This window comes from Callithrix jacchus, chromosome 5, assembly GCF_049354715.1.
Source record: "Callithrix jacchus isolate 240 chromosome 5, calJac240_pri, whole genome shotgun sequence".
Classification (NCBI taxonomy): domain Eukaryota; kingdom Metazoa; phylum Chordata; class Mammalia; order Primates; family Cebidae; genus Callithrix; species Callithrix jacchus.
Window position 1 is genome coordinate 46,506,528 of NC_133506.1, and position 70,668 is coordinate 46,577,195.

At 50.2% G+C, this 70,668-nt stretch overlaps 1 protein-coding gene across 9 annotated transcripts; it reads right to left on the bottom strand.

Moving 5' to 3' along the window:
• Positions 1 to 26,917: 26,917 nt before the first annotated feature.
• On the bottom strand, positions 26,918 to 47,258 carry KCNG1 (potassium voltage-gated channel modifier subfamily G member 1). Of its 9 annotated transcripts, XM_035298927.3 has the most exons (6): positions 46,811 to 47,258; positions 43,180 to 43,296; positions 37,634 to 37,749; positions 36,593 to 36,650; positions 33,576 to 34,375; positions 26,918 to 28,059 (listed from the first exon to the last, which is right to left on the bottom strand). In XM_035298927.3, the coding sequence occupies exons 5-6, from the start codon at positions 34,347 to 34,349 to the stop codon at positions 27,292 to 27,294; spliced, it is 1,542 nt and encodes a 513-aa protein (XP_035154818.1). In that variant the 5' UTR covers positions 34,350 to 34,375; positions 36,593 to 36,650; positions 37,634 to 37,749; positions 43,180 to 43,296; positions 46,811 to 47,258; the 3' UTR covers positions 26,918 to 27,291. The 9 variants fall into 9 exon arrangements, with proteins under 9 accessions (XP_035154818.1, XP_035154824.1, XP_035154820.1 ...); XM_035298933.3 differs by lacking the exon at positions 37,634 to 37,749 and having other exon boundaries at positions 47,023 to 47,258; XM_035298929.3 differs by lacking the exon at positions 43,180 to 43,296.
• Positions 47,259 to 70,668: the final 23,410 nt, after the last annotated feature.

The following is a 70,668-nucleotide window of genomic DNA, read 5'->3' on the forward strand; positions in this document are numbered from 1 at the left end:
GTGGCTGTGGGAGGGAATAGATGACACAGGGTAGGCAGGCTTAGGATCGGCTCATCTGAATAATTTCAGTGAGCTCTGTGGGTGTGGGGTTGGTCCCTCGTTGTGGCTGGTGGCTCAGCTTGGGTGTTAGTGGCCTCAGGGCAGGTGGACAGAGGCTAGGAATGTGACAGCCCAGTAGAGGAGGTGCTTTGGGTGCAGGATCTGGATTGGTTGGTTTGTATTTGAAAAACATGCTCAGAGTCCAATTGCTTTTTATATCTCCCCGCCCCCCCCCCCCCCCCACCACCGCTCAATGGAGTCTTGCCCAGGCTGGAGTACAGGGGCGCGTTTTCGGCTCACTGCAACCTCCACCTCCCAGGCTCAAGTGATTCTGGTTCCCCAGCCTCCTGAGTAGCTGGGATTACAGGTGCACATCACCATGCCCAGCTAGTTTTTTAATACATTTTTTAGTACAGACGGGTTTTGCCCTGTTGGCCAAGCTGTTCTCAAACTCCTGACCTCATGTGATCCGCCCACCTTGGCCTCCCAAAGTGCTGGGATACAAGCGTGAGCCACTGCACCCAGCTTATGTATCTTTTAATCTCTAGACTTTCCCTTCCATCCTTCCCAGCTGATAGTAGTCACCTCTAGGAACTGGCTAACCGTGGGAGGAAACATCCTTTCTCTGACCAGCAAGGTCTCAAGACGTCAAAGCAGGAAACATACGTAATAAAAAGACACGATTAACATAGTTCTCCAAGTTCAAATCCAGGTTGTATGTTCAGGAGAAGTCAAGGCAGACTCTGTAACTACAAACAAAAGATGTCCCCTACAGAAATGCAATTCTAGCTGCTCTGGCCCCAAGGGAGGACTCTGCTAACTTTGCCCATATTTATCTTCACACTCCCAGAAGGACCATCTTTCCTTGTTCCTGGAATTTATGGCACCCACACACCTCCTGGTTAGTCCCATTTGGAACCTCTGGCAAAATGTCCAGGTCCCCTCTGGGCTTCTCTGCCCCAGGTCACTGGGTCTGAGGAGCTGCATCTGCTGCCACCCATTCATTCTGCATCACTGCCGGGAAAGTGACAGTTGACAGGGCCTGCAGTTCTCACTTCCCCTGGCACGAGGCCATCTTGTTTTTACTTAAAACTGTCCAGAAACTGTGCCTGCTGTCACCAGGAGCAGGGGCGAATCTGAACAATGTAAGATATTTGTCTTCAGGCGTTAACAGGACCGTTAGTCACCTTAGAGGGCCGGGCGCTGTTCGACGTGAGAGACGTCCAAGGCAGCTGCCGTTCAGACCGTTTCTGCAGAAAGGAGGCTGTCAGGCTTGGAGACACTCTGGGCTGTTTAAGGGACTTTGCCCTTTTTGTTCCCAACTCCTTATTGATTGGGATCCTTCCCAAGGGAGCTGGGCATTCATTAGAAGCTGCAGAGTAGAAGAGCCTCCTTTCTGATTTTGTGGTTTAATGGCACCAGAAGTGGGAGCTGATTCATCAAGGTTTTGTGCTTGGTCCGGGACTCTGTGAGGGGAGGGAGGGTTCCCTGCGTTACCTTCCTCCAGCAATGCTCCCGTCCTTGGGCCACATTCTCTTCTCTTCTCGCAGCTTGTTTTTCTCTCTCCTTTCGTTCCAGCATGAGTTTCTGCACACCCATGTCACATTTTCCCTTTCTGCCTGCAGACTGCTTGAGCAGTTTCCCCTGGTACAGGCTGATGTGTGGGTTTCTGTGAATGATCATTCTGGGATCATCTTGATCTTTTTGAATCCAAACAAGTTTGGTCTGACACACTGAACTTCCCCTGAGCCACCTGCCCAAACTCACTCTCCTTACTGCCATCCCTGCTCTCGAGTGGCTCCTCCCTCTCAGGTGCCGAGGCCACACATCTTGGAAGTGTTCTTGACCCCTCACTTTTCCTGTTTCTTTTTTTTTTCAGACAGAGTCTCACTCTGTTGCCCAGGCTGGAGTGCAGTGGTGTGATCTCACCTCACTGCAACCTCTGCCTCCCAGATTCAAGTGCTTCTCCTGCCTCAGCCTCCCAGCCACCACGCCCGGCTAATTTTCTGTATTTTTGGCAGAGACGGGGTTTCACCATGTTGGCCAGGCTGGTCTCGAACTCCTGACCTCAGGTGATCTGCCCACCTTGGCCTCCCAAAGTGTTGGGATTACAGGTTTGAGCCACTGCACCCAGCCCCTCTCTTTTTCTTGTTCCCACATCCCTTCTGTCACCAAACCCTATGGGCTCTATCTTTGAAACACATGCAGAATCTGCCCACTCCTCACCATCCGCCTGGTCCACATACATCGCCTCTCACTTGAACAGTTAAAGTCACCTCCTCTCTGGTCTCTTGTTCCCAGAGGGAATGTGTTAATACCTCGGGGGTGTCTTTTCACACCTGTGCTCAAAACCCCCCCACTTCTAGCCTGCTGTAGTGGTTCAGGCCTGTGATTACAGTTTGAGGCCAGGAGTTTGAGACCAGCCTGAGTGACATAGTGAGACCCCATCTCTACACACACACACACACACACACACACACCACACAGCATAGTGGTATATGCCTGTGGTCTCAGCTACTCAGGAGGCTGAGGCCAGAGGATTGCTTGAAACCAGGAGTTGGAGGCTGCAGTGATCTCTGAGCATGCCACTGCACTCTGCCAGAAAAACAGAGCAAGATCTTGTCTCTAGAAAAAAAATCAACCAAAAAACCACCCTACCCTGGCTGTCATCTCACTCAGGGTGAAAGTCACACTGTCCAGAGGACTCCAATCTGCCCTCTTCCTCTCTCCGGCCTCCCCACCCTGCTTGCTCGCTCTGCCCCCACCACGCTGCCTTATGGCTGTGCCTCCAACCACATCAGACACGGTGCTCAGGAACTTCGCACAGGCTGTTCCTTCCACTTTGACCAGATATCGTGTTCTCAGGGAGGCCTTTCTTCATTACTTAAATTATGTATTTATTTTATTTTTTATTACTATTAAATTTGAGACGGGGTCTCATGTGTTGGCCAAATTAGCCTTTAACTCCTGGCCTTAAGCAATGCTCTCGCCTTGGCCTCCCAAAGTGCTAGGATTACAGGCGTAAGCCACTGTGCAAGGCCAACTTAAATCATTTTTTTTTTTGAGACGGAGTCTAGCTGTTGTGCAGTGGCATGATCTAGGCTCACTGCAACCTCTGCCCCCTGGGTTCAAGCAATTCTCCTGCCTCAGTCTCTTGAGTAGCTGGGATTATAGGCACCCATCACCATGCCCAGCTAATTTTTGTATTTTTAGTAGATTTCACTGTGTTGTGCAGGCTGGTCTCGAACTCCTGACCTCATGATCCACCTACCTCGGTCTCCCAAAATGCTGGGATTACAAGTGTGGGCCACCACCGTGCCCAGCTCCAACTTAAATAATTTAAAATTAAAACATGCCAATTATAATTGCACCTCGTCTCGGGCTTCCCGCTTTGTTTCTCTCCATGGCTTCCTCACCATCTGATGTACTATATGCTTCCCTTATTTATTTGTGGGATGATGGATCGAATCACCCTGGCAACCATCTTCTGGTCTGAATAGGGTTTGGAATATCTGATGACTCTTTAAAAATACCATGTGTGATGTGCCTCAGTTTTTGAGTATGCCTAGAAGCACATCTAGAATAGGCCCCTCCTTTGTCTCCAGCTCTCGGAGGCAGTAAAAATTCACTTGCCAATTTAGTGGCTGAAGGAATGAGTAACCCATTCCTCTTCCCTGTAAGGAATGAGTAACCCATTCCTCTTCCCTGTGAGTGAATCGTTCCACTTATATTGTGTCTACACATTCTTTGCAAATGTCAATTGGAATGAATGAATCACGGGCTGAGGGATTGCACCATGCAGCCCACCCGGTGACTAAATCTCGCCTGTGATGTCACCAGAGTCAGTGATGTGGGAGGGTTCGAGGGCCAGCGGCGACCCCCTCAAATGGAAAAAGTTACTACATTGGGGGATGACCTACCCTACTCAGAGGCCATGCTGAATTTGGGCTGTGTAGCACAGATCTAGGATGTGACCTTCGGAGACCCTTCTAACTGCATGGACTTAAGCATGCCTGTGATTCCTGCTTGAGGCCAGGAGTTTGAGACCAGTCTGAGCAAGACAGTAAGACCCCATCTACACACACACACACACACACACACACACACACACACAGTTAAAACACACACTTTGAATGAAGAGGGGCGGTGGATGGAGGGTGGGGGGAGTGGGGCCAGTGATCAGCCGAGGCAGGAAGGACTTCAGACTTTCTGGGTCAGGGCTTGCACGTGAAGGCCTGACAGACACCAGACACATACACACACACATGATTACCTAGGCATAGTGGCACATGCCTGTGGTCTCAGCTACTCAGGAGGCTGAAGTCAGAGGATTGCTTGAGCCCTGGAATTGGAGGCTGCAGTGATCTCTGAGCATGCCACTTCACTTCTCTGAGTTCCTTTGTGTGCAAAGTGAGGCTAGTGTTCATTTCTTCAACACACATTTGTGGAACAATGTAGGCTGGAGATGAGGAGGAAGCCGGGTAGGTGCAGCACCTGTTTCCTTGGAACTCACAGCTGGTGTGAGAAATAGATGAGAACTCGGGAAAGACAGACAACAATTGCACCATTGGGACTAGTGTGAAGGAAATGAGACGGGACAGTGGCACAGGAAGGTGGGGACCAGCACTGGCAGGACCCTCGAGGGAGACAGCAGCAGGTGCAGACCTGCAGGTGGGGGTGAGTCCTGGGGGTGGTGCAAAACCTGCAGGGCTGTGTGGCTGGAGTGAGGGAGTAGAGAGAGGAGACAGGGTAAGGTCAGGTTTAGAGGACATAGGGCCAGGCCACCGTGAGAAGTGTGGGCTGTGTTCTGTGGGCCTCCCGAGGACAGCACAGCGTGGTGTAAAGCGCAGGGTCCAGCCAAGGTGACTCCTTCCTTCTGTTGGGACTGGGCCAGGAGGGCTTTCCCCTCTGGCTTCTGCGAGCCTGCAGACGTTCCTGGGAGAAAACCAGCCTGTGCCAGGGCTGTGCAGGGCTGGGAAACCGGAGCTGGATTGCAGGGTGGGCACAGTGGGGCTGGCCAAGTCTGGGTCGTGTAAGGTTTTTTAGGTTGACTAATGGCGCCATGGACACCATGGTAACCTCTGTGACCTGCACGGATACCCCAGATGAGTTCTTGGAAAATCTGAACTGGAAGGCCATGAAAAGAGGAAGAAATGATCAACCCCTGCCTGCCACTTAACTTTGAGACATTCTCTATTGCTCCTTATTCCCGCCCTAATTGATAAGGCCATTGGACTTTGTAACCGACCTGGGTCAACCTCGTGACTCCACACCCTACGACCCCTCCAGCTTGCAAAAAACCGCCTTCAACTGCAACTTTCCACTGCCCACCCCAAACCTAGAAAACCAACTCCTGTGCCACTGCCCTTCGCTGACTCTTTTCCGCCTCAGCCCACCCGCACCCGGGTGAATGAACAGCCATGTTGCTCTCACAAAGCCTGTTTGGGGGTCTCTTCATTCAGAGTGCGCGTTTGAACAGGCTGCTTTCCAGCTTTGAGCACTTCCTTAACTACTGAACAACGGCGGAGAGGGGGGTGGGCTCACCGGTGAGCTTCAGCACTGCCAGCCGGGCTGCGCTTCTCAGGTCCGATCTCGTAGAGCATCTCGGCTTCCCAGGGTACCAACTCTTTGCTTAAGTCAGTCTCCGCGGCGGGGTAGTGTGGGTGGAGCGGGGGGGTGGGGGGTGGGGGGTGGGGGGTGGGGTGGGGAGGAGTGAGGGGAGGAGTGAGGGTGAAGTGGGAGAAGTGAGTTACAGCGCTGACCTCAGCAGCTTCCGAATGGGAGGATTGGCAGGACAGCTGCGGTGCGTTACCAGGAGGAGGCGCCAGATCACTTTAAAACATTTGTCATTCTGTACACTTGGGCTTTTAAAAGGCAGTCTTTAAATCCTTTTTTGTTTTTTTTTGGTTAAAAACTTTAGTCTCATTTGTTTTTTAGCAATGATGTCTATGAAATCTCAGATTTTCTGTACTGGTTTAGTTTTTCCCTTAGTAGACATTAAAAATAAGCACATCCCAACCACCACAACAATAGCAATTGTGAACTGAGCCAGTTCTAACAGCTGCATAAATATTAACTCATTTAACTTACAAGATCACCTTATGAGGTGAGTACTGTTATTATCCTTGCTTTACAGGTGAAGAAACTGAGGCAGAGGTCACTGGGCTTGGCCTGGGTCCCTGCTGTAGCAGGTGTCAGAGGTGGGATTGGAACCTCAACTCTGAAATGAGGGTTGGGCTCTGTTGCCTCTCTAAGGATTGAGGAGCAGAGAGGCTTGTGGTTCCCAGGTGTGAGCAGCCAGCCTTTTCTAAGCTCAGCTGTAGGCACCCGGTATCTCTTAGGTGCTATCACGTGTAGAGCCTGAAGCTGGGGCTGGGGTTGGGGCAAGGGGACAGAGATTCTTAGATAAGTAAGACCTGGGTGAAGCCCGGTGGCTCATGCCTGTAATCCCATCACTTTGGGAGGCCGAGGTGGGCAGATCACAAGGTCCGGAGTTCGAAACCAGCCTGGCCAACATGCTGAACTCTGTCTCAGCTAAAAATACAAAGATTAGCCCAGCATGGTGGTGCACACCTGTAATCCCAGCTACTTGGGAGGCTGAGGCAGGAGAACTGCCCGAACCCAGGATTCGGAAGTTGTAGTGAGCCGAGATCGCATCACTGCCCTCCAGCCTGGGTGACAGAGCAAGACTCTGTGTCAACAAAAAAAAAAAAAAAAAAAAAAGACCTGGTGCCTTCTCTCTGCAGAGGGACAAGGGGTCTGGGGGACGAAGGTGGATCTCTATCCAGCAGTGCATAAACAGTAGGGAGGTGGGATCTGGAACCACTCCTTGCTCAGGGCTCTGAATGTGCCAGTAACTTTCAGGCGGAGAACCAGCCCCCACCCACACCCTGTCCCCACCCCAGTGTTGCCCCAGCCAGGGACCAGGGTGAGCAAGAGCCTTACCCTGACTGTAACCATGGAGCCCCACCCAGCCCTGGAGGCGTCTGCTGCATCATTGCCGCGGCCCGGACAACTGTAAATACGGTCTTTAGTCACATGGGCCTTCAGCCAGAAAGAACAACCTTCTTGTCAAATGCTGAGGCAAATTTATCTTGGACCCGGGGCACAGTGTGGTGAGGTGGAATGAAAGCTGTCACTTTGTTCCCAGCTCAAATTATGCTGAGAGATAAGCACCTCTCCTCTCTGGCCTCCATTTTCCCACCTGTAAGATGAAGAGCTTAAATTGGAAGACCTGTAAGTTCTCTCCCAGCTTTGATATTATTATTTTTTGAGTTATTCTCCTAAGGGATTCACTTCTCTTCTCAGAGGGGAGCCTGAATTATTGATGCTTTCTCCAAATTCAGCTACCTCAGGACTGGAGATCTCAGATGCCCCCATCTATCAAAAGTAGACAGGATTATACATTCATGAGGATGAATTCTATGAAAGCAATAGAAAATAACAAGTGAGGCTGTGGAGGAACTGGAACCCTTGTGTATTGCTGGGAGGAACGTCAAATGTGTGGCTGCAGGCCAGGCGCAGTGGCTCACGTCTATAATCCCAGCACTTTGGGAGGTTGAGATGGGTGGATTGCCTGAGATTAGGAGTTTGAGACCAGCCTGGCCAACACAGTGTAACCCTGTCTCTACTAAAAATAGAATAATTAGCCAGGCATGGTGGCAGGTGTCTGTAATCCCATCTACTCAGGATGTTGAGGCAGGAGAATCACTTGAACCTGGGAAGCGGAGGTTGCAGTGAGCCGAGATTGCGCCACTGCACTCCAGCCTGGGTGACAGAGTAAGACTCCGTCTTAAAAAAAAAAAGTGTGGCTGCTATGGAAAACAGCACAGTGGCTCCCCAACAAATTCAAAGTAAAATTACCATATGATCCAGCAAGTCCACTCTGGGTGTATATCAAAATGACTGAAAACAGGATTTCGGAGAGATATTTGCACACTCATGTTTATAGAAGTATTATTTGCAATGTCCAAAAAGTGGAAGCAACCCAGGTATCCATTGACAGATGAATAGATAAATAAAATTATAATATACACACAATGGAATATTGTTCAGCCTTAAAAATAAATTCTAACACAGGCTACAACATGGATGAACCCAGAAGATACTGTGTTAAGTGAAATAAGCCAATCACAGAAGAACAAACAATGAATGATTCCACTTACATAAGGTACCTAGAGTAGTCAGATTCACAGAGACAGGAAGTAGAATGGTGGCAGGGATTAGGGGCAGAGGGCAGAGTGAATGTTTAATGGATACAGAGTTTCAGTGACACAAGATGAAAAGAGTCCTGGAGGTGGGTGGCACAATGTGAGTGTGTTAACCCTGCTGAACTGCACACTTAAAAATGGTTAAGATGGTAAATTTTTTGGTCATTTTTTTAAACCAGATAAATTTTTTTTTTTTTTGAGACAGAGTTTCACACTTATTGCCCAGGCTGGAATGCAATGGTGCGATCTTGGCTCACTGTAACCTCTCCCTCCCAGGTTCAAGCGATTCTCCTGCCTCAGCCTCCTGAGTAGCTGGGATTACAGGCACCTGCCACCACACCAGGATAATTTTTGTATTTTTAGTAGAGATGGGGTTTCACCACGTTGGCCAGGCTGGTCTCAAACTCGTGGCCTCAAGTGATCTGCTTGCCTCAGCTTCCCAAAGTGTTGGGATTACAGGTGTGAGCCAATGCACCCAGCTAACAATGTACTTTTGAGATTGTCCAGATCAGTACTATGTAAATAAACCTAATTAAAAAAAAATTTTTTTTTAAAGATGGGGTTTCACTATATTGGTCAGTCTGGTCTCGAACTCCTGACCTCAGGTGATCCACCCACTTCAGCCTCCCAAAGTGCTGGGATTACATATGTGAGCCACGGAGCCTGGCTAAACCTAATTTATTTTTAACAGCTCAGTTAACCTCCCACTGTCTGCATGCACCGTAAACAGATTAACCATCTGGTTTTGTGCACTAGTTCCTTTTGGCAATCTTGTTATACCTATGGATCTTTGCTCAGAAAAATATTTTTACTTTTTATTATTTTATTATATTAAAACAATTCCGTTTTTCTTTTAACGATAGAGTTTCACTCTGTTGCTCAGGCTGGAGTGAAATGGATGGATCATAGGTCACCATAGCCTTGAACTCCTGGGCTCAATTGATCCTCCCACTTCAGCCTCCTGGGTAGCTGGGACCACAGGTGCACACCACCACACCTGGCCAATTTTTAAATTTTTTGTAGAGATGGCCATCTCGCTATGTTGCCCATGGCGGTCTCAAACTCTTGGGCTCAAGTGATCCTCTCGTCTCAGCCTCCCAAAGTGCCCCGAGCCACTGCACCTGACAGGAAGATGTTTCTAAATGCGTAAAGTAAAATACATAATGATGCAAGGGAACCAACCACTGTATGGAAATTCAGTTTTATCCATAAATTCTCTGAGAGTCTGTGGCCCTGAGATAAAGAATCCCAACTGGTTTCTAGGCTTTTTTCTACTACAAACTGCTACAACAAACATTTTTGTGCTATATTCATTTGTTTCTATAGGATAATTTTCTTTTCTTTTTTTTTGAGACGGAGTTTCACTCGTTGCCCAGGCTGGAGTGCAATGGCACCATCTTGGCTCACTGAAACCTCCGCCTCCTGGGTTCAAGCGATTCTACTGCCTCAGTCTCCCAAGTAGTTGGGATTACAGGCATGTGCCACCACGCCAGGCTAATTTTGTATTTTTAGTAGAGACGGGGTTTCTCCATGTTGGTCAGATTGGTTTCGAACTCCTGACCTCGGGTGATCCGCATGCCTCGGCCTCCCAAAGTGCCCCGATTACAGGCGAGAGCCACGGCGCCCAGCTCGGATTGACTTCTGATTAAATTGAAATAATACAACTATTGTGAAGAGATTCCACTAAGTGCCTAAGAATGGCGTAGACCAGCTGTTAGAGGCGGCCTGAATGATTTTCCCCTGACGATCTGGAATGATCCAAAAGAAGATGGGGAATGGGGAGCCTTGGAGAAAACTTATTCCAGATGCATAGGCATTTTAAGACTCCTAATTCCTTTACGTAAATGTGCAAACCTGGATATTTACAAGCAGCATGAGGGGAGAGCTTGCGCTTGACCAAAGGTTGTAGTTCTTGAAAGGACCAGTAGGTGGGGGTGAAGGACAAGGAACAGACACTATATCTGCCGTGCCATCCCAGCCATTGCAATCTAGGTGGAGCCAGCCACTTCCCGAGTCTAGTTAGGAGTGTAGGAACTCCTGTTTCTGGCACATTAACCAGTCTGGGTACACATGAGCTCTAAAGGAGGCAAGTGAATGAACGTGTATATAGCTTGTGTGGCCCAAAGAACTCTAAGGCTTTTTTTCCCCTCTTTTGCATTTACATGCAAACTCTTTCCTCCTACCCACTATCATATAAACCAGGGGTCACATAGGGAATGCAAATGAGTTACGGAGGTGTGGGGTAAAAAAGCATACTCTCTCCAAATGACTTTCATTTTCTCACTTTGGGTTAGAACTATAATAATTGAGGACTATTTTTTTACTGTAAGGAAGGGTCACAGCCCTCATCAGCCAGGAAAGACGCACTGGCTGGAGAGCAGGCGGTGCCCAGGATTGCCCATGGCTGGTGGGGAGAGTGAGTCAAGGGACAGCCCATGCCCATCAGCTGAGCCAGTGGGAATATGGCCTGGTGCTGCGAGGGTTTTTTTTTTTTTTTTGAGACAAAGTCTCATTCTGTCACCCAGGCTAGAGTGCAGTGGCATGATCTCAGCTCACTGTAGCCTTGACTTCCTGGGCTCAAGCAGTCCTCCCACCTCAGCCTCCCAAATAGCTGAGACTACAGTTCTTTTTATTTTTTATATTTTGGTAGTGACGGGCTTTCTCCATGTTGCCCAGTTTGGTCTTGAACCCCTGAACTCAAATAATCTGCCTGCCTTGGCCTCCCAAAGTGCTAGAATTAGAGGCATGAACCATTGCACTCAGCCCAGAGGTTCAGGTTTTACAGAGAAACCAGAAATCCAGATTTCCATATAAAAGCTCCAGGTTTTAAAATGTTGGCAACTTACAATATAATGTGGGGTCCAAATAAACCATTGTGATTGTTAGCTAATAGTGTTTGTAGCAATGTGAGTTGAATGCACTGTGCCAGGTGATATTCTAAGTACTTTACATGTAACGACTTTATAGCAACTATGAGGTGGGCATTATCTTTTCTTATTTATTTACTTATTTATTTTATTGCACTTTAGGTTCTGGGGTACATGTGAAGAACATGCAGGATTGTTGCATAGGTACATATACGGCAATGTGGTTTGCTGCCTCCATCCCCATCACCTACATCTGGCATTTCTCCCCGTGTTATCCTTCCCCAACTCCCTGCACCCCACTGTCCCTCCCCTAGTCCCCCGCCTACAGACGTCAGTGTTTCTTTCTTTTTTTTTTGAGACAGACTCTTGCACTGTTGCCCAGGCTGGAGTACAGTGGCACGATCTCAGATCACTGTAACCTCCGCTTCCTGGGTTCAAGCAATTTTCTTGTTTCAGCCTCCCAACTAGCTAGGACTACAGGTGTGCATCACCATGCCCAGCTAATTTTTGTATTTTTTTATTAGTAGATTCAGGGTTTTGCCATGTTGGCCAGGCTGGTCTCGAACTCCTGATCTCAGGTGATTCACCTGCCTTGGCCTCCCAAAGTGCTGGGATTACAGCAGTGAGCCAACAGATCTGGCTGAGGTGGTTTTTATCATTGTCACCACCATTTTACAGAGGAGGAAACTGAGGCTCAGAATGGTGACACAGCTCTCCCTTTCTTAGCCACCTGCAGTATTGCGCTTTGAACATACCTTGCTTGGGCTGCCATGTTGACAGCCTTTGGACTCCAGCCCCGGCAGCCTCTATGTCCCGATAACCTTCGGTTCACACATGCAGGTTGCCAGTCTGGGCCCAGGGGCTTTACATTTGAGTTTCTGAACCCTGCCCCCACCCATTCACTGCCCCAGTTCCCTGAGACCTTTAGGGTCCATGCCGAGCCTGGAAGATTCAAAGGGTTGTGCTCAGTGGTTCCCGACCAGCATCTCTGGCATCAGGGCCCAGGCAGTCATAAACTTTAAAAGCCCTCAGAAAATTCTACTGTGAGCAGGACTGAGAACCACTGGGGAGCTGCCTTAGGGCAGCTGAACTTGATGAGTCCTCTGATTACATCTATTCACTCACTGGATTGGCGGTTTGTCTTTGCAAGTGTGTACTGAGCAGGGCCTGAGGTGGGTGTGGGGAGAGTGGAGTCGGTAGAGCAGAGTGGCGTTGCCAGCACCATAGAGAGGGCGGAGGAGGCAGGGAAGCGCATCCCAGGTAGAGGGACCTCAGCATGTGCGCAAGTCTGGCAGTAAGAGACCCTGGAAGGCTTAGACGCGAACCATGATGCCATCAGCTGCAGCTTCCCTGGATTGGGCCTCCCTGCCTTGCTATGCTCACGTGCTGACTGCAAACCCACTATGTGCCTGGAGCTTTCAAGAGAGAAGGGAGAGGCAGAGCTGGGGAGGGGAGCTGGGACTGAGTCACAGAGAACTCAAGGCCTCTCTACACCTCTTAGACTTTATATTGTTGTTGTTTTTTTTTTTGAGATGGTATTTTGCTCTTATTGCCCAGGCTGGCGTGATCTCAGCTCACTGCAACCTCCACCTCCTGGGTTCAAGCGATTCTCCTGCCTCAGCCTCCTGAGTAGCTGGGATTACAGGCACGTGCCGCCACGCCTGGCTAATTTTGTGTTTTTAGTAGAGACAGGTTTTCTCCATGTTGGTCAGGCTGGCCTCGAACTCCCAACCTTAGGTGATCCACCTGCTTTGGCCTCCTAAAGTGCTGGGATTACAGGCGTGAGCCACCGTGCCCGGCTGTTTTTTATTTTTATTTTTTGAGACAGGGTCAGGCTGAAGTGCAGTGATGTAATCACGGCTCACTGCAGCCTCAACCTCCTGGGCTCAAGCCGTCCTCCCACCTCAGCCTCTTGAGTATCTGGGACCACAGATGTGTGCCGCCACGCCCAACTAATTGTTTTTCTTATTTGTAGAGAGGACGTTTCATTATGTTGCCCAGGATGGCCTCAAACTTCTGGGCTGAAGTTGTTACTGGAAAAAGAAGTCTTGATCCAGACCCCAAGAGGGTTCTTGGATCTTGCACAGGAAGGAATTCAAGGTGAGTCGGAGGGTGCAGTGAGACGAGAGAGTTTCTTGAAAGCGACTCTGTTACAGAGTAGGGCATCCTAAGAAAGCAAACAGGAACGCATCGTCTTTGTTTTAAGCTTTTCTTATATAGGGGTGTTGTTTGTGCAAAGACTAAGCTAAGCTGTGTCTACGTGCGGGTGAGCAGACAGCATGACAAGATTTATTATTCCATTGATTTACAGGAAACTATCCTTGGCATTTTTGTGTGTGAGTACATCAAAGCGTGACTATTATTATCTAGAGAATGTATATAGTTGTGGGTATTGGGACGTCTGGACATTCTGTTATAGGAGCGTGTTCTGCAGGCACCTTTAGCTGTTTGCTTGACTGTAAACATCCCCTGACTATGGGTGGTGACCGGCAAGGAATGTGCTTTGCTAGTCTCAGACGGAGGGGAACTTAAAATGGCGTTACTCTGGCCCTCCTATGCTCTTGCTTCCCTAACAAAGCAGTGCTCCTACCTCAGCCTCCCAAAGTGCTGGGATTACAGGTGTGAGCCACCACATGCAGCTGACTGTTAGGCCTTAGTTAGTTGGGGAGCCGGAGTCTTCACATTGGGGTTTGTGGGCACTGGGACCCCAGAAGCTGGCGGAGGTGATTGGGCAGTAGCGGGGGTGACCAACCACCCTAGCTTGCACAGGAGGTTGAGAGCTGAAACTAAGAATGTCCTGGGCAAACCAGAATGGTTGGTCACCCTTGTAAAAACTCAGCTTCCCTTCCCTTACTCTCAGCCAGCTCCTGGTCCCACCAGTGTGCATTTAGACCAGCTTTTCAAATGTTGCTGTCTGCACAGATCACCTGGATTCTTATGGAAGTGCAGACTGTCATCCCTCAGGTCTGGGGTGGTGACTAAGAGACTCTGCAGTTCTGGTTCTTTTTAAAAAAACTAAACTAAATTAATTATCATTATTATTATTTTTAGAGATGGAGTTTTACTATGTTTCCAGGCTGGTCTGGAACTCCTGGCCTCAAGTCATCCTCCTACCTTGGTCTCCCAAAGTGCTGAGATTACAGGTGTGAGCCACTGTGCTCAGCCAAATCTGCATGTTTAATAAGCTTCCAGGTAGCATAGGTGTCACTGGTCCACAGGTCACAATTTGAGTAGCAAGAGTTGACAGCACCTGAGGCTCATTGCAAACCAGCTACTTCCAGCCATAAGTAGGAGGGAGAAGCTGTGGCCACCCCGAAAGGACATCTGTATGTCCTGAGGCAAATACAAGCCGGCTCTCCCTCCACCCGGCTGTCCAGGACCCAGGCTTGCAGTGAAAATCAGCTGCTGAATATATTTTTTGTTTAAAATCCACACACATTCTCTCACACTGGTTATAAAAAAAATTAAAAGAAATAAAAGCCACACACACCAACCACACAGACAGCGCCCATCACAGGTGCTATTTAGTTTGCTTTTCAATCGCTTGGTTCCTCCTGCTTGGGTACCATGCGGTTGCGTTTTGCATTTTTTTGCTTCTTCTTTTATCTCACTTTATTTTCACCTCACAGTAACCTGGGTCAATGTGCAAATGAAAGACAGTCCCAGGGAGGATGAGAGCTCTTGCAGTGCGACCAGCAGGAGAGAGATTGAAATAAAAACTCACTTCCCTTCTCCCTACCCCATTCTCTCCTTAGCAAGTAGAGGCAGGTTTGTTGGAATTGCCGGAAGAGACAATATTGGCATTTGAGCTTCTAGGAATGTTCTTTTGGAGAGCAAGAGGAGCACTGCCTCCAGGCCTGCTCCCTCCCGCTGCTGCTTAAGAAGGATGGCTCCAGGACGGGGCAGCTGAGCATGGTGGAACTGGGTCAGGTGTGACTTTGGTGAGTTTCTCATCCTCTCTGGGCCTCCTCTGTGAAATAGGAATAATGATTGTAACTACAGAGCTGGTTATTACCCGTTTGTTCTCCAGACCCATTCTCTATCCTGAGAGACCGACTTTTAGGGATTGTATCACTGAAGCGCCCTGGCTTCTGGCTTCTGGATCATTTTGCAACAGGAGGTACCAGCAGCAAATGGGTATTGGTGAATTTATTCCCCATTCTCTCTCTGCTCTGGGCTGCAGCTGTGAGTTTCTCTCTGACTGCAGCTTCTGCCAGGCAGATGCCTCAACAGTGCCAGGCTTGAAGGTGTGTATTAGTTATCAACTTATTCCCTCTCAGCTCCAAAGTCACCCTTCAATACCTGCTTTGCAGTAATGGACAGAGTTCCTGTTAAGCATCCTTAACAAGTGAGTGCAATGTTAAGCTTTCTCAGTAGAGGGCGCTAGAGGAACACCCCTAGGTCCAACCACTTTCAGACCATAGGCCAAGGCTTGGCCAGTCAGAACACTGCCTTCTCATGGCCTCACTGATTGGCTCAGGGATGGGCACATGGTCTAAGCTGCTCCAATCAGAGTGAGTCCTGGGACTTTGAGAACCTGAGAAGGTGAGAGGCTGGGTTGCTGCAGCCTTGTTGTCAGCATGAGGGGAGAGTCTTGAACTGCCAAGAATTGCCACAGGGAACACCAGGGTGGAGCTAACAGGGCAGAAGTTGTAAGATGGAGAGAAACTGACTTCTTGCGATACAGTGTAGCTGTCCCTGAAGCTGGCAGCACCTTTGAACTTTTCAGTTATGTGAACACGTAGATATCCTCCGTCCAACCAATCCCCTCACAAGTGTTTTTTTTTTTTTTTTTTTTGGTCTGAAAGCCAGTTTGAATTGTATTTTCTGCAATTTGGAAACATAGTTCTACTGAATATAATTGCTTTAAGAAAAAAACAAAAGCAAAAAACCGTTGCTGTATTTATCCTCTTTGCCAGGTACCTTGCTAGGTATCTCATTTACTCCTCTCTCCGTCCTCACGCAGCCCTCAGGAAAGTGATCATCTCCATTTTCCAGATGAGAAAAACAATGCTCAGAGAAGTTAAGTAACTAGCTCAAGGCCACCCAGCTAGTGTGTGGTAGAAGCAGGATCCAGGCACGGGCTCTGGTGCATCATACCACTCTGTGCTGGCTGGCAGCAGAGTAGAAGCCACTCATCCACCTGGCTCAGGGATTCTGGCAGCCACTGTGGGAGAAGGCAGGGACACCATCTGTATGCCGAGTAATTGTACAGCAGCTCAGTGCCCCCACACTCATTACCTAACTGCTAATGAAAAGATCTCTGAATTGTAGTGCTGCCAACTCTGTTGTAGCGAAGTGTGAGAATGCATTTGTAATTAGCAGCCGCGCCTTGCAGGCAAATGAGGAATATGTGAAAATCCCTTGAAATGTTACACAAAATAAGACTAAAGCACATTCCGTTATCTTGTGTATACTATTAATTGAACAAACCCTTTTCATTGTTGCTGTTGAGTTCTCCTGACTTTATGAACAATAGTAACAATCGCTACTGTTTAATGAGCACTTACTATGGCCTGGATACTTGGTGCTTTCTGTACTGCTTTATTTCATTTAATCTTCACATCACTCCAATAGGAAGGATGTTAGTTCCCTTTTTAAAGAGGATAAACTAGAAGTTCAGGGAGGTTCAGTAATTTACCCAGGGTCACACAGCAAGGCAGTGGCTCGTCAAGGAATTACATTTGAGGTTTCTGGCTCCAAAGCCCACGTTCCTTCTGTTTGTCGCAGCGCTTGTCATACTTCCTGCTGCTCTAGCTGGTCCCACTCACATAGTAGCATGTGTCTGTCCAGTACAGCTCCTTCAAGTGGGAGAGGTGGTCCTTCTCTGTTCTTCCTGTGACTGGAACATGGATGTGACCGCTGGATATCTCAGAGCATTCTCTGTTGAAAGCAAACCACAAAGTGAAGAACATTTTGTGGATTGTCTCTTCCTAAAGACCAGTGTGTTTGGCCCATTAGGCTGCTAAGCCCAGGTTTTAAGACACTGTTATTGTAAAGAGTGTCCTGTTAGGCCAAAAGGAAAAGTACTGAAGTTCACAGGACCCTTCCTGGACTTCTAATTCAGATTCAGGCATGCATCAGCCAGCAAAAATTACAGAAACCCAACCCCGCTACTTTAAGTAAAAAGAGAATTTATCAGATAAGATAACTAAACAGTTCAAGAAAAGGGATGGCTTCAGGAACTGGGGGATCTAGGGACTTATCGTTGTCGTTAGAACCTGGTTTTTCTCTCTGTTCTTTTATTCTGTTTCTTTTGTGTTAGCTGCATTCTCAGGATCCCATCTCTAAACTACTCAGGTTGATATTCCCAGAGGAAGAGAGAGTCTTTGCTGTCCAGGCTATAAAAATCCCCACACCCATGCTGAGGAAGGAGTCCAAGACCGAGCTCTAAAGTGTCCTCAAGGACCCAGGCTCTCATCTTTCCGTTCTCCCACCCTCAGCCCTTGCCTTTTATCCTTGTGGTCACCTAATGGTCCAAGAGGGCTGTTGGAGATCCAGCAATCACATCTATGTTCCAGTAACAGGAAGTAAAAAAAGGACCATCTTCTCTCTTTTAAGGAGGCTTCTCAAAGTTCCCTACAAAACTCTGCTTACAAATTCCTGGCCAGGACTTACTCATCTGTCCATACCTTGCTGTAGACTGGCAGGTACAGTCTCTATTCCCGGTGGCAATGTGCCTGGATAACACTGGGGCCCTGTTACTAAGGGGAAGGGGAAAGTGGATGGTTGGATGGGCCACTAGAGTTTCGGTCACAGTGGCTGTCACCAGACACTCTGGGAATGGGTGCTAGCGAGAGCAGCCCAGCACCCACTAGAGTTGGTAGTCAGTGTTGTGTCTGGGCCCAATAGTGCCTCCTTCATGAAATGAGTGTTGTACAAAGAGCCCTGGATTGGTCAAAAGATCAGATTGCGACTTCAGCCTCTAACTGGCTATATAGCTGCATAACATCACTTTGCGTTTTTTGTTTTGTTTTGTTTTTTTGAGAGAGGGTCTCACTCTTGCCCAGGCTGGAGTTCAGTGTGGTACTATAAGGCTCACTGCAGCCTCCCTGGGCTCAGGTGATCTTCTCACCTCAGCCTCAAGAGCTGGGACCACAGGTGCGCACCACCACACCTGACTCATTTTTATATTTTTTGTAGAGACAGATTTGTCATGTTGCCCAGGCTAGTCTCAAACTCTTAGCTCAAGTGATCCACCTTCCTCCACCTCCCGAGGTGCTGGGATGACAGGCCGGAGCCACCCTAATCCTTCGTGCTCAGCTCACTTGGCTTCTTGTGCCTGCATTTCTCCAGCTATAAAATGGGGGTCATAATCACATCATTGGGCTACGCCTCTGGCTGCAAACAGAGAATGCCTGACTAGCAGTAGGGCGACCAGCTCAGCCTGGTTCTCCTGGGCCTTTTCTGGTTTTAGCATGAAATATTAAATGTGAGATGAAGCATTCTGGGAAACTCTCTTAGTCCTGGGCAAACTAAGATAGTTGGTCCCCCTCATTAGCAGTAGCTAAAATCCTAGAGACAAACATTGTCTGGGTGAGTTCAGCACCTCAGCGCTGTCTTCATGGATGCAGCAGGCTCTTTGCGTCCTCAGCCCCCCGCCCCCCGTTAGCAGGTCAGGTTTCCTTCCTCCCACTCGCTGTTTCCAGTCGCAAGTGTGACCATCCAGCTACAGCTCCTGTCATCTTGGGTCAGACTCCCTGCAAATACCCTAGCTGGGGATATGGGTGGGGTGGGGTGGGGTTTCATGTGCAGGTGAGGTAAGGATTCAGTGCATGCTCTGAGTTGAGGGATTGCTCTTAGGAGAATCCTGTAAAGGAGGAGAGAGGCAGGATTGGGCAGGGGAAGAAGTGAAGCAAAAATGTCTCAGCGGGAGCTTCACTGCAGCCTGATCCACAGGGAGCTCCCAGCAAGAATAGAGTTGCAGACTAAGCTCCACCTTGAGGCGGGGTCTGAAGACTTGTACCCCTGTGTCAATCAGTCATTGCCATGAGCTGCCCTGGTCAGGTGGGGGCGTGACTTCCCAGGCATCTCCAGATGCTTTGGTTCCTGTGGGAGAGGAGGCTGCTGGGAGTTATGACAACATAGAAGGGGGCTGCTGGCTGCACCGGGCAGGGTCCCCACAGCTTCTTCAACCCCTGTCCTCTTTCAACAGCACCCAAGGCAGAAAGGGGCTCAAAGGCTTGCTGTTTACAGAGGGAAAGTTTCCCCCGCACCTAGTCATCTCAGACCAACTGCCTCTAAGGTCCTATTGGCCGGGACTGGGTCACGTCTCACCTCTGATGACTCACCAGGAAAGGGAGTCATAAACCCTGGGACTGGGCACACTGGGACAAATGAGGGGCCTGTTTGTGGGGAAGAAGGGCGAACAGCTTTCATGCAGGCAGCCAGAGAGTTTGCCCTCCAAGCACCAGGGTGTCCAGAAGTCCCAGGGCACAGAACAGTTCTTCGGACACCAGGGGTTTTACTTGTTTCCCACTCTAGATCTGTCCCTGGTCCCTGCAGGCGAATACGCGAGAACTGCCTCATGGAGATAGAGATGGAGATGAACTGGCCCTCCTGCAGAGCCACACTCATCGCTCTCCCAGACCCTGCCCTGGGATTCTGGGCAAACACCAGCTGTTGCTTTGGGCTTGTGGAGGAGGCTGAGAGGTCTACTCCAGGTCTTTTCTGGAAGGCTGTAAATCTTAGATTTGCTTTCAGCGGAGCCTCCCAATTTAGTCTCCATTGAAAACCAGCCACAGCTCAGCAGCTTGGATGGGATGAGATTCAATAGCTGAGGGCAAGAGAAAAAAGGCATTGCTTTATTTCCACTGCCTCCCTTCCCTTCCCCACAACTGTCTCCAGACAGATTGGTTAAGTGCCCTGCTGAGTAATTTTTATGGCAGCTGCAAAAGATCCCCGAGCTTTGAAGGTGAGGCATTTCCCATTGAATCATCTTGATGGAGAAGCAGTCTCTGTCCATTTAGCAGCCATTCTGGCCCCCTATTAAATTGACTTGTTACTACTTTGTTGAGTTCCAAGCCTATACAATTACAAATGCGGTAGAGTAACTACAGCTACCAAGTAACTGAGACCCCGGAGATAGTCCTGGTGGTTTTACATTTATTTCAACAAATCGAGCTTGGATTTTTACAGGTCATTTGGGGTGATGGCACACTTCTTTCTGTAAAGGAATAAAAAATCTTTCAGGCTGTATTTTATGGTTGCAAACACAAGTCCCGCTGTATCTTTTCATACGTTCGATTCAAAATACAAGGATGTGGATGGAGGACTAACCTCACACGTGGAGGCTGTTTCCTGGCAGAAATCATTAGGTGATCTGTTGGGGGAGGAGTTGTTTGCCTGTTGTAATTGCGGCATCTGTTAATAGGCATGGATCTTTTTTTTTCTTTTTTGAGATGGAGTTTCGCTCTTGTTACCCAGGCTGGAGTGCAGTAGCGCAATCTTGGCCTACTGCAACCTCCGCCTCCTGGGTTCAAGCAATTCTCCTGCCTCAGCCTCCCGAGTAGCTGGGACTACAGGTACGCACCACCATGCCCAGCTAATTTTGTATTTTTAGTAGAGATGGGGTTTCACCATGTTGACCAGGAGGTCTCGATCTCTTGACCTCGTGATCCACCCGTCTCGGCCTCCTAAAGTGCTAGGATTACAGGCGTGAGCCACCGTGCCCAGCCTGGCATGGATCTTAGTAAAATTCATGCCACTGTATATATGAACAAATATGGCTGATGCTTTTGGAGTGCTCTCGACAGAAGTAAAGGATTCACAGATTCACTTATCCTGCAGATATTTATTCAGCATCTACTATGTGTTGACCATGGAACTGACCATCAACTGAGGAGAGAAAACCAACAATAAATAGGTATTATTTATTTATTTTACTTATTTACTTTTTGGCATGGAGTCTCGCTCTGTCGCGGGCTGAAGCGTAGTGGCGCAATCTCTGCTCCCTACAACCTCTGCCTCCCAGGTTCATGTGAGTCTCCTGCCTCAGCCTCCCAAGTAGGTGGGACTACAGGTGTGCCCCACCATGCCCGGCTAATTTTTATATTTTTAGTAGAGATGGGCCTTCACCATTTTGGCCTGGCTGGTCTTGAACTCCTGGCCTCAAGTGATCTGCCCGCCTCGGTCTCCCGAAGTGCTGAGATTACAGGCAGAGCCACCGTGCCTGGCTGCAAATATGAATTTAATGTGTCCGTTGATAATACAGATTTTAGAAAATTATGATAAAGTAGGGCAAGGGGCTGGGGGTTTTAAAATCTTGGTTTGATTTTATTCAGGTTTGGTGAGGCTAACATATCTGGTGATGACTGCCATTGAAAAGATAGTTTGCTACTCACAGTTCCCAAGAGGAGGGTGGCATGTCAAGCTATGGAGCTGAGACACACAGGGACATACCCAGGCCAGTGAGGAAGTTGGGGGAGTGAGAGCCAGAGTGTTTACAGTGGTTTCTGTGGAGAGGAAGGAGAGGAATGGGCACCAGACAGGGTGAGCAGGTGCAGGGTTGGCTGATTGGACTAATTTCAGCAGGTTCCAGGCATGAGGCCTGCCTTTGGCTGTTTGGTACCGGGCCCTGGAGTGCTTCGGGCAGATGGACAGTGGCCTGGACTCTGAGAGCTCCGTAAAGGAGGTGGCTGGGGTGTGCGTTCCGGGTTCCGTGGCTTGCATAGGAAAGGCGCACTCCAGGCGAGTTATCCACTGTCCCTAGGAGTTGACCAACCCTGGGAGGGGCAGTCCCTGCAGGGTCAGCAAGGTTCCAGATGACAGAGCAGCAGAATACAGAAAAGAAGACCTGTTTGACACCCTGGGGACGTGGCGGGAGTATGGCCTTTTATACAGAGCTGGGAGAAAGCCAGATAAGGTCCCGCTGTTCAGGTGACATTTGAGCAGAGACCTGAGTGAGGAGAGTGAGTGACGTGGGTCTGTCTTTGGGAAGGGTCTTCCAGGCAGAGGGAACAGCAGGCACAAAGGCCCTGAGGCAGGATAGTGCTTGGTCTGTTGAGGTCAGCATAGCCGGAAAGGAGAGGAAGGGGAGGCAAGGAGACCCAGTCAGGGGCTGGGGCTGAGAGAGACTCTGGCTTGGACTGTGAGCAAGATAGACTGTCAGAATTGGGGTTGGGGAGGCACAGGGGTGGGACACTGAGCAGACGTGGGGTGTGATGGGACTTGAGTTCTAACAGGGTCCTCTTGCTGCCATAGGGGAGAGGTAGGGGAGCAGGGAGACCAGGAGGTGCTCCTGCCACCATCCAGGAGGGAGAGAAGGGGAGGAGGAAAGTGATGGGATTCCGGATATAGGCTAACAGGACTGAGGGGGAGCTGGTGAGAGGAGAGAGCGAGAGATAAGTATTAGTGGGAATCCGATTTCTTTTTTCAGCATGAAAACAGATGTGAGGCCATTTTAGCAAATGGTAATCTGAGCGAAAATCCTGCTTTCTTTGGCTGGTGTCTTTCTAGGCTTCTGTGGCCTCATCCCTCTGTCATCCCACATGTGCGGAAATATTTTATTTACTCGGTTTTCTCCCTCCACCAAATTACCAGCAACTCCAGGGCAGGGACTGAGTCCAGTTTTGTCCCTGCTGCTGTGACAGAGCCTGGATCACAGTGGGGACTCTGAAAATGCACCTGAGACTTCTCTGGGCACATCCCTGCAGGGGGCTGTGTCTCTGCCCTCGTGTTCCCTCGACGGCTGGTGAGTGTCCTGGTCTTCTCCACCTCTGGGCCTGTGCACTGGCTGTCTCCTCGGCCTGGACTGCTGCCTCTTCCTCTCCTCCAGGTCTCCATGTAAATGCCCCCTCCTCAGCAGGTCCTTCCCTGATCACACCATCTGAAGTGACTGTGCCCCACCTGGTTACTCTCTCCCAGGTCAGCCTTGTGTTCACCAACATCAGAAATGGTTTTCTTCTGGCCACATGTTCACCGTCTCTCTCTTGCCACCCCTGTGTGGGCCCCACAAAAGCAAGGGCCCAGTCTCCAGTGCCTGCTGCCGGAAAAGGTGTCACCGGTACCCATCAGTGGGATGGGAGGCAGCTGTGGTATTCGGTGCCAAAGACTCCCACCTGCGCTGCTTTGGAGACTGGCTGGTTAGAGCTGTCTCGCCAGGACATACCCTAGTTCCGAAGCTGGGAGGCTTCTGGACACCTATCAAGCCCGACCAGGGGCGTCAGGACAAGACCAGAACAAAGGTGCGTGCAGACAGATCCCATGCAGTTTTGAAATGTTATGCATTGTGAATGTTTTGGCAGTAATTCTATTTTTAAAAAATATTACATTAAAGTATAATTGATCTCAATTACTGATTTCTTGGGCGTTCCCTTGAATTTTGGGCCAAAGGCAAGTGCCTCACTATCCCCGGCCCGGCTCAGAGGGGGGACCTGAGAATCTGTTTTTTTTTTTTCTTTCCTGAGATAGAGTCTTGTTCTGTCACCAGGCTGGAGTGCATGGAGTGCAGTGGCGTAATCTCAGCTCACTGCAACCTCTGTCTCCTGGGTTCAAGTGATTCTCCTGCCTCAGCCTCTTGAGTAGCTGGGACTACAGGCACGTGCCACCACGCCCAGGTAATTTTTGTATTTTTAGTAGAGACAGGGTTTCACCATGTTAGCCAGGATGGTCTTGATCTCTTGACCTCATGATCCGCCTGTCTCAGTATCCCAAAGTTTTGCGATTACAGGCCTGAGCCACCGTGCCCAGCTTGAGAATCTGTATGGTTAAATCAGCCTTTCCGACCCCAACTGTGAGTCCCAGCGAAGCAATGAGCTAATCAGAGATGGGGGATAAATCATATGATCTTCAAAATAAAACATATTTAGAAAGGTCTGTTTTGCTGTTTCCCCCAGAGGAGTGACAGTCCCCTACGTGTATGGAATTACCTGTCTGTACCAGGGTCAAAAGGGAATCCCATTAGGGACTTCCCATAAGGAATTGTGTCCCACACTGCTCAGAACAGCTCTTACTCCATCTGATTTATAGCTGGGTTTTCTGCATCAGATTCGATGGGAAAAACAGGTTCTACTGCTAAAAAGAGGTCGAAAAGTCATGATCTCAGCCTCGCAGCCCTGGAATCAGCTTGTTAGGTGTCCAGAAGCCCCCCTGCTTCAGAATTAGGGCCAAGAGCCCTGAAGCCCCTCTCCAGGCATGAGGGTCGGGGTCGGAGGACTTTGTCCCTCTCTCACCTCTTGAGAGGTACCCAAGTCTGTCTCCGCGTCGGACACCAGGACAGGTCAGAACCTGCAAAATGATGCCAGAAACCTTGACCAGGCAGGGACCCCGGCTTCCCTTCACTACCCTAGCCTCTGTTTCTCTTTCCTCCCAGTGCTGTTCCATTCAGGGATCCCTCCCCCACCACACATGGCCTTATTCCCCGCTCCCCTGAATTTTAAAGGGCTCCATTTTATACTTCTTTTGGTGCCATATTTCTGTGTGTTTAGCATTTCCAGTGGCCTCCTGCCTCTCATAGCCCCTTTCGAGGGGAATAAAAGGTCATTCCGTAAATTTCGAGCATTATTAAAGATGATGGCAGTGCACGATTGCCTGACACCCACCGGGCTGGGGAAGGTAGTGCTAATTAGTCGGAAAACTTACTTTGCAGGCGTGAGTCATTGGCAGCAGGTGTCAGGGGAGACTTTAACGAGGCCCTCATGACTCAGTTGATATTTCCACTCTGCATCACCACGTGTATATTGTACTGAGATCTCGGTGGCCTCGCCACCAGAGACGCAGAGCAGAGGAGAAACAGAGAGAGGGAGAGAGGAAAGAGACAGAAATACAGAGAGGGAGTGAGAGGAGGAAGAGGAATGAGGGGGCGGGGGAGGAGGGGGGGAGGTGCTTCCAGGACCCAGTATTCAATGTTAAAAATAAATGCTGTGTGCTTTCTGGCCCTCTTTCCTATTTCCCTTCATTATTTTTAAAATTAATTAATTTATTTTACTCTGTCACCGAGGCTGGAATTTAGTGGCTATTCTCAGGTGCAATCATGGCTCACTGCAGCCTCCAACTCCTGGGTTCAAGGGATTCTCCTGCTTCAGCCTCCCAAGTAGCTGGGATTACACCACATCTGGCTAAGAGTCTTTCAATAAATTGAGCACCTGCTAGGTACAGGCGCTATGCTAGGTGCTGGGAGTCAGTGATGAGCCACATTGCTGAGTCCTGTCGCTAAGAAGAGGAATAAATCATTCCATTTCAGAGGCTGATGAGTGGATACAGAAGACCAAGCCTGGTAAGCCTCGGTGACAGAGCGGTGGAGTGGTGCTGATGTGGGTTCTTTGAGAAGTGGTCAGGGAAGGCGTCTCTTGGAAGGAGCCCACCATGCAGGATTCCACGGGAAGGGCATCCCTGGCAGAGGGGTGGGCATGTGTGAAGGTGCTGGGATGGGGATGATGTGGCTGTGTCTTTAAGGGTTAGGACAAGCTTGTGATCGTGACCTGAGTGGGAAGCCCCCTCCCCACACCTGGCACTGAGGGTCTCTATGCCCTGTTACCTGGGGAGGAATCTGCTGGGCTGTCCTGGGCTCTCTCTCTACTGTGGGTCATATATGCAATATGAAGTTGAAGATGTGTTGCAGGTCAGGTAGGTGCCCTGCAGGTCGGGTGGGTGCCCTGCAGGTCCTGTGGGTGCCCTGAGGGTCAGTGGTTGCTCTGTGGGTCCTGTGAGTGCCCTGCAGGTCGGTGGGTGCCCTGTGGGTCGGGTGGGTGCCCTGCAGGTCCTGTGGGTGCCATGTGGGTCAGTGGGTGCTCTGTAGGTCCTGTGGGTGCCCTGAGGGTCAGTGGTTGCTCTGCGGGTCCTGTGAGTGCCCTGCGGGTCAGTGGGTGCCCTGTGGGTTGGGTGGGTGCTCTGCAGGTCCTGTGGGTGCCCTGTGGGTCGGGTGGGTGCCCTGCAGGTCAGTGGGTGCTCTGCAGGTCTTTGGGGGCACAGGGATGCCTCTGGGGGCTGCAGATTCTGCTTCTCAGGCTGCCCAGGTAACTGTAGCCCCATTTCAAAAACATCCGTCCCTGCTTTAGATTTAGATTTATATACAGGTATATGATGTAAAGCATATTTTTCACAGATTAAAATAATGTGGAGTAGAATAAAAACACCACACAATTTTTTAAAGATAAAATGAAGTTTGGGAGGCTGAGGAGGGCAGGTCACGAGGTCAGTCGATTGAGACCATCGTGACCAACATTGTGAAACTCCATCTCTACTGAAAATACAAAACAATTAGCTGGGTGTGGTGGCGTGTGCCTGTAGTCCCAGCTACTCAGGAGGCTGAGGCAGCAGAATTGCTTGAACCCAGGAGGTGGAGGTTGCAGTGAGCCGAGATTGTGTCACTGCACTCCAGCTTGGCAACAGAACAAGACTCTGTCTCAAAAAAAAAAAAAAGGAGTGATTTCAACAACATATAGTCAGCAATGCTGACAGGCTTTCTAATGTAATGACTTCTCAATGGCGTCAGGGGCACATTGGGGGAAAGTTTGAGAAGCTGGCCCTAAGGGGTAAAGAGCTGAATAGAGGATGGGAGAGAAGGAAAAAAGGAGGAAATAGAAAAGGGAGAAAGAAAGGCCTGGAGGTGGTGGGGAGTCAAAGAGAAACGAGAAAGTATTCACTGGTCACTTTCCTAAAAGTGTCTGTTCTCTCTTTTTCTCCAACCCCAGTAGCGCCTCACCAGGCCTGAACAACCAGAGAACTCAGGGTCCTTTACTTCCAGTCCCACATGGCTGGCTGTGCCGGGAAATACAGCTCCCTCTTTCAAGAGCCTATGGGAGGCATGCTCTCTCTCATCAGTTTCCTTTCCCTGGACATGATCCACATTAGAGACAGACATGTTGCTGCTGCCGTTTGTATTTTTTTTCTCCAGGCAGACCCACAAAGCAAGTTTTTGCTGGGCATGTTATTTGCATGGTGAAAAGAACAAGCCATCTCCTTATTGAGAGAAACAGACATAGGGGCTGGGGTGGGCGGGGCTGGGCTGGTGACCCAGCTTCCCTTCACAGCTGGAGGCGGAGGGGCAGTCCCCTCTGCTGATGTGCGGGTGTCCTTCCCGGGGTGTGAGATCGAGAGCGTCCTTCCCTGGGTTCGTGGGAGTCGGTGCTGCACCAGGACTGCACTGGGAAGCAGCCTGTCCCTCTCCAGGCATCTGCAGTGGATGGCAATGGCTTCGGGCCACAGAGGGCAGGCAGGGCAGGTGTTCTCTGTGCTCAATTGTTGTCTCTGGTGTCCGAGGAGGCACTTCCAAACAAGATGTCACTGTCCTGGGACATGCTGAGCTGCGACTTGGTTTTGATGAGGAATTGTGCCCTCCGGAACATCACCCTCTCCTGCTCCTGCTTGAGCTCCAGGTAGGAGCGGGAGAAGGTGTGGAAGATGGAGGTGACCGGGAAGGCCATGAGCAGGATGCCACTCAGGATGCTGCTGAGGGCCACCACCTGGCCCGGGGTGCTCCTGGGGACCATATCGCCGTAGCCCACCGTTGTCATGGTGATGACGGCCCACCAGTAGCAGGCAGGGATGCTGGTGAACTCGGGGCTGTCGGCCATCTCATTCTCAATGACATAGAGCAGGGGCGCGAAGAGGGCGATGGCCACGCAGAGGAAGAGCAGCAGGAGCCCGAACTCGCGGGTGCAGCGGCGGGCCGTCAGCCCCAGCGTCTGCAGCCCCAGGGAATGGCGTGCCAGGCGCATCACATACAGGATGCGCAGCGCCCGCAGCACACGCAGCACCAGCCCCACCTTGTCCAGGTAGCTGTTGCCCGCGCTGGGCTTGCGGCGGCCCGCGGCAGCGCCGTCCACCAGCAGCGTGATGTAGTAGGGCAGGATGGCCACCAGGTCGATCAGCGTCAGTGGGCTCCGCAGGAAGGTGAACTTGCTGGGCGCCTGAATGAACCGCAGGAGGAACTCCAGCGAGAACCAGCCCACGCACACTGACTCCACGATGAAGACGTTGTGGCACATCTGGGAACAGTGGCCCTGGGAGAGAGGGGAAGGGATGCCAGAGGAGGGGGGGTCATTGTTCCCACCAGGGAAGGACCGAGGAAGCTCTGCCCTGTGCCTGTTCTGGACTTCCCAGGCGGAAGGAAGGTGACCCCTCCAGGTTGAGTGGCCCCGGGTCCTCTCTCTAGTTGTGCCCACTGTGAGGTCTGGGGCACTAGACACTGTCTCCACACTGGCCACTCCTCATCTCTCTCCAGCCCCCACCTCAGCCCTGAATTCCAGACCCCCCATCGGCTGCCTCCCTGACCTCCCACCTGGGTATCTGAGGCATCTCAAATTCACCACAGCCAACACTGGACTCCTGGTTTCCCCTGCCCTCTGTGGCTTTCCCTCCAGAGCTTTCAGCAGTCCCATCCTTTCAGTTGCTCAGGACGAGAGACCTGGCATCATCCTTAGCACCTACAGACGTCTAATCCCCAGGAAGTCTCTTTCTTTAAAACAGTGTGAGAATCAAACCCACTGCCCACTGCTCCTACCTGGTCGGGCCACCATCCTTTCTCACCTGGACAGTTGCAGTCACCTCCCCCCTGGGCTCCCTCATCCCTGCAGTCCATTTTCCACACATAGCCAGAAGGGTCCTGTTTTTCCTCTGCTTAGCACCCTTTGTGGCTCCCGATGATGGACTCTGAGGAGTAGTCCCCACCCTGGGGTGTACCTGGACCATCCATTTGTCCATCTATCCATAGGCCCCAGACCTCCTCCCTGGCCCTCGCACACCTGCTCCAGCCTCGTGGCTTCCTCTGCATCCCTCTAACACCCCGCTCACCCCCAGCCTCCCTAAACACCCACATTGCTCCCATCCCCCTTCTCCAGCTCTGCTTCTGTCATCGCCTTCTCAAGGAGAGATTTTGTGACTCCCCTGTTTAAAATACCCCAATTTTTCCTGCACCCCAGTTCCTCTTATCCTGCTTTTTGTTCATAGCACTGATTACTGTTCAATATGCCTTACATGTTACTTACCGTTTTTTTTTTGCCTGCATCCATCCTCACCCCCACAGCTGTGCCAGCAGGTCACAGCCTCACCAGGAAGGACAGTTGGTATGCACTGTTTACAGCTCAGACCCCAGGCCATGGAAGAACATGCCATGGGTTTAGACAAGACTATAAACCCCAAAGCCACCAGGGACCAGGCAGGCCAAGGAAACTGGAATAGAGGGCCAGGTAGGACTGCCTTCCCCAGCCTCCCCACCCCCCCCAGCTCGTCCTGCCCCCCTGTCCCCGGAGAGCTCAGCCATCTTGTTCAGTGCCCCCATCACTACCCTGGGCAAATTTGGGCTAAGGCTACCTCACTGAAGCTTTCAAAAGAGGCTGAAAATGTACAGTTTTACGTGAACTCTCCTGGTGATAAATGTCAGTGATAATGGTTGGTTAAATAGATAAAATGTTGATTTAGGTGCTGGTGGTAATTCAATGCAAAGAAATACTGTATGAGCCACTAAAACACATCTCTGTGCTGGGTTTGGCATGTGGGCTGCCAGCTTGTCTCTCTGGTCTGGAATATAACTGGGTGGTAAACAGCCCTTAGTGGACTTGCGCCTCATCCTTGAAGGGGCCTTTGGCAGCGAGGAGAGGCCAGCGTGGCTCCAGCCTGGCGCACCTTGGAGGCTCTGGGCACAGCTGAGTTCTACCAGTCCCACTCCAACAACTATCTCTAGGAATATGTTAGGAGCTGGAGATACGAGCTAATACTTGGTGGGGAGCTTTAAGGCCTTAGACCTCTGGGATGGGAAGCCCCTTCCTCTGGGAAGCCTTCCTGGAGTGCACCCCACCAAGCAGCTCCAGCAATGCTAGCGTGCCTCCCACACAAAGCTTCCTTGGCTCGTGCTTACGGCGATTGGAGGGGAGCATGTCACTACTCCATCCCAACCCCAATAGACTGGAAGCTCCTTGAGGTTGCAGGAGCTGTCCTGGTCACCCTGTCTCCCCGGTAGTGCCTGTATACAGTAGGCACTCAAATGTGTGCACAAAGAGCAAGTGAAACAGTGAATCCCACTGGCCCCCAAAATGAAGAACAGCATGTTCACTGCATTCTAAACAAGGCAAAGTATTATTACTTTTTAAAAAGGCAAGTATCAGAAGTTGAACCAAACGGTGGCTTTATTAGTATTTTCCTGATAAAATCACTATCAAAGATGTTGGCGCTGAGAAGAAATTTATGCTAAGTGTAGCAATTTCCAGACAGGTCTCAAGTGGTGAGCATTTTCCTTTCCTTTCTTTTCCTTTTTGACCCTAATCCTTGAGTTAGGACTTTCTGCACATTCACTACGAACCACTTCTAACCCCTTCATGTGGACTCAGTCATCCCAATCACTTCTTTTTATTTTTTGAGATGGAGTTTTGCTCTTGTTGCCTGGGCTGGAGTGCAATGGCGTAATCTTGGCTCATTACAACCTCCACCTTCTGGGTTCAAGCGATTCTCCTGCCTCAGCCTTCTGAGTAGCTGGGATTACAGGCATGTACCACCATGCCCATCTAATTTCTATTTTTAGTAGAGATGGGATTTCTCTATGTTGGTCAGGCTGGTCTTGAACTCCTGACCTCAAGTGATCTGCCTGCCTTGGACTCCAAAGTGCTGGGATTAAAGGCGTGAGCCATTGCGCCCAGTCCCAGTCACTTCTAATCACTTCATGTGAACTCACTGAATCCTTTCAACTCTGTGAGGTGGGCCTGTTCATAACCCCCCTGGACAGGTGAGGAATTAGAGGCTCAAAGAAGTTAAGTAACTTGCCCACAGCTATTAAACAGCCAGAGTGCAGAAACAGGATTAGAACTCAGGCCTTCTGGCTCTAGCCCTGACCTCTTCATCACTACCCCTCATGCTTATTGAAAGTTAATTTTACCAGCTGGGTGTGATGGTGTGCACCTATAGTCCCAGCTATTAAGGAGGCTGAGGCAGGAGGGATGCTTGAGTCCAAGGGTTCGAGCAACCTGGGCAACATAGCAATGCCCCATCTCTAAATTAATATTTTTTTGAGACAGGGTCTCACTCTGTTGTCCAGACTAGAGTACAGTGGTGTGACTGTGGCTCTGCAACCTCCACCTCCCAGGTTGAAGCGATTCTCATGTCTCAGCCTCCCAAGTAGCTAGGATTACAAGCGAGCACCAACATGCCCAGCTAATTTTTGTATTTTTAGTAGAACTGGGGTTTTGCCATGTTGGCCACGCTGGTCTCAAACTCCTGACCTGAAGTGATCTATCTGCCTCAGCTCCTTAAGTGCTGGGATTACAGGCGTGAGTCACCAAACCTGGCCTAAAATTGTTTTTTTTAAATTTAAAAAAATTTAAAAAGTTTACTAGTTGAATGCTATTTTCTTCATTCCCATTTAAGAAATTCATTTTATAAGCCAGGCATGGAGGCTCACCCCTGCAGTCCTAGCACTTTGAGAGGCAGGGGTGGGAGGATTGCTTGAAGCCAGGAATTTGAGGCCAGCCTGGGCAGCAAAGCAAGACCCCATCTCTTAAAAATAAATAAATAAATTCAAAGTATACAAAAAATACTAGCAAGCCTCCTTGGATTATTACTGCGAAGCTATTGCTACTTCCTCCATATACACAAGTGGAAAAATCCTCCCATGGTGAGTACTTCTAATGTTAAATTCGAGAGTGCATGTAAAGCACTTAGCACATGCAGGGTATACAGTCAGTGCTTAATAAATACTAGCTGGCATGATATTTATGTTCAGTTCACACAGCCACACCTATTTCTCCACTGCCTATACAATGCGTACCTGAGACCTTTCAGTCTTTCTTGAAAGCTTCCAGAATCCCCATGTATAGGGAAGGAGTCACCAACTCTAAGGCCCACGGTCTCATACACAAGGAGACTGAACTGGGCCCCTGTGGACTCGGCTCTCACCAGGAGATGCCATGCAGGACTGCAGGCTGCTGTGTATGTGTGGCGGGGGACACAGCCTTACAATTTTTTAAATTAAATTTAATTAATTTATTTTTTGAGACAGAGTCTCACTCTGTCACCCAGGCTGGAGTACAATAGCATCTTGGCTCACTGCAACCTCCACCTCCTGGGTTCAAGTGATTCTCCTGCCTCAGCAACCTGAGTAGCTGGGACTACAGGTATGTGCCACCACACCCAGCTAATTTTTTTTTTTTAAGGAGAGATGGGGTTTCACTATGTTGGCCAGGCTGGTCTTGAACTTCTGACCTCGTGATCTGCCTGCCTTGGCCGCCCAAACTTCTGGAAGTACAGAAATGAGTCACCGTGCCCAGCCTTTACATTTTATTTATAAGAGATAGGGTCTCACTCTGTTGCCCAGGCTGGAGTGCAGTGGCAGGATCATGGCTCACTGCTGCCTCCCCTCCAAGTCTCAATAAATCCTCCTGCCTCAGCCTCCAAAGTAGCTGGGACTACAGGTGCAAGCCACCACACCTGGATTATGATGATGATGATGATGATGATGATGATGATTATTATTAGTTTTTGTAGAGACAGGGTCTTACTACATTGCTCAGGCTGATTTTGAACTCCTGGACTCAAGCGATCCTTCTGCCTCTGGCTCCCAAAGTGTTGGGATTATGGGCATGAACACTTGGCCTGATCTTATGATTTTTAAAAGAAGCTGAGATTTTGAATTTTTATATGAAAAACTCTCCACTTTTAATGTTGGCAACCAAGTCAAACTTTTGGGAAACCTGTGTGGGCCAATCACATAGTCCTTCCTGTGGGGCTATATTAGGTCCCCAAGCTGCCGCTTGGGCTCCATATTTCCATGCTTACAAACGTGGACTGGACTTAGACCTGGGGTTGGGCAGTGTCCTCAAGTACAGATTGGTGTGAAAACACTTCCCCCCAGGGTCGCTCGAGCATTCCCTGGGGAGCTGAGATGTAGGTGGCATGTGCAGCCCAGCTCCCAGCTCCCAGTTCCTGAGAACTCCCAGATGAGTGGGAGTCCCTAGACTGTGGCACATACCCCATGCCAGGCCCTGGAGTAAATACGCTTTTCATTCATTCTCTTATGGACCAAAATAAATGCTCACCATTTGCAGACACACATGTACCCATCAACAAAAATTATCTTCAGGACCCAGAAGAGGTGCCAGGGCTACTTGGATGCAAGGGATTAGGAAGGCTGAGAAAGGGTGGAGTGGTCCAGATCAGTTTGATGATATATATCATGTGTTTCGCTCAGGGCCAAAAATCACATCATCCATTTATTCACTCATTTGTTCATTCAACAAAGGAACAAATGTAGTGGTTGAGTGCCCGTTTGTGCTGGACACTGTTCTAGACACTGGTGGGGGGAAGGGCAGTGGCGGGGGCAGTGGAGGCCAGGACAGGCACAGGCATGGACTCCCATGATGCTCACCTATTAACAAAAAGGCAGACCATGCACACAAACATTCCTGATGTCAGGAGGGACCAGGGATGCTATTCAGCCAGTGCGCAATCCGGGAGGCTTCCTGGAGGAGGGGATAATGCTCAGTGTCCCTTCCTTCACCGTGGCGGGTCTCCCCGCGGGGCAGTGGGCTCTTACCTGCTCCTCCTCCTCCCTCAGGCTGGGCAAGGTGCTGACGGAGAGGTTGACGGCGGTGACGGTCACGAAGAGCACCGACAGGCAGGCGAACACCTTGCCCGGCAGCCCCGAGTGCGGCCTCTCTACCATGTCGCGCAGTCGCCGCATGCAGCAGCCCAGGCGGCCCTCGCCCTCGGCCGGGCCCTCGCTGTCGCGGCCCTCGCTGGCCAGCGCGTCGTCCTCCTCCTCCCGCTCCACCATCTCCGCGAACTCCTCGATCTTCTGCAGGTAGCGGCGCTTGCAGCAGCCGTCCAGCTGGTCCTCTGCGATGCCCCAGTAGAGCAGCTCCTCCTGGAAGGACAGCGCGCACATCTCACGCAGCAGCCGCAGCTTGCCTGCGCGCAGGAAGGTCAGGATGGTGCCGAAGGCCCCTGGGTTGCGGTCGAAGAAGAACTCGTTGCAGGTGACGTCGTAGTCATCGCACACGTTGAGGATGTCATCGAAGTTGGTGCAGGCCTTGAGCTGGCCCAGGCGTGTCAGCGGGAACTCGTCCAGCGTGGTCCAGGGCAGCGAGTACTTGATGCCGCCCACGTTGATGATGATCCGACGGCGGCGGTCCTCGGGCTGGCAGCCCTGGCGGGGCTCGTCCTGCGGCCGCAGCCGCTGCGCCCGGCGGTAGAACGCACCCTTGATGGCCTGGCGCTGCGGGAGGAAGGCAGGGTGGAAGGAGGCGTCCGAGGTGCAGCTCAGCGCGCTGTAGTCGTAGTCAGAATTGTCTCCCGGTAAAAGGGTCATTTTGGGCCTTCACATCCCTCTTGGGCCTGTGGGGAGAAGAGAGTAAAGACCCTCAGCGACCACCACTACCTTCACCTTGCTGAGAATGTGGATGTCGCAGATATTCACTGTTAGGGATGGAATCTTTGTCCCCCAAATCCATAGGTTGCAGCCCCTAGCCCTCAATGGTATGGTATTAGGGTCGGGGTCTTTGAGATGTGATTTGGTTCAGATGCTGTTATGAGAGCAAAGTCCCCACCATGAGATTCGCATTCTTATAAGAGGAGAGGTGGGGTGCCGTGGCTCATGCCTGCAATTCCAGCACCTTGGGAGGCTGAGGCAGGTGGATCATTTGAGGTCGGGAGTTTGAGACCAGCCTGACCAACATGGTGAAACCCTGTCTCTACTAAAAATACAAAAATTAGCCAGGCATGGTGGTGTGCACCTGTAATCCTAATCCTAGCTACTAGGGAGGTTGAGGCAGGAGAATCGCTTGAACCTGGGAGGTGAAGGTTGCTGTGAGCCAAGATAGCACCACTGTACTCCAGGCTGGGCGACAGAGTGAGACTCCATCTCAAACCAACCAACCAGCCAGAAGAGGCAGAGACGCCGGGGCTTTCTCCACCATGTGGGCACTCAGAGGGGCATCCAAGTGAGAAACCGGAGGTGAGTGTTGCTGGCACCCTGCTCTCAGACTCACAGCTGACAAAACTGGGAGGAAATAAGTGCTGCTGAAGCCACTGGTCTGTGGTATTAATATTTGGTTATATCAGCCTGAGCTGACAAACACATTCGCCTAATAGTGAAATAGCAATAACACTGTCCAGTGTCTCCCAGCTGTCACAATTCTCCCACATCCATCTGTGCACTGGGGATGGAGCCGTGTGCAGAATGTGAAGGGGTATCTGATCTCAGGCAGCTGACATCCTAGTGGATTTTCAGGTGACACATGTACTGTTATTTACTTAACATTTCATTTTAAATTGACCTTTTTTTTGGTATTTATTTGACTTGGAAAAACAATTTAGTGTAGACCTACAATTCTCATAGGGCTGATTTTGTCTCCCCAAAGACTTGTGCCAATGCCTGGAGGCATTTTTGCTGGTCACGACTGGAGATGCTACTAGCATGTAGCAGGGAGAGGCCAGGGATTGCTGTCACATGTCCTACAATGCACAGGACAGTCCCCACAACAGAGACTTATCTGGTGGCAAACGTCCTTAATGCTGAGGGGGAGAAGCCTGGTTAGTGGTTATAAATGTAACTCCAGAGCCACACAGCCTGGGCAGTGACTCAACCTTGATGTGCTCACACCTGTAATCCCAGCACTTTGGGAGGCCGATGAGGGCAGATCACAAAGTCAGGAGTTTGACACCAGCTGGACCAACATGGCAAAACACCATCTCTACTAAAAATACAAAAATTAGCCAGGTGTGATGGCGGGCGTCTTGTAATCCCAGCTGTTCAGGAGGCTAAGGTGGGAAAATAGCTTGAACCGGGAGGCTGAGGTTGCAGTAAGCTGAGATCCTGCCATTGCACTCCAGCCTGGGTGACAAGAGCAAGACTACATCTCAAAAAAAAAAAAATTTCCTTGTCTATAAAATGGGTGACCTATTTGGTAGGATCACTGGGAGGCCCAAGTGAATTATGTACATAGGAACATTTATTGCAGTGCCTGGCACATAGTAGATAAACAGTAATTATTGTCTATTATTATTATTTTTGAGACAAGAGTCTTGCTCTGTTGCCTAGGCTAGAGTGCAGTGGCACCATCTGGGCTTACTGCAACCTCCTCACCTCGGGTTCAAGCAATTCTTGTGCCTCAGCCTCTCGAGTAGCTGGGATTACCAGCTATGCTACCACACCTGGTAAATTTCTGTATTTTTAGTAGACATGGTTTTGCCATGTTGGGCAGGCTGGTCTTGAACTCCTGATGTCAGGTGATCTGCCCAACTTGACCTCCCAAAGTGCTGAGATTACAGGTGTGAGCCACCACGCCTGGCCTTTTATTATCTTGAATGGACAACTTATATGTTTCCATTAATGGAAAACAGGTATCACTTGCCATAAGTCAGAAGCAATGGACAAAGAAATGCACAACTATCAAAGCAAAGCCATGTTTGTTCATGTGTCGGCAAACACCACCTTGAGGATACGGGGTGAACTGGACAGGCACGTCCACCCAGGACGCCTTCCTTGGCCCCTCCAGCTAAATCCAGCACCGCTCCCCTTACAACTGGTGCACGTGTCTTCACAGCACTTACCACCAGCTCTAGAACTGTCTGTGTGCAAGCCTGGCTTCTTCCTTAGGCAGCCTGCTCCCTGGGGGAAGAAATGTGCTTTAGTCATCTCTGAATCCCAGTGCCCAGCCCTGTAAGGGCCCAAAGAAGTGCTAGCTAAATGAGTCTATTTCCTGCTGAGGAGACCAGCATAATGAGGCCACTTCTGGGAAACTGAGGTCAAAATATCAACTTGCATGGACTCCTTCCTTCCCAACTCTCAAAGCGAAGGGTTTGTGCTGCTGGAACAAGATTGCTTATTCATTACCAGCTCATGGGCTGAATTTGGTTCACAAATATTTTGCTTGGCTTGGAGAAGTTTTTGAAAGTTGTGAAATTTCATGTAAAAATCCATATTCTTGGCTTCTCTTAAAAAATCAGGATATCTGGCAATACTTGGCCCAAACACTAACTGAGAAATGGCTACTCCTTTAGGCGGCACCTGCTCCAACCCACCACAGTCCCCATCCCTCCCCATTGTCTTCCTAACGCCCTCTCTATTCCACTCCTGTGTGTTTTCTTCCTGGCCTCATAGGCATTTGAGTTTGAGACCCCTAGATAATAGCTACAGAGCTCTCTGGAATTAAGCCGATGCATAGAAAAGTTAGTAGGAGTCGAATACCCTGCTTTTAAAAATCACCAGCCTTCTCCTCAGACCAATCCTGATGGAAGGAAGTGGTAAAGTCTGTCGATTGCAAATGGAAACCCATTTCCAATACTTAAATGTTGGTCGGTGCTATGGCCATGTTCAGGAAAACACCTGCTCACAACACACACATACACAAACATGTGTGTGAATGAGGAAGTGTTTTAATAGGTGCTGGAAAGGGAGGGAGGGTGTTTCATGCGTAACACGGGCTCCTTCCTAAGAGGAACTGCCTTACAAAAGCACATCACCCTTCTGCTACTCACTGATCTTTGCAGAAGGCTACAATTGCATAGATCAGATTTTGGAAAACTAGGGTACACCTGTGTTTGAAAGAAAAATGCTTTGATTTTAGACGGTTAGAGTGTTTTTAACTTCACCTAAAATTGGAACCCAAGTCCTCAGGCACAGCCTGCCAGGATCCCTCGGAGGCGTGGGAATAATCCCTTTCAGGCACTTTCCTTGGTGATCTCTCTTTTCAGCTCTGCTGTTTCATCTTTGCTACCACAGACAAGAGAAAAAGTGACACTGTTTGGCAAGAATGGTGATGGAGGTAAGGGGAAAATGCCTCGAATGGGCCCCAGGGGGCTCTTGTGAATCCCCACAGCTGTAATCACCTCTTCTTTTTAAGAATTTCATCTTTCAACCCTCCCGGCATTCCCTCCAGCAGAAAACTCCCCCAATTAGTGATTTCTTTCCTTCACGCCCTGCCCCCATGTGAGTTTCCTGTGTGGAAAGTGATCCTGACTCAGCAGTGTGGGGAGTATGGAGAGGCTGATGCCACTCAGAGGGTAATCAACACGGTAAGGACCTTGTTCTCAAAGCCAGAGTCCCCTGGGGAGATGCTAAGGCAGGAACTTGCTAAAGGAAGAACAGCATATTTCTCCATGACCTTTGGTCTTGCAGATCCAGAGCTGATGTTTGGTGAAGGGCTCAGCACCCTAGACCCTATAAAGTTCATAAATCAAACAGGCCCCAAAGCCTGGGCTTCTGAAAAATAATGCTGCTTTTCACCCAGTCTGATACCTTCACAGGAATTTTTTTTTGTTTCTCCGTGGTGTTAGTTCTGTTAGTTCTACAGCATGGTGGGTTTTAGCAATCTTGCCTCTGAGGGTCTATGGATACTCGGGAAGAGGAAGCGGTTTGAGGCAGAGGCTGCGATGGGGCAGATAGTTCATTCATTCATTTTTTTGTTTGGTCATTCAATAGTTACTGAACACTCACCTCAGTAATGCTCGTGCCATGCTCTGTGTTAGATCTGGAGACATGGCAGAGAAAAAGACAGACCCAGGCGCTGTCCTCACAGAGGTGACCTTCTAGTGGGGGAGACTCTTTCCAAACAAGGATACAAGTCATTTCAGGCTATAGTGACTGCAGTGTTGTTGACAGAGCAGGTGAGAGATGGAGAATGACTACTGTGGGATTCGGGGCAACATTAGCTGAAGGGGTGAGGAGGACTTCTTGGAGGAGGGGACATGGGGCTGAGCCACATGGGTGGGTCCAGCCCTGTGAGGACCTGGCAGAGGGAATGGCAAGAGTTTGCTCCCTGAACTTGGGGGTGGGCTTGGATGATCGAAGACCAAGGAGAAGGCCAAGCACAGAGCGAGGGGAAGCTGGGAGTAGAGGAGTGGGCAGGGGCCAGGTGCAGCAGGGCCTAGGGGCTGACAATAAGGAGCTGGGGCTTATCCTGCAGAGGACAAGGAGTCCATGTGTGCCTGCCAGGTCAGTGGACAGTGCATGGGCTGGGGACCCCAGGCTGGAGGCTACTTAAATCATTCTAGAGCTGATGATGGTTTGCACCGGTGGAGTTATGGAGAACACAAGGGATTTGGGATGAACTTTGGAGGAAGAGCCCTCAGGACTGGCTGAGGAATGGGGCCTGGGGGAGGGGGAAAGAGAAGAATCATGATTCCAGAGGTGCCATTTACCGAGGGGACGCATAGGTGGCGCTATGGTGAGCTGAGTCAGAGGAAGCCGTTCCTGGCCGTGGGACAATATACAAAAGAGGATGCCGGTGAGATGCAGGAGAGAGGGCGGAGATGGGTGTCTCCGAAGGATGGTGCCAGACCATCAATGCTGAGCTGATGGGTTTGTGTTTGCGGCGGGTGAGGGTGTCACCTGGTAGCTTTGACCTGGCTAGGCTGGCAAGGGCAGGAGGGCCAGGGTAGCAGAGCTATGTTCAAGCCAGGGGCCTCACCTGTGCCCAGCATCCACATCCCCATTGACGCTGCATCACATCAGGCCAGAGTGCTCAGTGCAGGGCATATGGTAGGCAGAAAATTGTCCCTGCATTCCCCTAGATGCCCATGTCCTAGCCCTAATCCCTGGAAACCGTGAATATGTTAGACTGCATGGCAAGGAGGAATGAAGGTAACAGATGGAATTAAGGTTGCTAATCAGCTGACCTGAGATGGGAAATTATCTTGGATGATCTGGGCGGGTCCAGTGTAATCAACAGCGTCCTTATTTGTGGAGGAAGGAAGCAGGAGACGGAGTGGCAGAAGGGCGTGGCATGAGAATGACTCCACTGGCCACTGCTGGCTTTGAAGATGGAGGAAGGGGCCGTGAGTCAAGGAATGCAGGTGGCCTCCAGAGGCTGGAGAAGGCAAGGAAGTGAGTTCCCTGGAGCCTCAGACAGGAGCACAGCCTTGCCAGCACCAGATTTTAGCCCAGCCAGACCCATTTCCAACCTCTGACTGCCAGAAGATAACACAATTTGGTTGTCTTAAGCCACTAAGCTTGTAATTTGTGACAGCTGCAAAGGGAAATGGGATCCTGAGGCCGGGCAGGGTGGCTCACGCCTGTAATCCTAGCACTTTGGGAGGCCGAGGTGGGCAGATCACTTGAGGAGTTTGAGACCATCCTGGCCAACATGGTGAAACCCCATCTCTACTAAAAATACAAAAATTAGCTGGGTGTGGTGTCACGCGCCTATAATCCTGCCACTTGGGAGGCTGAGGCAGGAGAATCTCTCGAACCTGGGAGGCAGAGGTTGCAGTGAGAGGAGGTCCTGCCACTGGCACTCCAGAGTACTCTGGAGACTTTTTTTTCTGACACTCTGTCTTAAAAAAGGGATGTTAAGAGAAAGCTAGTTCTGGTTCGGCTCCAGCTTGGGGACAACCTGCCAATCACCCCAAGCTGGGGAGGCAGAAGGGCACACAGGCTTTGAAATTAGGACACCTGAGTTCAAGGTCAGTTGCTCTGTGACTTTAGGCAAGTCATGCCCTATCCCTGAGACTCAGTTTCTTTATCTGTGTAATGAGGCTACAAACAGCTCCTGCCTCCTTGAGTTATGGTGAGGACAAAAGCGGACGGCACAGGTGATCCGCATGGCCCCACGCCCGACACTCTTCGAACCCTCAGTAGTCACCTCGGAATTCTCATGAGCTACAAGAAGGGTTTGCCGCCCCCCTCCCTGCTTGCCAAGAGTGTCTTCTTTTCTGACCCGACCCTCTGGGATTTGGATCCCGCATCACCTGATCCCCAGAGCCCACTGTTGGAGGGTGTGCAGGCTGGCCTAGCACTCCGGGAAAGCCACTGGGTGGTAATGAGGGAAATGAAGATGCTGCTGTCTTGTGACCCAGAAATCCCACTCCTGGGTAGATTTCCCAGACCAGGGACCACAAAGCATTGTGGCAGACATTGTCGGTAATCAATTATTTGCACTCAAATCCTTTACTCAGGGTTTGCTTCTGGGGAACAAGGTGGAAGAGAGTAACAAGGTACAAGAATGTGTGTTCTGTGTTGTTTCTGGTACCAGGAGGCCCCCTAGCATCCATCCCCAGGGGAGTGGACAGGCAAGTCTTGGTAAAGGCAGAGTCTGGAATCCTGCAGATTGCCAGGAATCAGAAGCAATGGACGGGGTGGATTAGCAACACATTTAGGTCTTAAAAACAGGGTGCCGAGTGGAAAAAGAAACAGAAGTTTCTAGCACTGTGCTATTTATGTAAATGAACACACACACATTACATATTTTACAAGGTCTCAAGCACATGGGAGGATCTCTATCAACCACAAGGAGGGAGCCTGGAAGGGCAAAGGAAGGGGAAGAAGCACAGGGATTGGAACGAAGGAGGAAAAATGAGTAAGACGAGACAGGCTGGCACAGGCCAATGAGGAGGCGTGCTGGGAAGCGGCGTGGTTTGTACAACTCTGGCTTTTAACCCAGGTTTCAAAAGAAAAACGAAGAACACAAGAACAACAGAACCTTCTGAATTGCCCAGGGTGCTTGGTGGAGACACAGGTTCCTGGGACCCTTCCGTCCCAGTTGGAATGCCTGAAGGGGAGGCCCAGGAATGAGCATTTTCCACAGGTTCTCCTGGAGATTCTGTGTGAGGGAGGGGACTGGGAATGCTTGGAGCTCTCTCAGGGGCTGGAGGCACAGGAACTGCTCTGGGCTTTGGCCGGGACTCCCCTGCTCAATGCGTCAATCTCCTTGAGGCTCTGGAAGGCTCTGAGTCCTGCGTCTGAGTCCATTTCCTGGAGAAATGGAATACCTTCTCGTTTGTGAGAAAAATCTTCTGCATTGGGGTTACCTTGATCAAATTTCCATTCATGAGCTTAGAGATCCACTGCAATTTTCTATTCATCCTTTGGGGAAAAAGGTGATGCTTATAAGTTACGGCTGAGGGCTGAGAACATACTTGCAAAGATAAATGATCATTGAGACTATAAGGCGTTCTGAGTGGCAGTTCTCATGTGACCACCCTGAGGTCAGCACATGGTTGAGGGTGCAGGTGCAGGGCCTGCAGGGTGGGATTTGGGAGGGTGGAGCGGGATGCAGCGAAGGTCCACTGTGGCCTGAGCTAGCTATCACACCCACTGAGCTGCTGGCCTCTCTGAGCCTGCCTCCTCCCCTAGGAGATGGGGACAAGATTGCTGACCTCCCAGGGCTATTATGGGGATCTGGTGAATGGAGGTTTGCTGCAGGGATAAGCAGTGTCACCTGGCTTCCTGTCCCCACGGCTACATTCCATCAAGGGCATAAAATGGTTCCACAAACAGTCCTGGGCTGACCCCAGCTGCTTTCGGACCTCTCTGGACTCTGTTCTTTCTGTCTTAGGTTCTCAGTCCCTCTTCTGAGTGGCAGTGGGGAAGGCAGAGAGAGTGCTAAGTGCACAAGGTGTTATAAATAGCAGCAACCACAGTCTCCCTCCACCGCAGACTCACAAAGTGCCAGGCGCTGTGCTAGGAGACTTAACTGCATGAGTCTTCATCCTTCCCTAAAAAGGCAGGCATTATCACTGATAACCCCATTTTATAAGTGAAGAAACTGAGGCTCTGCGAAGTGAAAACTTATGTCTGGCCATAAGCGATGAAGCCGGAATAAAACTAGGTCTGTGGGACTCCAGGCTGGACCTCTTTGACCCTCCCTTTTACTGCCTCCTTGAACTATTGATTCTTTCCGGGGAGCTGGGGTGGTGTCTCCACCCCTTGCATGAGTCAGGGACTGGGTTTCTAGTCTCTATTTTATATGGAAAAGATTTTGGAATGTTTTTGAGGATGGGGAGAAGTAGGCAATTGTCCATGGTTGGGGAAACGTATTTATCACTATTTCACATTTGTAAGAGAGCAGAGTAAAAAACAAATCAACAAAATCCCCAGTTTTGCCAAACTCAGGGCTGACATTTTGGCTTCTGGGAAGGAGACACTGACGATGGAGGCAGAGGGTGGAGTCTTCCCCAGAAGCCTTGCTGACACCGTGATTTTAGCCCAGTGAGTCTCATTTGGATTTCTGATGTCCAAACACTATGAGATAATAAATTCAGGCTGGGCATAGTGGCTTACGCCTGGAATCCTAACCCTTTGGGAGGCCAAGGAGAGAGAACTGCTTGAGTTTCAGAGTTCAAGACCAGCCTGGGCAACACAGTGAGACCCTGTTTCTAAAATTAAAAAAGAAAAATTAGCTGAGTGTGGTGGTGTGTACCTTTAGTTCCAGTGACTCAGGAGGCTGAGGTGGGTGGATCACTTGAGCCCAGGAGGTCACGGCTGTGGTGGGCCGTGGTAGTGACGCTGTATTCCAGCTGGGTGACAGAGCAAGACCCTGTCTCAAATAAAAAAAAAAATTAAAAAAAGAAAAAAACCAAGATGATAAATCTGTATTGCTTTAAGCCACTAAATGTGTGCAAGTGGCTGGGTGTGCTGGCTCATGCCTGTAATCCCAGCACTTTGGGAGGCTGAGGCAGGTGGATCATGAGGTCAGGAGTTCGAGACCAGCCTGTCCAACATAGTGAAACCCCGTCTCTACTAAAAATACAAAAATTAGCCGGGCCTGGTGGCGCATGCCTGTAGTCCCAGCTACTTGGGAGGCTGAGACTGGAGAATGGCTTGAATCAGGAGGTAGAGGTTGCAGTGAGCCATTGCACTCCAGCCTAGGCAACAGAGCAAGACTCCATCTCAAAAAAAAAAAAATGTGTGCAAGTATGTGAAAGAAGGAAATTAACACAGCCTCCAAGGCAACTTTCCAGAAGGAAAGCGTTTCTCTCCAGCACTCCACAGGCTTTGGTTTCTTTCTTTCTACCATGCCTCTCCGCGTGTGCCATTGCCTCACTCCCAGTGGGTGTCTCTCCATCTCTCTCCATGGCACTGTCTCCCAGGCCCTGTGGCGTTTCACTGCCAGCATGGCTTCATCTGTCAGGATTAGGGCTCCTGGCTGGCCAACTCAGAGGCAGGTCAGGCTGCATTAATCCCCAATTAAAACGTTAATCAAAATGGATCCAACCATTAGCTTGGCCTGGGTCCTGGCATGTTAGATTTCCAAGAGATGCTGTGCCCTAGTGGAGAATCTGTCTTTCTTAGCCATCTGCCGTCTGTTCTCGCCACAGTCCAACCATCCTGGACCTTGGCCCAGCTTCCTGAAAGCTGGGGCCAAAGTTCTTGGGAAGAGTATGTGCTGGGAGCTGGGCTCTTCCCTCCATCCCTCACTTGCCCCCTATGAGAAAAAGTGCCAGTGTCCCTCCCCGTATAGAAAAGACAGGCTGCCCCAGGAGCCTCCTTGCTGTGCTGCAGGCAAGCAAAATAACACCAAATGCACGTTCGTGTTTGCCTTCTACGGGGAGGTGTTTGGGGACGAGCCAGAAGATCCTTTTCTCTTTGCCTCCTTGTAGCTCAAAATTTGGGAACATAAGCTTAAGCAGAGAAGCAGGCTTGGGGGAGCAGTGGGGAACTCAGTATGGCAGGAAGGGAGACGTGGGCTTCCAGGAGTCCCCTGGAGGGAGAACAAGATCGGACCTGCCTGGGGAGGTGTCGGGGTGAGACAGAAAACTCAACCTCAGGGCAAGGGACAGTCTTAGGCACAATTCAGATTCTATTTCTAGCAAAGTCACTTCATTTCTGATTTTGTTAATCAAATCCAGTCTGCTGGATGATTAAAATGGCCCGAAGTGATGGAGTGCTTGCAGCTAGGTTCTCCTTTGCCTCTCCCTTTTTATCAATTCTACTTAGAGGGGCTTTATGAAGGGCTCCTTTGCCGGGCTTCATGCGTCACCCAAGAGTAGATTCCCACACCCCTAGACCTCTGGCAACAGGCAAGGTTGACCCTTCATCAACAGTGGAAAGCAGGGTGGAGAAAGACAGCAGAGCCAAGATACCCTACTGAGGCTCCAGGAAGTGAGTTCCTTGGAGCGGGTTTGAGTCACTTAGCCCTGTATCCAGCACACATCATCTCTTTGTTCTTCTGTTTTCTGCGGCATCTCCCTCACCTCCTGCCAGAGCCCCGCTGGGCATCTGGGGCAGGGAATTCAGAGTTGGCACCCAGATCTGCCCCAATCAGGCTCCAGGACAAGCTTTGGGAAAGTCTTAGGGATGGGGAGGAGCAGGCAAGGTCTGCCTCCCTTGTCACATCTCCCCCCCAGAGGCCAAAAAGGCAACCCAGATGTCACATCTCCCCCCCCAGAGGCCAAAAAGGCAACCCAGATGTCACATCTCCCCCCCAGAGGCCAAAAAGGCAACCCAGAGTTGGGCAAGACTGGGGGTTTCATTGGTTCTTTTACTCCCGAGGCTTGAGAACCCAGGCCGTGGGCTGTGGGCTGTGGGCTGTGGGCTGTGGGCCTGGGTTCTCAAGTCTCAGGAGAAGAACCTAGGTTGCCTCATTTCCAGTAAACCTGCAGTTCTCTGCAAGTTAGGAGTGTGTCCCTCAACAGACATCATTCCACTGGAATGGGCTGGCTCTGGGAACCACTGAGCAGGGCGATCCCCAGGGCCCAGCGCTTGCCTGTTTTTCAAACACACCTTCCCTCCTAGCCCTCCCATCAGGTGACTGTGCAGAGCTCCAAAAGCCGGAGGAGGCACAGGTAGAGAGCTCTGGTCTGGCAGAGTCAGAAAAAAATCCCCCAAAGAAGGACAGCGTGCTCTAGCCACCGTGCCCACTGCATGGCCCCAGTCAGCAGTGCCAAACTTTTCTTGGAGATGTGCTGCCAGTGAGGGTCTACTTAGGGACTCTGCCATCAGGGGTGTGGGGATATCAAATCCACCCTATTGAATAAACCTCTGCTCAGATTCATAGGGCAGGAGCTTCCCCTTCCTCCCCCCCACTTATCTCAGGGTGTCAGTGAAGTGGGGGGAGGAGCATCTGTCTCCCTCCTCTGTGTCTGTCATTCACCTGGGTAACTTTGGTGCCTGGCACCCTTTAAGTGCTTAATAACAGCAACTGCTTAAGAAAATGCCTGCTGAGTAGACAACTCACACACCCCAGTGGTGGAACCAGCATTCCTCAGTAATGTCGGATCAGTGTTTCTCAACTCCCCGCCACCCTACCCCATCACCCGCCCCTAAGGAGCTTTGAAAAGATCTTTTCTTCCTATTCTAGAACCAATTCCAGCTTCCACGCCTCCCACCTTGAGAATGAATGCATTAGATGAACCAAGACTTCTGCCTGCACACACGGGCTGCTACAGTCCACCGCCCCAGCAGACTGCGACCTCCCAAGGCGGGGCCTGGGTCTTCTTACTTCTCTCTAAGCTGCATGAAGCTTCCCCCCATTCTATCCTGCCCCCACCCCATCCCTCTTCACTTCTTCCCAGCATAGCTCCTCCATAAATGTTTGTAAATTGGATGAATGAGTGTCGAGCCCTTGGTATGATGAGCTGCTCCTAGTAGGTGTTCAACCAATCTTTGTTTAATCTATGAATGAATGAATGAACTTCGCCATTTTCTTTCCACATCTCTGGGCTGAGCCTCTCTCCCATATGGAAGCCCTGAGGCTGAGACCACCACCTTCCTAGCGGCGACTGGGGTGCATAGTGAACTGTCTCAGTATCCCTAGCGCCTAGCACACAGTAGGCGCTCAATAAATGCATGCTGTATTCATGGTTAATGATTGACTTAATTAGGCCCACGGTGGGGGTGGAGGGGAGCTCCATTCCATGCCTAAGGATCCAGTGAATGAGCAAGTGACAGACACCCTCCACCCCAATCCCTAACTCTCCCTCCTCCCGGGATTCGGCGAGAAACCTCGGCCTTGGGCCGGGATGCGCCCCCGCCGGATTCACTGCCGTTGCAAATGTCCCGGACTTTGCATCCCGGGGACCCCTTGGGAAGAAGCAAAGCTGTACCCGCACCTTGGTCGCAGCTAGCGCGCTCCACGCCGCCACCAGCGGCTGCTCCCGGGTCCTCGGTAGCCCTGGCCTCCCTGCAGGTGGGTTTCGAGGCTCCAGCAGGGAGTTGGGGGCCACGGCCACGTGCAGCCGCCCCCGAGCCCGAGTTTGTAGGCGCGGGGTCCGGTCCGCGCTTGGGTGGCGCCCGGCAAGGCTGCAGCGCGCAAAGTTCCCACCTCAAGTTCCCGTCGCTGCGTCCCCGCCTCGGAGTTGGCCCGGCCGCGGCTTCCGTCCCCCCGGCTGCCCACGGGTCCGGGTCGAGGAAGCGAGAGGGGCCTGGTGGCCGCCCGGGACGCCCGCTCTGCCTCCCGGAGCCGCCGCCAAACTTCGGTCCCGGGCCCGGCTCAGCTCCCGCCCTCGGAGCCGTGGCCGCCCCGTCTCTGCCTCCAGGTCTCCGCCGGGCTCCGAGTGCGTCGGGAGCGCGGCGCGGCAGCCGCTGAGGGAGGGAGCGGGGCAGGAGGCGGGACGGAGGGAGGGGACTGAGCGCGGGGCGGGGAGAAGGGGCGGGCGGGCAGCTGAGAGGGCTGCGCCGGGCCTCGCCCCACTTAGGGACAGTGGCAGCGGCGCCACCGTCACGGGGCGTCCGGGCGCCCAATTGGGGCCCCGCACCTTGGATGGGGGGTCCTGGAGCGCCTGCCGAGTGGCGCTCCTCGCGCACGATCCTGAGCCCGCGTCCCGGACGCTCACGCTATGCCCTCCCTCCCATCTCCTTCTTCCTTGTCTGCTTTCCCAGAAGCGCCCACCCTGCGGCCCCTTCGCCTCCACTCGCCTGCCTCTAAGGTCCCGGCGCTCCGCTGCTCTGGAGCTTCATGCACCAGGCGGCGTGGCAGCCTCCTGGGATCGCGCGCTCTGTCAGTTTTCCCCGCGGCTCAAGTTCGCCGGCGGTCCCGAACCCAGGTCCCTAGCACCACGGCCCCAGGATCTACCTGTGTCAGGGACTTAAAACCCCACTCTCCGCTGCGCCGGGGCCGCGCTCCACGCGCTTACACATCCCAGGGACCACATGCGCTCTGTCTCCTGCCTTTCCTTGGAAGTCCAAGTGCACGGCTGCCTCTGGGCCCCTCGCCCTCCCGCCCCGGCCAAATACTGCATCCTTAGGGCCCTCCACACGCTGCTGCCCTGCAGCCCCACGCTGCAAACAAGCTTTCACATCCTGGGTGTGACATGTCGCACGCCTTTTCTCCATATCCTAGAACAATGTTGTCCTTGGGTCCTTCCTGCCACCGCCGCCCAGGGGCTGCCAGCATCTTGCTGTGCCAACTTCCTAGGGCCAGTACTACCGTGCCAGGTGCTGTTCCCTCCAGTCCGGCTGGGCCAGGGCCCAGAGCCCGCCCAGGCCAGCAGACCCGCATTTCCTCTTCCACTCCCTTGGCCGGGGCAGGGCATTTGGCCCAGGTCCTGGGGTCCTGGGGTCTTGTGCCAGAGTGGGTAGGATGCTGCACAGATGCTGGAAGTTGCTATGGAGTAATCTGTCGGGGAGGAGAGGGTGCCGCTGGCAGGGAAGGCCTCTTAGGGCCTTGCACTCTCTTCCTCTTTTCCTTTCTGCCTCTACTTTTCCCATCATCAGAGAACTAAGAAAGGACACGAAGAAATCCTGGGGCTGACCAGCCTTCTGCTTAAGAGTGGGGCATGGGTTGGGGAGTTGTGGGTGCTCATCAAGTGGGTTAGGGTTAACCCTAAGAAATGAGCCCAGGGCACAGTAGCTTGTGCGGCAGTCCCAGCCTCTTAGGAGGCTGAGGTGGGAGGAGCATAGGAGTTCCACGTTATATTGCGCTTTGATGGCACCACTGCACGCCAGCCTGGGTGACTGAGCCAGATCTGGCCCCTAAAACAACAAGAACAATAAAAACACTAGCTTACTGGTGACGTGGACGCCAGGACAGACAGGATCTGCCCAAGGACCTGTTTCCAAGAGCTCACCTTCTGCTGGAGGCTTGGCAGAACCCGCAAACTGCTGAAATACATGAATGCAGAAAGAAGCCAGAGACGCTACTTTAGATAGAATAATGGCAGAGGGCGCCTGTGGAGGTGATGGTTACATGGAGCCCTGGGCCAGAAGGAGACCATCTCGCAAGATGGGAAGAGAGCTTTCTAGGTGGACAGACCATCAAAGGCACTGGCTTCAAGCAGGAGAGAGGGAGGCATGACTGAGAAACAGCAAGGAGACCATCCAACAGTGTAGAGGAGGGACCCAGGCGGGGTAGGGTGGGCTTTTGGGGTCAGAGGGTCCCTGGATTACATATTGAGAAACACTGCCTTTTTTTTTTCTTTTTTGAGGCAGAGTTTCGCTGGTTGTCCAGGCTGGAGTGCAATGGCGCAATCTCGGCTCACGGCAACTTCTGCCTCCCAAGTTCAAATAATTCTCCTGCCTCAGCCTTCCAAGTACCTGGGATTACACACCTACGCCACCACACCCGGCTAATTTGGTATTTTTAGCAGAGATGGGGTTTCTTCATGTTGGTCAGGCTGGTCTCGAACTCCTGACCTCCCACCTACCTCAGCCTCCCAAAGTGCTGGGATTACAGGCGTGAGCCACAATGCCTGGCCTGAGAAACACTGCTCTTGTGGTGGATCAGGCTTCTGCCTTCCTCTCCCATCTGAAAATTGTTTTTGTTGTTGTTTTTTGAGACAGAGTCTTGCTTTGTATTCCTGATTGGAGGGCGGTGGCACAATCTCAGCTCACTGCGGCATCCGTCCCCCTGGGTTCAAGTGATCCTTCTGTCTCAGCCTCCTGAGTAGCTGAGACTACAGGTGTGCGCCACCATGCCCAACTAATTTTTGTATTTTTAGTAGAGACGGGGTTTCACCATGTTGGCCAGACTGGTTTCAAAGTCTGGACCTCAGGTTATCCACCAGCCTCAGCCTCCCAAAATGCTGGAATTACAGGTGTGAGCCTCTGCACCCAGCCAGAAAATTGCTGTTTCTATCTTGTTTTTGAGATAGGGCCTGGCTCTGTCACCTGCTGGAGTGGAGTGGTGCAATCATAGCTCACTGCAACTGCTAACTCCTGGGCTCAAGGGATCCTCCTGCCTCAGAATTCCAAGTAGCTGGGACTATCACACACCAGCATGCATCACTAACTTAAAAAATGTTTTCTGCAGAGACAGGCTGGTCTAGAACTCCTAGGCTCAAGCCATTCACCCACTGCGCCCTCCCAAAGTGCTGGGATTACAGATGTGAACCACTGTGCCTGGCCCTGTTTCTATCTTTTTTTTTTTTGAGGTGGAAACTAGCTCTGTTGCCCAGGCTGGAGTGCAGTGGCATGATCTCAGCTCACTGCAACCTCCGCCTCCCGGGTTCAAGTGATTCTCCTGCCTCAGCCTCCCAAGTAGCTGAGACTACAGGCATGTGCCACTATACCCAGCTAATTTTGTGTATTTTTAGTAGAGACAGGGTTTTATCATGTTAGCCAGGATGGTCTCGATCTCCTGACCTCATGATCCACCCTCCTCGGCCTCCCAAAGTGCTGGAATTACAGATGTGAGCCACTGTGCCTGGCCCCGTTTTTATCTTTTTTACTTGCATATATTATCTCTGCCCCCACGGGGAAACCAGCTCAATCAGGGCGAGGACTGTGTGCTATCTCTTCCCACCCCAGCAGCTTCCACTCTGCTAGGCACATACAGAGCAGGCTTCTTAAATAATTCCTGGGGGAACTCAGGACAGTTTTCTGGAACAGATGTGACTGCCTCAGAGAGTGAGACTCCTCGCTGATGGTCACAGGATGAGGATGCAGCTCAGGGGTACTCAGACTCTACTGTGCACCTGAATCCCCCTGAGGGCTTTTAAAAACCCAGACAGCTGCACCGACCCCAGAGCAGCTGATTCAGTGGGTCTGACGCAGGGTCCTTCTGAGGAGCTCCCTGCTGATGCTAATGCATCAGGTTTGGGGATCCCACTTTGAGAACCACTGATATTGATGGTGTGAACCCCTATCCAGCTCAGTCTGGCTTCCGAGCCCTCATGAGGTCTTGGGAGAGACTCAAGCCAGCTTCTCCTTATGTAGGATCCATGGGACCTAATGACCACCTCTAGAGACAGGGTTGGGCTTAATAGAACACTGTGCACCTGAGTCAGATTTCACAGTGACCTGCAGACAGAAGGCCCGGTACACTGTGTGGACAATGCCCCCCGCCCAGTCCTGCCTTACCCGAAACATACAGACTCACTCACTGTACCCAGGAGTTAAATTACTCCCTGATCTTATCCCTGACTGTGCTAAACAATGTCCAATAAAATTCTTTTAAGTCCTTTTAAGGAATTCCCTCTTTGCAGTTCCTCCCTCCCTTAGAGCCTTCCAGATTTTTCACTCTTCTCCTATCTTCATTTTCCTCTTGCAAAGCATCCTTCCCCAAGCTGTTGTGTGGAAAGAGATGTTGATGATGCCCGTGGAAGCTTCCTGAGAAGATGGGAACCGTCAATGCTTGCTGGGCACCTAGAACGTGCCAGGTGGTTGCTGGGTGATTTGAAGACATCATAGGCACCCCTGGGCCAGGAGGTGGGCTCTGGCACACAGACCCGTTTTATTTGTCCCTACTGAGTTAAATTTTTTAAAAATTAATTTAAAATTAGTTGCTGACCTTTAAAAACTGGGAGATTGCACATACAATTTTTTCTTTTGAAACACTGGGAGATCTGGCCAACATCCTTTACCCACGCAGTGTGCTGGTGCTGGGCAGGGGCTTCTGCCCATCCCTGTGGCATGCCCTTCTACCCACATTGTGCCATCTCGGTCACCGCCAGGGCCCTGGAAGAAAGAGTGAGTGATCTTGGCAGGATTTTTAGGGTTGTGCGGCAAATGGCAGAGCCAGATCCGAACCCAGGCCTGCTGGACTCAAAAGCCCGAGCTTGTTGCTGGAATACAAACTACTGTTAATTTGTTGGGCAGGAGGAGAATGTGACATCGCTGGCCCCGAGGAAATACCTTAAAAGGGAGTTACTGTCAGCAGTTTAAGAATATGCCTTCCTTCCCATTCATAACCAGCTGTCAGGAAGCCATAAAGTTCTGGCCTGTTTCTGCCGGGCAGGAAAAGTTACCCAGAGCTGTCCAATTTTTTTTTTTAAACTAATCTCCTTGAGATGAAAAGGCTTGTATTTGACTATAGCTGGGAGGAATTTGTTGAGAGTGGTGGGTGGGATGGGGTTTTCTTGGTTTGGAGTTAGCTCTTCTGACAGGGGATCCCCCTGGGTGTCTGTGGGGTGCAGGCTGGCCTTTGAGTCAAGTCAGGGTGGGGTTGGGATGGGGATTCTCCTGCTGTCTCTCCACAGTCACTCTGCTCCACGAACTTCTCCTTTCTGTTCCTCTAATATCCCAAGTCACCCTCCCACAGACTTCCATACAGCTGGTTCCTACAGGGCTCAGCCCATTGTCACCTTGAGATCCCTGGTCTAGGCCAGGATTAGGTTGCAGTAGGTGAGGGCATGCCAGAGCGTGACTTTACTGAAGTCTTTCTTTTAAAATGTGATATTTTGCTTCTTGGGGATGTCTCGGCATTCATTTTGATTTTTAAAAATATTGTTTCAAAATGTTGTTTATCTTGATGACTGAGTTCTTGGGCACCCCTTACTTTTTTCTTTTTTTTGAGATGGAGTTTCGCTCTGTTGCCTAGGTTGGAATGCAGTGGCACGATCTTGGCTCACTGCAACCTCCGCCTCCCGATTCAAGCAATTCTTCTGCTTCAGCGTCCTGAGTAGCTGGGATTACAGGTGCCCTGCCACCGAACCCAGCTAATTTTGTATTTTTAGTAAAGACAGGGTTTGACCATGTTGGCCAGGCTGGTCTTGAACTCCTGACCTCAGGTGATCTGCTCACTTCAGCCTCCCAAAGTGCTGGGATTGCAGGTGTGAGCCACCACACCTGGCTCTCTGTTACATTTTGCACGCTGGCTGCCTCGTTCCAGTTCCAGCCCTGCTCCTAGTCCAGGGTTATTTGGAAAGAGCCCTGGGCTGAGAGTCAGGAGACCTGGGTTCTGGTGCAGCCTGCGCTGCTAGACTAGCGTGTGGTTGGACACAATCCCCCTGCACCCTGAGCCACAGCTGTACCATCCATCCAGGGAAAGGGTTACACCTGACTCTAGTTCCAGAATGATCTAAGACGTCTGCTAGAACTCTGAGCGGTGGTACATGATGTCTGTCTCCTGGGGGCTTTGGAGCCAATTGAGGCCTTGCTGACCCTGGCCATTATGGGGTGTCAATCACTGTTTCCTTCTTGGCTCTATACTTGGGGTGTTCCTCTGTGCAAGCACAAAATCTTCTCAGCAGCTGTGCAATGAGCGTCAGTGCCTTCATGCCTTTTTCCTGTCCTGGAGGAAATTTCTGCTTTGGGAATGTGCTTCTGTGCCCTATTCTTTGCTGTTCTGCTTTTTTGTTTTGGTTTCATTCCCTGGATCATTGGATAAACATTGTTTAAGGACCTTCTATATGCCAAGCACTGAGCAAGCACTTGGGATGCAAATGACATATTTGCAGCCCCGGAGGAGCTCACCCTCCACGGCGGGAGACTGCCCACGAGCAGATCCAGTGCCGAGAGGAGCCTGCAGGGGTGGAGGACTTCCCAGGAGGATGAGGCCACTTCCAGGGAACTGGGCGCCGGCTTTTCTCCTGGGAGGAAGCCTGCGACCTCGGTGCTGTCTCCAGATGCCACCAGCCCTGAGCAGTGTACAGCGCCTTCCTAATAGAATCCTCCTCAAGAGAGTGCTGCAGTGTCACATTTTGGATCCACACTCAAACGGACGAGGCTCCGAGTTAAAACTTCCAGTTCTCTCTAACCCCATCTCTGTCGATCTCTCCTCTCAGTTGTGGTTTGCCCCTCAGATTTTCCTCATCCTGACAACCCTTAAAGCCCATTTCCAAGCCCACCTCCTGCATTCAGCTTTCCTCCACTGCTCGAGCCCCCAGGGGCCTCTTCCCCCACCCTTCTCCTAGGCCTTTATCAGCCAATCTCCTTGGCACTTAATTAAGATCTGTCTAGAGTTCCTTGGTGCCTCAGCCCAGCCACGAGATTCTGGTTCCTACAGGGAGAGGGCACTGCCTGATAGCTGGGAATAGCTGGAGAGCTCATTCCCCTCTACTCAGAGGGTGCAAACTGATGTATCTTTCCAGAACTTCCATGTTTCAAAAATAATGAAGTATGTGCCAATATTGGAAAATTAGGAGATTTTCACATATAAATCCAGATTTCTGGCTTCCTTTGAAAACTTAGAAGATGTGCCAATTCTGACCTGGCAAAAATTGGCTAGAGCTGGTAGCCACATTTTCCTTTAACCGGGGCATGGGTTCTCCGGTTTATCATAATCCTCACCAGTCCTTCATGTCTAGAACCCTTTACCTGTCTACCTGTCTGGTCCCTGTAGGCGTCTGAGATTTTAAGTCCTGCATTCATCTTTTCTTTCTTAAGAAGAGAGACAGCTCATCAGAGCACTGTGCACTGGGAAATGCTTAGATGGCTCAAAGGGAGGGTGGGCGTGGGAAAGCGAGTTGTGAGTACCCAAGATTGTTGGGTGGTTGGGGGTAGGGAGGAGTCAGGCAGGAGGGTGCTTACTGTGCTGGTAGATGCTGGATTTTGTTATCGTTGCCATCTTTCCTCTCCCAGATGAGGGAGGGATCGCTGTGTTGTCCCATCTCTCAGGATTGTAATAAGTCTCCCTCCTGCTCAGAGTATACTTAGTATCAATGAACTCAGATGAGTGTTTGGACCTAGCTGATGTGATGTGGGTTATGTGTGCAGGTAGAGATCTATTTCATGTGAGTACAAAACAATACAGTCATAAAAACTGAAAGGAATCTAACTTCTTGAGAGCATGTGCTATGGGTCCAATACTGTTCTAAGGTTGTCACCTTTCATTCTTATGATAAACCCGAACAGGGGGTAACACGGTTTTCCCTGTTTCTGGGATGGGGGAAGTGAGACATGGGTGAATGACTTGCTCGGGGACACACAGCCAGAACACAAGAAGCTGTGATGGCAGTACATGCAGAAAGACCCTGAAGCTGGGTTTTACAGCAGGATCTGAGGTGCTGGTAGATGCTGGGTTTAACAGCAGGATCTGAGGTCCTGGTAGATGCTGGGTTTAACAGCAGGATCTGAGGTCCTGGTAGATGCTGGGTTTTACAGCAGGATCTGAGGTCCTGGTAGAGGCTGCGTTTTACAGCAGGATCTGAGGTGCTGGTAGATGCTGGGTTTTACAGCAGGATCTGAGGTCCTGGTAGAGGCTGCGTTTTACAACAGGATCTGAAGTGCTGGTAGATGCTGGATTTTGTTATCGTTGCCATCTTTCCTCTCCCAGATGAGGGAGGGATTGCTGTGTTGTCCCATCTCTCAGGATTGTAATAAGTCTCCCTCCTGCTCAGAGTCTGTCAGGCTTGAGGCTTCTTCCTTAGCAGGGGGGTGAAGTTAAGTAGCCCCTCAGGTCCATTACTCTAGGCTGTTTGATCTGGACACACACACAAGTACAAGGCTTTCAAGAGAGGAGGGCAGGGTGGGGGTGGGGAAGACAGGAGGCAGTGGTCCTGCCAGGTGGGACAAGTCCCCTCAGACAGCCCCTGGATCCCAGAAGCACAGGGCCCACCAGCCAGGCCCTCCAGGATGAGCTCATTCCCCGCATCCCTGGATCTGAGGTCAGCGTCCCATTGTACCATTCTAGCGTCCGCCTTGCTGCAGTGGAAGATTTTTTGTCCCCTTGCTGTTACTTTGCATTGCTTCTGGGCTGCATTCCCTCTTATTTCATTTTCATCTGAGATCCTGAGTTCACCCTCCCCAGCAGCTGACGGGACCATTTATTTCCGAGGCTGCAGCCAGTCGCAGGGCTGCCGATAGCTGAGTGGAATACTCTGGTATTTTGCCACCCTGTTTTGTTCCTGCAGACGGGAAGGGAGACGGGAGAACATCTTCATTTTGCAGCAGCAAGGCTGTCAGAGCCTCGGAGCCTCAGCGCCTCAGCTGTCATCCCCTGTAGCCTGAGATGCATTGTGTTTTGTCCAGAACACTGCCTGGGTGGACTTGGTCCCTTGGCCATTTGTCCTTTTAGCCTTGAAACCTTGAGAGAGCGTGGTCTGTGCTGTGCATTTGTCCTGTCAAATGCCCTTGGATCATCATAGCTGCAACAGCCCCTAGAGGTTGTTTTGTCGGAAGTTCTCCATGTTCAGAGAGGGTGAGGAACTTGTGGGGGTTGTACAGCAAGTGATTGGCAGAGGCAGGACTGACAGGTTCCTGGGTCCTAGGCCCATCCCTTTTACATTATATCAGGCTGCCTCTTTAGAATCTCAGAAGGCCAAGCCCCAGGGGACCCTCCCTATGCCTCAACTTCCTGGAACGTTCTTCCTCTAGTTCTTTTCAGGGTTTGTCCTTTCCCTCCTTTGGGCCTCAGCTCAAGTGTTCTTTCCTCAGGGGACATGTGGACAAGTGCAGTCTTATCCTTAGAAAAATTCTTATGGGTGAAAATCATATGTCGGCTGGGCACAGTGGCTCATGCCTGCAATCCCCAAGGTGGGAGAATAGTTTGAGCTCGGGGGTTTGCGAGCAGCCTGGGCAATATAGTGAGAGCTCGTTTATACTAAAAATAAAAAAAATAGCCAGGCATGGTGCTGCACATCTGTGGTCTCAGCTACTCAGGAGGCTGAGGCAGGAAGATCACTTGAGCCTGGGAGTTCGAGGCCACAGTGAGCCATGACTGGGCCACTGGACTCCAGCCTGGGTGACAGAGTGAAACCCTGTCTCCCCCCACCCCCCCCTAAAAAAAAGAAAAAGAAAAATTACATGTTTTCAATCACAGGGTTGTGCTACCTGCTTGTACTAGAGTCTTCTGTCTCTAAACTCTGTGAGGACAAAGCCCATTGCTATCTGAATATGTATCTGTGAAACACAGCACTGTGTTTCATAGCCGGCCTGTTCCTAGTACAGATGAATGTGTATTGAATGAATGGACAGGTGGAGGAATGAGTCTCTTTTGGATTGATAGTTGTTGGGAGATAATCCCCCACGGGTATCTTGTGTTTCTGCATGTCTTGCAAGCAAAGGTCCTGACTGCCTTTGTTCCAGATTACATTTTAGAGAATGTTCACATAGTGTACGGCCTTGAAAGATAGAGGTGGTGTCTTTTTTCAGAGCAAAGAGCAGGCATGTTTACTATCTGTTATAAAAGATTTGGATTTCTTAATATAATTCAGCCTTAAAAAGAAAGGAAATTCTGGCACATACTACCACGTGGATGAAAATTGAGGTCATTATGCTGAGTGACATGAGCCAGACACAAAAAGACAAATGCTGTGTGATTCCACTTGCATGAGTACCTAGAGTATTCAAATTCATGGACACAGAAGAGTGGTTGCCAGGGGTTCAGGGAGGGGAAAATGGGGAGTTATTTAGTGGGTAGAGAGTTTCTGTTATGCAAGATGAGAATGTTCTGGAGATCTGTTACATAACAAAGTGAATACTTAAGACTACCGAACTGTCCACTTAGGAATGGTTAAGATGGTAATTTTATGTTGTTGTTGTTTTTTTTTGCTATAGACACAAATGAAGTTTTGGTTTCCTAAGCTCATGCTTCCTCTCCTATAATGCAGCTCTCTGCACGTCTTTGTACTACCCTGTGAGAACTGGGGCTTGAGGAAGTGATGCAAGGGGCAGTAATCTGGCTACTGCGATTGCTGTGAGTAATCAGCTGTCCTCTGTCTTTGACCCAGGATCTTGCCTCTTCTGCCAGCATCCATGAAACTTGCTAACTTGCAAGTAGGTTAAATCTCAGACGCTTCCACAGTTGACAATAGTGATATCTGGACGTTTTCCTTGCAGCGCTTTTGCCAACTGTAGGTAAACACTTATCTTTAAGTATCTTTAAATACTTGAATACTTGTGTGCTTCACTAATTTTTTTGAGACAGAGTCTCATTCTGTCGCCCAGGCTAGAACATAGTGGAGTAATCTCAGCTTGCTGCAAACTTCGCCTCCCGGGTTCAAGCAATTCTCCCTGCCTCAGGCTCTTGAGTGGCTGGATTACAGGTGCCCACTACCATGCCCAGCTAACTTTTGTATTTTTAGTAGAGACGGGGTTTCACCGTGTTGGTCAGGCTCATCTTGACTCCTGACCTCAGGTGATCTGCCTGCCTCGGCCTCCCAGAGTGCTGGGATTACAGACGTGAGCCACTGCTCCCAGCCCACCCTAAGCTTTCTTGTTTGCAGTTTTATTTCCAGTGCCTGGCACATAGAAAATGCTCAATAAATCTTTGTAGAATGAATGACTGGGTAGATGGGTGGATGGATGAATGACTGCTTGTTGCCTTGATCCCACCATCGCTTCCTCAAGAAGAGAACTTCTGGAACAGATGGTCTGGCTTGTCGTCACAGCTATTTGGAAGCAAGCTCCTGAGGAGTCATCTCTATTCTGTGCCAGGCTGGCTCTAGTCTTCCTCACCACCCCCTCCCCCATGCTTCTCCTACACAAATGCTGCTGAGAGCACTTCAAGGGGGAGGAAAGTCCCGCTTCTCTCTATCTGCCAGCTGTTTCCTTGTGATGGTCAAGGGTTACTCTAGTCATCTTACAGAAGAGGATGCGGAGGCTCATATCAGTCAAGGCTTCACATAACAGGCCTGGGTTTGGCTACTGGCCGTCTGGTCTCAGATGGGTCCAGGTTCTGGGGCTTCTGCCCCATATGCTACCAGCAGCCGCCCGGACACCAGGAGATGGAAGTTAGAAGGATCTCAGGCTGTTGACAAGAGGGTTGGTCCACAGTGGTTCGGTTCAGTGAGCTCAACCCAGTTCTGGTTTTAGGTGAGCACTGTCCTGCTGGGTGATCCTTGAACCTCTGAGCAGCTGCCTATAGAAGGCCCTTGCCTGGCTCTGAACAGCTCAGGGGGGTGGGTAATTGGCAGTGAGTGGTCTCTGCCAGGGCTTGGCTTCTGGGGCTCTGTTGATGCTGACTCAGATCCCATTACTTTTTCCCTTCAAGTCTGGTCCTCTTCTAGCTGAGTCTCTCCCAGTGCCCTGGGAATGGGGGTCTCCGGCAATTTCTATGTTCTCTTTTCATATCCTCATATGACATAAACTTAATGCCTTGCTCCCCTTGGGGCCTTCCCTGTTTGTTTTCAAGAGCTGCCTTTTGAAGTGAGAAAAAGATAAAAAAAGAACCTAATCAATTTCTCCTTTCATTTCTGCTGAAACAATTTTAATTCTCTTGTACACAATGTGGATCTCTCTGACTTACCAGGAAAGAGTGATACAGGAAGGCCAGGGACAGATGACAATGAAAGCACAAAGCCTCACATGTCAAGGCAGCTCGTTGTGGGATTTAGAAATCGGGGCATAGGCAGGGGGCAGAATTTGGGCTCCCAGGCTAATGCTTTCCTCAGCGTGTCAAGTTACATCCTTAGTCTGTTCAGTGAATATTTATTCAGCACCTATTGTGTGCCAAACGCTTTCTTGACTCGTGAGCCCTGACTGCTTAAAGGATACACTTTATTCTTAGTGGTAACACCCGTAGCTCTTGTGTTTCCTTTCATGTGGACTGTAATAAATAATCTTTTGGAGAAAAGATTAGTAATAGTAGTCATTTGTACATTCGTTGGTCTACTCATGTATTCATCTGAAAACAAACATTACCTGAGCACCTACTATGTGCCACCCTTTCTTCTTGGGGCTATGACTTCGACCATGACAGGTAGAGTCTCTGCTCTCATACACCATAGTATTTGTGTGTGAGAGAGCCAAGGAACAAGAGAACAAGTGTACATGTAATGACAGACAGTGATACACAGTGAAGTGGGTGAGGGTTAGAGAGTGACAGGGGCAGCTGTTTAGTGCTCGTGGGAAAATGATGCCCTGGCAAAGTACACTCAACTCACTCAATGGTTACTTCTTTATTTTATTTGTTTATGTAGTTTTTGAGAGGCAGTTTCGCTCTGTTGCCAGGCTGGAGTGCAATGGCGTGATCTCAGCTCACTGCAACCTCCGCCTCCCCGGTTCCAGTGATTTTCCTGCCTCAGCCTCCAGAGTAGCTGGGACTACAAGTGCGTGCCACCATGCCTGGCTAATTTTTGTATTTTTAGTAGAGACAAGTTTTCACCGCATTGGCTAGGATGGTCTTGCACTCCTGACCTCGTGATCCACCCGCCTCGGCCTCCCAAACGGCTGGGATTATAGGTGTGAGCCACCGCGCCTGACCTCATGGTTACTTCTTGAAGGACGTAGAGCTGAGTCATGGATCTTTTCTCTATGCAGCATGTCCTTCGTGTTCTTTTCACTAGTCAGGGATTTGCTGTGCTGAGCCATCCTCATCTCACCCCGTTCCCGTTGGCTCCTGCCCCATCCGCATTCCTGGGAGTCTAGTCCACCCCGGGGGCCTTCCATTCACCCATGCCCTGGGCTACCCCTTGCTGCTGCTTCCAAGGTACCAGGCTCCCTCTCAGATCAGGGCTTCACACTTGCCATTTCCTCTATCTGGAAAATTCTTCCCCAAGATACCTGCATGGCTCTGTCATTCACTTATTTGTGGGTGTTTGCTCAAATGTTGCCTTTGTGGAAAAGTCATTCCTGGTCACCCTATTTAAAACCTCGACAACCCCACCGCTGCTCCTAGACTTCTGCATCCTCCATCCTCGTTTTCTTTGTCTCCTTGGCTTTTTATTGTCATTTGCTGTAGTGAATATTTTAATCAGTGGTCACTAACCTTAGTCGGAAGGGATGAGAAGATCTCCAAGGGCAGGTATCTGGGGGAGAGCACTGAGAGACAGAGCTATCTTGAGAGGACCAATGGCCTTCAGTTGAGGGCCCCAGGCAGCTGATGCAACCCCATTCTCCTCCGTCTCTCTGATCTTGCTGAGCCTCCCCATTGGCCAAGCCCCGTGAAGAGATGAGTCATGCACAAGTCAGCCTCCAAGGGCACAGAGAAGGATGGAGAAAGGGATACGAAGGGGAAAGCCTCCAGATGGTATTCTCTGGAGGCCTACGGATTTATTAAAGAGTTTTGTGCAGTCGTGCAAGGATGACCCACTGCGCTGGACTTCGATCACTCCGCCAGCATTTCCACAAGCATGTACAAGGCCTGACTGAATTTCAGCTCTGCTGCTTTCCAGCTGTATGACTTTGGACAAGTCACCGTGCCCTCTGAGCCCAGATACTCATCTGTTCCGTGAAGCTAAAAAATCCCTGCTCTGCCTCCCTCTCCAGATGGTTGTGAAGAGTCGGTGAGGTTCAGGATATAGAAGTGCTGTGTAAACAGCTGAGTCTTGGACAAAATTGGTTTTTTTAATCAGCTGCCAGTTCCCATTTCCATTGTTGATTTAGAAATTCCAAGTCTAGATGCAAAATAGTTTACTGGTCTCCATGAGGACCTGGGGATGAAAGATGTTTTCAGCCCAACCCATCCACTTAAATTGGTCCTCGATGGAAAAATCCAGAAACTCCTTTAAGATCCCAGGTGTGGGTAGCAGTTCTGCTCCCCATCCATATGTAAGACACCCAGTGTCTGCTGGGGGGGCTGTTGAGGAGATCTCAATTCTAGCTTATTAAATGCTTCAAGTGGCGATTGGTTCTCCTTCCTCCTCCCTTCCTTACTCCAGCCAAAGGGAGTACCTCTCCTGGGGCGAGGGAGGACAGATAGGTGGGTGGTGGGCAGGGCCGAGTGCTTCCTGAGAAGCTGTAGGAAGAGTGTGGGGGAAACTGCAGGCCCTCTTTTCTTTGTTGGGAGCTCAGGCGCTTCTATAGCAGGTACCCGATACCCCGCAGCGCCAGCCCAGCGGTCCCTGCTCCACGGAGAGCAGAGAACACCGCCTGTGGTTGCCAAGGCACTTAGCTGCAGCGGGCATGTCTCTTTAGCAATCTGGGCCACTAGCCCAGCGTGAAGTTGGCTGGTGGGCACAGCGCGTGGCTAATTGCTGTGATTTGGCATTCATAGGCGGAGTGCAGCGTTGTATCAAGCGCAGGGGTTAGAGGCGGTTCTCAGCCAGCCGCCTTTGCCTGCTGTCACTCTCTGGCTTTGATAATGAGTCAAGAATCCTGTTTGTTATTGGGGGTGGGGCAAGAGGCCCTCTTTCTTTCCACCGGGCAGTTTTGAATCCACCCTCATTTCCAAACTGGGGGTCCCGTGGTCAGCAGCCAGAACTCCAACCTGGGCAAAGGAGGCCTGAGTCTTCCTCTCAGCTCCTACAATCCCCTGCTCCATGTCTTTGGACAAGTTCTTTCTTTTTCTCTACCTTGGCATATCCATTAATAAAATGAGACTTGTACCGCCATACATGATGCTTCTTTCAATGCAAACACCTTGTGTTTTCAGGACAGGGTTCCTCAACCTCAGTACTTTGGACGTTTGGGGCAGAATAATTCTCTTGAGGGGCTGCCCTGGGCATTGCAGGGGGCTTAGCAGCATCCCTGGCCTCTACCTAGTAGATGTAGTAGATGTCTACAGCACTCACGTCTCAAGTAGTGACAAACAAAAACGACTCGAATAAAAAAATAAGACTGGGTGCGGTGGCTCATGTCTGTAATCCCAGCACTGTGGGAGGGTAAGGCAAGAGGATTGCTTGAGGGCAGGAGTTCGAGACCAGCCTGGGTAACATAGGGAGACCTTGTATCTATAAAAAATAAAAAAAATTAGCCAGGCATGGTGGCGTGCACCTGTAGTCCCAGCTACTGGGGAAGCTGAGGTGGGAGGATCACTCAAGCCCAGGAGGTTGAGGTTGCTGTGAGCTGAGATCATGTCACTGCACTCCAGCTTGGGTGTCAGTGAGACCTTGTCTCAAGAAAAGAAAAAGGTAAAAAAGAAAATTCCCTGGCGAGCAAGATTGCCCCTGGTTAGAAATTACTGTTCTAGGGTGTAGGCTGAAGATTTTGCAGGCTATGGGAAACATTTCCTTTGAATGTTACTCTGGAGTGTAAATTATTGCCTTTATCATCATGGTTCTTAGTTATTCGACACATGTATTGACTGTCTACTATGTGCCAGACCCTGGGAATATACAATTAAACAAGACAAACATATCCCTGCCCACACAAAGCTCAAAGTCTAGAGGGGATGGAGGACAGTGACAAACATATCCCTGCCCACACAAAGCTCAAAGTCTAGAGGGGATGGAGGACAGTGGGGCAGTATTCATGTAACCACGTAAAGGAATAAGATCATTTCCTGTGTCATCTTCAAAAGACAATGTGATAGAGTTACTCCACGGTGGCTAATTTTCCTATTTAACAATTTTGAAAGTGCATGCATGCTGGGCATGGTGGCTCATGCCTGTAATCCCCAGCACTTTGGGAGGTTGAGGCAGGAGGACTGCTTGAGCCCAGGTGTTTGAGACCAGCCTGGGCAACATAGTGAGACCCTATCTCTATCTTTAAAAATAAAAATAAAGCTAAAAATAAAGAAAGTGAATGCACCAAGTATTAAGTAATGTGCTCATAGCATATTAAACATTAAGTAACATCCAGAGATAGGACGAGAATGATTTTTCCTTTGGCCTCAGAACAGCTGCCAGTCAGGAAGAATCCTGTGAATTCCTAGGTTTGTTGGATTTATTGAGTAACAGATAATCTTGTTAGATGGCTGTATTTGTTTCTTGTGGCTATGGTAAAAAAAGCACCACAAATTGGGTGGTGTAAAACAATAGATAAACATTCTTTCACGTCCCTAGAGGCCAGGAGTCTAAAAGCGAGGGCTTGGCAGGGCCAGGTCTGTAGCAGAGAATCCTGCCTCGAGTTTTCCAGCTCCTGGGGGCTCCCGGGGCTCCTCGATTTGGGTCAGCACTGCTCCCATCTCTGCGTCCTTCTTCACATGGCCTCCCCTCTGTGTCTATCTCTGTGTCCAAATCTCCCTCTCCTTGCTCTCACAAAGATACTAGAGTTAGGGCTCCCCCTTATCCTTCTCTGACCTTAGTTAAATATGCAAAGACCTGGTTTCCAGGTAAGGTCACATTCCCAGGCATTGAAATCTAGCTCTTTGGGAGACTCTGTTCAGTACACAGGCCAGGTCTGATGAACTAGTCCCAGCCAGGGAGAAGTGACATCAAGTCCTTCTGCTTTCGTGAGTCTTTGAAATAAGTAAGCTCAGCTTCTGATGTATCAACCCCAGGGCAGAGATGCCTGTGCCAGGTGGGCCCATCTTACATGCTAGTTCCTTATCCACAGCCGTGGCCCAGCATGGACCAGCTCTTCTGTCCCCTTCTCCCTCTTCTGAGTTTTTCCAGCAAAACCCAAACTTTGATGAAATCCAGCTGTTCATAGCCGTGCCTGAGCTGAACCATGTCTGGAGAACACACAACCATGCTGACAGGTCTCTTTTGAAATTGGGCCCACACAATCCAAGCGAACCCTCAGCATTGCTGACGGTCCCTCCCCTCTTCCTCCTTCCCCCAGTTTTCCTTCCACTCAGGGATTGCTAGCTTGCATTTTCTCCCCTTTTGTGGATCTTCAACATGCTCTCTCCCTCCTTACTCTCAGCTGATGACTTGCTCCTTATTTCACCGAGAAAACAGGAGCAGTCAGAAGAGAACTCCCTGCCTGTGCCCAACAGACCTTCGTCTACATCACAGACTCCACCTTTCCTGCCCACTCCACGTCAGTCCAACTTCTGTGAAATGCCCCACTGGACTTCCTCCTGTGTTCTTGAGGACTTTATTCCTGCATTTGTCTCTTCTCCACTTCCTGTATTGTGTATTTCCCCTTTAACACTGAAAGAAAAACCTCTGCCAGTGCCCCCTTCCCCTCTAACCACCATGCGGGTTTTGTGCTTCTCCTGACTGCCCCATCTCTTGAGTTGTACACATCTGTGTTCCCGGCTCCTTCATAGCTGTCTTTGGAACCACATCCCAAATCTGCTCAAAAGAATCATTGCAATCCCCATCTTACTAAATCTACTGGCCCATTCTCACTCATCCATGTATTCGGACTCTTAGCAGCATTTGAGACAAGCATGTTGCTTGCGCACCTGCTGCTTGATTCTGGGGATGGCAGATGCTCCTGGCTTCCTGCCCACCTCCCTGCCCACTCCTCAGCCGCCATTGCTGGCCCCTCCTCTTCCTCTGACTTCTGAATGTTGGAGTACAGCAGGGCCCAGTCCTCGGCCCTCTCCTCTCCCCTGTCCACATAGAGCCTGTACTTAATCATATTCAGTCCCAAGTCTTAGAAACACCATCTATATTTGGGTGAATCATAAATTTACACCTATGACATCAATTCTCCTTTGTGCTAACTCTGTGTATAGAGTTGGTACACTCTGTACTAACCACCTATTCAAGAACTCCATGCAGGTGTCACAAAGTGCCACTACCTCCTCAGAGCACACTTGCCCCACCTTCCTCACCGCTTTCTCACCCTAATATTTTCAGCCTAAAATTCTAGGACTCATCCTTCAATTCTCCTGCTCCTTCCATCCCGTTCCATCCAGTCTATTAGCCAGTCATTGGGCCTCCCTTCAGAATAAATCCTGAATCTGACTTCTCACCTCGCCACTGCTCTCTCTCCCTGATTCAGGCACCATTGTGTCCTGCCTGGAGGCAGGTAGCAGCCCTTCACCTGGGCTCCCTGCTGTCACTCTTGTCTCTTACAAGTCACTTTCCTACCTGCAGCTGGAAGCAGTCTTCTGAGAGCCTGATTCAGACCATGTCATCTGCCTGCTTAAAATCATTCACCGGGGCTGGGTGTTCATGCCTGTAACCACAGCTACACATCCGGCCTGTGGAGCATTTCCTGATCTCACCTGGGCTCTTTGGGGATCGCCTGAGCCCGGGAGTTTGAGACCAGTCTGGGCAACATGGCATGACCCTGTCTCTACAAAAAAATTTAAAAATTAGCTGAGCATAGTGGCACATTCCCGTAGTCCCAGCTACTCAGGGGGCTGAGCTGGGAGATTACACCCAGGGGTTCAAGGCTGCAGTAAGCTGTGATCACACCACTACACTCCAGCTTGAGCAGCAGAATGAGACCTTCCCTCTCTAAAAAATAAGAGAAGAAAACTGGGGCACAGAGGGTAGGTAATGGCTTAAAGCCACGGAACTATGGAGTGGCAGAGGCAGAAAATGAATCCAGGCAAATTCCTCTCAAGCTAGATGCTCACCTGCCTTGCTATCTGCTAGTGACTCTGGAGACCACATCCCTGCCTTCACCTGGAGGCCCATGAACTGGATCTGGCCTCTCAAAGGATGTTGCCCCTGTGGTGAGTGGTGGTCAGGACCAGCTCTGTAGTGTGCAGGACCCCATGCGAAATGAAAATGTGGGGCCCCTTGTTAAAAAAATATTAAGAATATCAAGGTGGCAACAGCAGAGCATTCAACCAAGCACAGGGCCCTTCTCAGCCCCGGCACCTGCGTACTAACCACCTATTCTCAGCCCTGGCACCTGTGTGACGGCACAGGCCGCATGCCCATGAAGCCCGCCCTGGTGGTCTGGACTGGCTCTGCCTTCCAGTAGACTCAGGGCTGGCTGGTTGCCCTGGGCTTGCTCCTGGGCTTCCTCCGAGCACTTTCCTCCTAACTCCTCTGAAGACCCAAAGAGGACCCTAAGATCTGCTAAGAGGCCCCCAGAATGAACCTGGAAACTTTCCTAGCTGCACTCATCTCCACAAAGAACATGACTGGCTACACCTGGAATAATTACATGTGGCTGGAACCCCAATCAGCCCAGGAGAGATCAAGGAAATGCTCCATGAACAGGGTTCTCATTTCTTTTCTAGTGTTACAACATAATAAATAATAATAGGCCAGGCGCAGTGGCTCACTGTAATCCAGCACTTTGGGAGGTCGAGGCGGGTGGATCACCTGAGGTCAGGAGTTCGAGACCAGCCTGACCAACATGGTGAAACCCCATCTCTACTAAAAATACAAGATTAGTCGGTGTGGTGGTGCATGCCTGTAATCCCAGCTACTTGGGAGGCTGAGGCAGGAGAATCGCCTGAACCTGGGAGGCGGAGGTTGCAGTGAGCCGAGATTATGCCATTGCACTCCAGCCTGGGCAACAAGGGTAAAACTCCATCTCAAAAAAAAAAAAAAGACATTAATGATTAGTAATAATAGTAATAATGCCTTCAGCAGTCATATACTGTACTTTTGGCATTTATTTACAGCCATGTTTCTGTCAATGATGGACCACATATACGACGGTGGTCACAGAAGATTATAACAGAGCTGAAAAATTCCTATCACCTAGTGACATCATAGTTGTCCTAATGTCATAACACAAAAGCCTCATTTACAAGATGAATGTAAAGTAGCCTAAATGCGCAGCATTGATGAATTCTGCAGTAGAGTAGGGCCATGTCCAGGGCTTTCATGTTCACTCACCGCTTACTCAAATTGACTCACCCAGACAACTTCCAGTTCTGCAAGCCCCATTCATGGCTAAGTGTCCTACACAGATTAACTTTTTTTTTTGTTTGTTTTTGAGACAGAATCTCGCTCTGTTGCTCAGGCTGGAATGCAGTGGTGCCATCTCAGCTCACTGCAACCTCTGCCTCTTGGGTTCGAGTGATTCTCCTGCCTCAGCCTCCTGAGTAGCTGGGACTACAGGTCCGCACCACCATACCTAATTTTTGTATTTTTAGTAGAGACAGGGTTTTGTCAGGTTGGCCAAGCTGGTCTCAAACTCCTGACCTTGTGATCTGCCCACCTTGGCCTCCCAGAGTGCTAGGATTACAGGTGTGAGCCACCGTGCCCAGCCCAGATTAACTATTTAAAAAATCTTTCATACGGTGTTTCTACTGGACTTTGTGTTTATATACACAAATACCATTGGGCTACGATTGCCTACGGTATTCAGCACAGAAACATGCTGTACAGATTTGGAGCCAAGGAGCATTGAGCTACGCCATATAGCCTCGGTGTGTAGTCAGCAACGCCATCCAGGTCTGTGAACATACACTGTGATGTTCACACAACAGCAAAATTGCCAAGTGATGCATTTCTCAAAATGTATCCCCTTCGTTAAGCAACATGTGATTATACTTAACTTTTGTATGTTGTGGATTTCCTGAAGATAAATGCTCCTGAACCAACCTGTTTATATCTAAAGTTATGAATTGTTTTCTCCTTTTTATTTTTCCTCTTGTTCGAGACAGGGTCTTGCTCTGTCACCCAGGCTGAAGTACAGTGGCATGATCATATCTCACTGTAGCTTTAAACTCCTGAGCTCAAGTAATTTTCCTGCCCGAGCCTCCCAGGTAGCTGGGATTACAAGTGTGCACTATCATACCTGGCTAATTTTTGTAGAGACAGGGTTTTGCCATGTTGCCCAGGCTGGTTTGCCATGTTGTCCAGGCTGGTTTGCCATGTTGCCCAGGCTGGTTTGCCATGTTGTCCAGGCTCGAACTCCTGGGCTCAAGTGAGCCTCTCACCTCAGCCTCCCAAAGTGCTGGGCATACAGGTATGAACCACTGTGCCTGGCCTCATTCTTGTTCTGGAAACTCTCACTGCTGTAGTTTCCTGAAAAATTCAGCTCAAGATTTTAACACTTCTCAAACCATTGACAAAAATGGTTTTGTTTTTTTTTCAACCCACCCCTCATCCAATACACACATGCAACATTAATTAATTCCATTATTGTAAATGTCGTGCTGCAATGTGATGGGCCCAGCACAGACTTGTCTTCATGCAGTTCTGTGTCCAGCCGTACTGCTTGAACCGAGATTCATAACTTCGGTCCTGGACACTGGTCCTTGTAATCCAAGTGAGCAGAGCTGCTTGGGCCAACCTGACAGGCAGGCAGAGTAACCATGCGCTGATGTGACCAGCCTTGCGCATGGGACATCTGTGGTTGTCAGAGACTGTAATAAGCCTGGCTGGGAAGCATCAAGCCATTGAGTAGCATATTTTGGTGTCCCCCTAATCAGCTCATTGAGTGTTCATCTCACCTTGACTTCTCAGGGGTCTCTGTAGTAGGTATAAATCTTAGTCTGTATAAATTAGTGTATTAGTCCATTCTCATGCTGTTAATAAAGACATACCTGAGACTGGGTAATTTATAAAGGGAAGAGGTTTAATGAACTCACAGTTCCACATGGCTGGGGAGGCCTCACATGGGGGAAGGAAAAGCAAAGGGACTTCTCACATGGTGGTGGGCAAGAGAGCTTGTGCAGGGGAACTCTCGCTTATGAAACCATCAGATCTCATGAGACTTATTTACAACCGGGAGAACAGAATTGGGCAAACAACCCCCATTATTCAATGATCTCCACCTGGCCCCGCCCTTGACAGATGGGGGTTATTACAATTCAAGGCGAGATTTGGGTGGGGACACAGGCATACCACATCAGTTGGCCATGCCAGAAAAAAGGAGGGGCACACTTCGTCACTTTCTTTCACTTCGCAATGGTGACTAGTTCAATCTCAGCCAAAAACAAGGCTCTCTATCTTCCTCCATGACTGCTGGCATATGCCAGGGTCCCAGCAACTCCAAAGCACCAGGAAAACCCTGGCTCCTGTTCCACGTTCAGGATACAGGATGTTCTCTGAGGCTGGGCATCCCACAGCATCACCTGAGGCCACTTGTCCTCAACTGGGGGTGATCTTGTCCCCCAGGACATTTTTCGGAGATTTTTTTTTTTGCTGTCACAACTGGAGAGAGGTGCTGCTGACAGCTGGTGGGTGGAGGCCAGGGAAGCTGCTCAACATCCTGCAGTGCATAGGACAGCCTCCAGTAAAATCCAGAATTATCCTGCTCCCAATGTCAACAGTGCCACGGCTGGGAAGCCCTGCCCTTAGCAATTCCCAAGGCTCTATTTTCCCAGTCTTTTGACTTTTGACTACTGTATAGTCTGGGCACCTCTCTCTTCATGTTTTTCTGAATGTAATGCCCTCTTTCCATTCTTATTATGAAGGGTGAGGCACCCTTCAAAGGGGTTGGTCTTTCACCAGCCTCAGAGATGAAAGGTACCTGGTCTAAGCCAATCATGCCACACCCTTGTGCTAGACGCTTGCTCCCCCAGCTTCCCTTGCAGCTAGGAGTTGCCACATGATGCAGCTCTGGTGAGTGAGATGTCAGGGGAAATATGTCAGGGCCTTGTAGGAAAGACACTTTTCTGGGTGAGGTGTTCTGGAGAGGAGAGCTGGCTGGTGTCAAGTCCTATAGCCTCCTTACCTGAGGCACTTATGTGAGGATGTGGTGTGTGGAGTTGTGCAGCCATCTTGAGACCAAGAGGTAAATCAGAAGAATCGCAGTTGTAGACATGCCTGAACTTGATGAGCCACTGAATGATCCCTGCCACGTCCTTCAGGCCTCTTGTTAAATAAATAAGCCACACATGTGTTTAGACCATTACTTAATACACCTAGGCAGGTGACTTAAGCTGTCTTTGTCTTACTTTTATGTAACAAGGAGAGAATAAATACTGCATAAAGTTGTGGGACGTTAATGATATGATATATTAAAAGCATTTAACCAAGAGCCTGGCATGTAAGAAATATTCAATGATGCATCGCAGAAGTGTTTGTACCGTCCCTGTGAACTGAATTAATCTGTAATAATAATGTGGGTATTATGGTTAGTTTTTTTCTATTGATTGATTGTTCACTCAATTATCCGGCAAATATGTATTAGAGCCTGCCATGCTAAAATACTGGAAATGATAGGGAATTGTTTTAAAAGAATAACAGAGGAGAACAATACCCTCTGATTTTAACAAGAAGTTGTCTGTTAGGTCCCATAAATTTTTTCTTTTATTTACGAGAAGTATTTTTGCAAATTTTAGTTGTCTACGTCTGTCTTTATGTTTATCATATCCATTTGCCAAGTCCAAGCCATTGTGCAGTACTGCTTCACAGTGAGCAGGACTCTGCAAACCTGCCACAAAGTCTGAAGACGCTGAGAGGCTGAGGAAAGAGGGTGACAGATTTCATTTCTCAGAAAGAAGCAT

Excerpts from the sequence above, each read along its gene's own strand:
- KCNG1 (XM_002747675.6), bottom strand. The coding sequence starts at position 34,349 with ATGACCCTTTTACCGGGAGACAATTCTGACTACGACTACAGCGCGCTG. Across the intron at positions 28,060-33,575 it reads TGAGGGAGGAGGAGGAGCAG|GGCCACTGTTCCCAGATGTG; the intron begins GTAAGAGCCCAC and ends CCTCTCTCCCAG.